The sequence below is a fragment of the Papaver somniferum genome, chromosome 3, assembly GCF_003573695.1.
Source record: "Papaver somniferum cultivar HN1 chromosome 3, ASM357369v1, whole genome shotgun sequence".
Taxonomy (NCBI): domain Eukaryota; kingdom Viridiplantae; phylum Streptophyta; class Magnoliopsida; order Ranunculales; family Papaveraceae; genus Papaver; species Papaver somniferum.
This window is the reverse complement of record NC_039360.1, coordinates 76735406-76807494: the sequence shown is the minus strand read 5'-3', so window position 1 is coordinate 76807494 and position 72089 is coordinate 76735406. Positions and strand designations below refer to the sequence as shown.

The window sequence follows — 72089 nt, the reverse complement described above, 5'->3', positions numbered from 1 at the left end:
CAGCATGCTTAGCCCTAGGTTTGTTAGAAGATGACGGGGAATGGGACCATGCTATAAAGGAAGCAACAACGATATATATTAATGGAAAAAGATTGCGAGAACTTTTCGTTACACTTTTGTTGAATTGCAAAGTCATTGAACCTAAAAAACTATGGAGTGAAAACTGGAAACTTTTGGCAGATGGCATTGAACACGAACACCAAAAACTTTATGGGAATGAGAATTTAACTTACGATGATGATGATTTGAAGAACTATGCTCTTCAAGAAATCGAGTTAATAATGTGGAAACGTGGTAGGACTTTGAAAGAGGATGAATTTTCAGAGATTCCGTACCCAGACATGTCAGGAATTGATGTTCCTAGGAACCACTTAGTTGCAGAAGAAACAAGCTATGACAGGATTAGTCTACTTGCCGAGGCAGAGAGTTTAAAAAAAGAGTTAAACATAAAACAGAAAATAGTGTTTGACAGTGTCATAGATTCAGTTGAGAAGAAAGATGGTGGTCTTCTTTTTTTGTGTATGGAAGTGGTGGAACAGGTAAGACATATCTCTGGAGAACCATTATTTCTTATTTACGAGCGCAGGGTAAAATTGTTTTGGCGGTTGCTTCTTCGGGTATAGCGTCCTTACTATTACCAGGGGGCCGTACAACTCATTCTAGATTCAAAATCCCATTGAGTCTTAATGAACAATCATGCTGCAATATTTTTAAGAAAACAAATGAAGCCGATTTATTATGCAGGGCCGACTTAATTATCTGGGACGAAGCACCAATGATGCACCGAAATGGACTTGAAGCTGTCCAGAGAACCCTAGCTGATATAATGATGGAAAAAAATGGAGGAAAGGAATTGTTTGGTAGAAAAACATTGGTTCTTGGTGGTGATTTCAGGCAAATTTTACCGGTAATTGAGAAAGGGTCGAGAGAGGAAATAGTTAATGCTTCTATAAGCAGGTCAAAACTATGGAAACATTTTAAAGTCTTTGAATTAACAGATAATGCGTCTGCTGACCGGAGATACGTCTGTTGAAAAAAGAGAAGAAGTTGAAGAATTTTCAAAATGGATTCTTGATGTGGGTAATGGTAAGTTACCAACAATCAGTTTGGATGGATCGAAAGATACAGATTGGGTGGAAATACCTTCAGATTTACTAATACGGTGTCAAGAAAATCACCTTGACACAATAGTACGAACAATGTATCCCGACTTGCTAATACACATGCGTGATAAGAATTATCTTGCTGGTCGGAGTATATTAGCGCCAACAAATGAATGTGTGCACAACATAAATTCACACATCTTAGCATGTATACCAGGTGAAGAACATACATATTTGAGTGCTGATTACATTGGACCATAATCGACGGAATATCATTCGAGCGTTATTTTCTACGACAAAGAGTTTCTTAACAAGCATGAATGTTCTGGAATGTCTAGCCACAAGCTAACCTTGAAAGTTGGAGTGCCAATCATGCTACTCCGAAGTATAAGCCAACCAGATGGACTATGCAATGGTACTAGATTGATTGTCAAATAATTGGGGAAAAAAGTAATTGAATTGGAGATACTCACAGGTCCAGGTGTTGGAAATATTGTTTTTATTCCGCGAATAGTAATGACTACACCCGAAACAAGTCCCCCATTTATCCTGCATCGAAGACAATTCCCAGTAAGAGTATGCTATGCCATGACGATAAATAAAAGTCAAGGACAAAGCCTTCCAAATGTTGGTGTCTACCTAGACAAGCCTGTATTCACTCATGGTCAGTTGTATGTAGCTGTTTCAAGGACAACTTCGAGAAAAGGATTAAAAATATTAATCAAAAAGAACGACAATGAGCCTGAAGGATATACACAAAATGTTGTGTATGAGGAGATATTTGATAATTATTAGACATTTATGTGCTTTCAAATTCATTCAATGTAAAAATTTCCATAAAAAATCTTTGCATCCATGTTTTTAGAACTAAAGATGATTTTTATTGTTAAGCATTTTTACAAACAAGTGATGCACATTAACATAATATTTGAGTACAACAGTTATGAATGTAAGCAACTCATTATCAAAATATAAAATCAGGTAAGCCTGCCTTAAGCAATACATGATGACATTGATATACATTCTTTCAACATTTGTATAGTATGCAACATACCTTTTTAGAAATAAAATTTGAATTCTTCTCATCCAAATCAAATAAAAATGATGGCCGTGTTGGAATTTGGTTGTTAAGAGTAAAAGAAAAGGGTGGTTGTTATCGTGGTACTTATAGTGGGGACGTCCCATTATTCAAGAGTTTTTGATACCTGGGGAGGCCCAATGTCTTACTAAGTTTACTGCCTAATTTCTTCAACAAAAAAAAAAATACTTATGCACTTAAAAAAAACGTTCGGATAATCATACCAAACTTAGGTTGATAGGCGCAGCAATATTATTTTTTTTTCTCAATGGAATTCATTTTGCTGTACAAATGTATGGAATCCTCCCTACTTGACCGTTAAAAGAATAATTTTTACGAGCATGTAACGAGACACAACAAGGGATTCACCAGGCATCTCACCATCAGTTGAAATTTTGGACTACTCATTTGTTTAGCTCCTAAGTAAATTTGGATAAAAATCTATAATTTAGTTGTAAAATTAAATCAGCGAGAAATTGACACTCCGGTCGACAGCCAGGAAGAAAATATTGTGGCCTTAAGGAAGCATCACCCTTTGATGCTCAGAACCAGCTTATCGGTCCAAGACAATGTCTACATAGTAGTATTTACACTCTTCTAGGGGTACATTTTCTGGCCATCTCATTGAAGTTTGACATGAGCGACATTGTGTAACACTGGGCGCCTTGGAAGGATTTCTTTGTTTTATTGTATTCAAATTTTCGCAAATTTATCATAGAAATTTTCAGAAGGAATCACCGATTTAAGATTACTAAGTTAACTGTTAAAGAATCCATTAACACTTGAATAGTTGGAAATCTGTACCATATGTATACAAGTGTTTATGAATGGTTCTCTCACTACCACTAATTAATTTGCACCGCAAAAACAAAAAAAATAAATTAGCTAGCTAGCTAGCTAAAAATTTCGCTATGAAACTAAGCTAAGTAACAAGTTGTTGCTCTTACCCCAAATAGATGATGCACACTATAGTTTACTGAGTCTCTCTAATTTCTGCAACAATAATAGCTGAAAGCCACTTTCGAGTAACCAGAACGCAACCTCCTAGCAAACTATCTCCTGCTTCCGTCCCCTGCAACTTTAGAACCACAATAGAAGGCATAAACAATCAAGAAGACATAACAAAACCAGGTAACCATTCATAACATTACATTCTTACTGAACACCAGCAAAATGTAAAGCATGGTCAACTAAAACTTATGGGTTCTTTGTTACCTTTGGATGGTCAGCCACCTGCCTTTCTCCAGCTGTATGTCTACGATACTGAGAACGAAGTACAAAATAGGAAGAATGCTATTTCCAAAAGAAAAGAAGATAAGGATAAAAAAGATACCGAAGGCAATCCTGAAATGGAAAAAGTAGACGACTACGAGGTAGAAACCACAAACTCATTGGACGACTCTATTATAAAAGGATTGATAAAAATGTTAGACAACAACAACAGTCTTTGCAAAACATTCAGAATATGGAGAGACAGGTATAAAGAAGACCAACCAAGTAAGGTGGAGCTGCGTCTTATTAGCATTGGTAAAAGGAATGCACAACAATACAATTTGCCAACTACTTCTGAAATCGCTGGGCTTATCGTTGATAACCCCGAGGGTGATGGAACTAGAGATATAATTGTAGATGAGAAGAAAAGTGGCTTGAAAAATATATCTGAGTTGCACCCCAGTTACATGGCTTTACAATATCCACTTTTGTTTCCTTATGGTGAGGATAGTTTTCATACTGATATTCCATATGACAAAGACAATACCAGTGTAAGAGACGATGAATTGGGTTTTGAGAAAAAAATAAAAATATAACTATGAGAGAGTACTATGCCTTTAGACTGCAACAACGATCAAATGAAGGGCAGACCCTTATTCGAGGAGGACGACTATTCCAGCAGTTTGTAGTTGATGCATATGCTACTATTGAACAATGTAGATTGAAGTGGGTTAGAGGCCATCAAGAAGAAATACGCGCTGACGTATTTCAAGGTATAAAAGAAGCAGTTGCAGCAGGAGACACTGAACCAGGTACTGCAGGTAGAATAATTTTACCATCTACCTTTACTGGTGGACCGAGGTATATGATTCAACATTACCAAGATGCCATTTCTATATGCAGACAATTAGGACCACCAGACTTATTTATTACATTCACATGTAATCCAAAATGGTTTGAAATCACAGAAGCTCTAAAGAAAATTCCTGGACAACAACCAATTGATAGACCAGATATAATTAGTCGCGTATTTCATATAAAACTGAAAGCACTAATGTCTGACCTTGAAGGAAGCAGACACTTTGGAGAAGTACAAGGAGGTATGTATTTTTAACTATTTCATTACAATTTACTCCATCCTTACTCCACTATTCAATATGCATATTTGGTTCCTAATTTTTCAACTCAAATATTCATCCTAACCCCTGAATTTTAATTGCAACAATATACACTGTCGAATTTCAAAAAAGAGGATTGCCGCATGCACATATATTATCGTGGCTTAAACCCGAAGACAAGCCAAAGACTGCAGCACATGTTGATTCAATAATTCAAGCTGAATTCCCAGACCCAGAGAAAGATAGAGTTGGATATGATGCAGTCTGTCAATATATGTTACATGGTCCATGTGGGGCTGTCAAACCTAATAGACTTGCATGCATCACAAAAAAATGTCCAAAGAAATATCCTAAAAAGTTCTGCGACAAGACAAGTGTTGATGAAAAGGGGTCTCCAGTATATAGGCGTCAACAAATGAATTGTGGAGTTGAAAAGGAAGGTATCAAGTTAGATAATAGATGGGTTGTACCACACAACCTAGACTTATTGGTCAGATATGATGCACATATTAATGTAGAAGTTTGCAATTGCAGAGGTGTGTCAATAAATTACCTTTTCAAGTATTTACACAAAGGAAGTGACCGAGTAACCGCCATTCTGGAAACACCTGCAACAAAGAAACAGACTTCAAACGATAGTGATATCAGTGATCCAAAAGAAAGTACATCAAACGTCAGTGATACTGTTGCACCAAATAATAAGCCCAAACCGAAATTTGATGAGATTAAGAAATATCTTGACTGTCGTTATCTATCTGCCTCAGAAGCGTTCTGGAGAACATTGAACTTTGAAATTCATTATCGTCGTCCAAGCGTAGAAAGATTACCATTTCATCTCGAAGGAGAGCAGTTGATTTATCATAAAGATACTGAAGACTTGAGAGATGTTTTGGAAAGAACCGATCCAGATGCAACAAAATTCCTTCGCTTGATGAAAGCTAATAGAGAACACGTAAAAGCAAGGAACCTAACGTATGCAGACTTTCCTTCGGAATGGACATGGTATACAGAGTCTAAAGAATGGAAACCAAGAAAGAGGGGCTTCAACAAAATAGGACGCATCTACTATGTCCACCCCACTGCAGGAGAGAAATATTATTTGCGTATTTTATTGAATGTGCAAAGAGGTTGTCAGAGCTACGACGATATTAAAACAATAGACTGTGTAACTCATCTGACATTCAAAGCAGCATGCTTAGCCCTAGGTTTGTTAGAAGATGACGGGGAATGGGACCATGCTATAAAGGAAGCAGCAACGGTATATATTAATGGAAAAAGATTGCGAGAACTTTTTGTTACACTTTTGTTGAATTGCAAAGTCATTGAACCTAAAAAACTATGGAGTGAAAACTGGAAACTTTTGGCAGATGGCATTGAACACGAACACCAAAAACTTTATGGGAATGAGAATTTAACTTACGATGATGATGATTTGAAGAACTATTGTTTTCAAGAAATCGAGTTGATAATGTGGAAACGTGGTAGGACTTTGAAAGAGGATGAATTTTCAGAGATTCCGTACCCAGACATGTCAGGAATTGATGTTCCTAGGAACCACTTAGTTGCAGAAGAAACAAGCTATGACAGGATTAGTCTACTTGCAGAGGCAGAGATTTTAAAAAAAGAGTTAAACATAAAACAGAAAATAGTGTTTGACAGTGTCATAGATTCAGTTGAGAAGAAAGATGGTGGTCTTTTTTTTGTGTATGGAAGTGGTGGAACAGGTAAGACATATCTCTGGAGAACCATTATTTCTTATTTACGAGCGCAGGGTAAAATTGTTTTGGCGGTTGCTTCTTCGGGTATAGCGTCCTTACTATTACCAGGCGGCTGTACAACTCATTCGAGATTCAAAATCCCATTGAGGCTTAATTAACAATCATGCTGCAATATTTTTAAGAAAACAAATGAAGCCGATTTATTATGCAGGGCCGACTTAATTATCTGGGACGAAGCACCAATGATGCACCGAAATGGACTTGAAGCTTTCCAGAGAACCCTAGCTGATATAATGATGGAAAAAAATGGAGGAAATGAATGGTTTGGTAGAAAAACATTGGTTCTTGGTGGTGATTTCAGGCAAATTTTACCGGTAATTGAGTAAGGGTCGAGAGAGGAAATAGTTAATCTTCTATAAGCAGGTCAAAACTATGGAAACATTTTAAAGTCTTTGAATTAACAGATAATGCGTCTGCTGACCGGAGATACGTTTGTTGAAAAAAGAGAAGAAGTTGAAGAATTTTCAAAATGGATTCTTGATGTGGGTAATGGTAAGTTACCAACAATCAGTTTGGATGGATCGAAAGATACAGATTGGGTAGAAATACCTTCAGATTTACTAATACGGTGTCAAGAAAATCACCTCGACACAATAGTACGAAAAATGTATCCCGACTTGCTAATACACATGCGTGATAAGAATTATCTTGTTGATCGGAGTATATTAGCGCCAACAAATGAATGTGTGCACAACATAAATTCACACATCTTAGCATGTATACCAGGTGAAGAACATACATATTTGAGTGCTGATTACATTGGACCAGAATCGACGGAATATCATTCGAGCGTTATTTTCTACGACAAAGAGTTTCTTAACAAGCATGAATGTTCTGGAATGGCTAGCCACAAGCTAACCTTGAAAGTTGGAGTGCCAATCATGCTACTCCGAAATATAATCCAACCAGATGGACTATGCAATGGTACTAGATTGATTGTCAAATAATTGGGGAAAAAAGTAATTGAATCGGAGATACTCACAGGTCCAGGTGTTGGAAATATTGTTTTTATCCCGCGAATAGTAATGACTACACCCGAAACAAGTCTTCCGTTTATCCTGCATCGAAGACAATTCCCAGTAAGAGTATGCTATGCCATGACGATAAATAAAAGTCAAGGACAAAGCCTTCCAAATGTTGGTGTCTACCTAGACAAGCCTGTATTCACTCATGGTCAGTTGTATGTAGCTGTTTCAAGGACAACTTCGAGAAAAGGATTAAAAATATTAATCAAAAAGAACGACAATGAGCCTGAAGGATATACACAAAATGTTGTGTATGAGGAGATATTTGATAATTATTAGACATTTATGTGCTTTCAAATTCATTCAATGTAAAAATTTCCATAAAAAATCTTTGCATCCATGTTTTTAGAACTAAAGATGATTTTTATTGTTAAGCATTTTTACAAACAAGTGATGCACATTAACATAATATTTGAGTACAACAGTTATGAATGTAAGCAACTCATTATCAAAATATAAAATCAGGTAAGCCTGCCTTAAGCAATACATGATGACATTGATATACATTCTTTCAACATTTGTATAGTATGCAACATACCTTTTTAGAAATAAAATTTGAATTCTTCTCATCCAAATCAAATAAAAATGATGGCCGTGTTGGAATTTGGTTGTTAAGAGTAAAAGAAAAGGGTGGTTGTTATCGTGGTACTTATAGTGGGGACGTCCCATTATTCAAGAGTTTTTGATACCTGGTGAGGCCTAATGTCTTACTAAGTTTACTGCCTAATTTCTTCAACAAAAAAAAAATACTTATGCACTTAAAAAAAACGTTCGGATAATCATACCAAACTTAGGTTGATAGGCGCAGCAATATTATTTTTTTTCTCAATGGAATTCATTTTGTTGTACAAATGTATGGACTCCTCCCTACTTGACCGTTAAAAGATGAATTTTTACGAGCATGTAATGAGACACAACAAGGGGTTCACCAGGCATCTCACCATCAGTTGAAATTTTGAACTACTCATTTGTTTAGCTCCTAAGTAAATTTGGATAAAAATCTATAATTTAGTTGTAAAATTAAATCAGCGAGAAATTGACACTCCGGTCGACAGCCAGGAAGAAAATATTGTGTCCTTAAGGAAGCATCACCCTTTGATGCTCATAACCAGCTTATCGGTCCAAGACAATGTCTACATAGTAGTATTTACACTCTTCTAGGGGTACATTTTCTGGCCATCTCATTGAAGTTTGACATGAGCGACATTGTGTAACACTGGGCGCCTTGGAAGGATTTCTCTGTTTTATTGTATTCAAATTTTCGCAAATTTATCATAGAAATTTTCAGAAGGAATCACCGATTTAAGATTACTAAGTTAACTGTTAAAGAATCCATTAACACTTGAATAGTTGGAAATCTGTACCATATGTATACAAGTGTTTATGAATGGTTCTCTCACTACCACTAATTAATTTGCACCGCAAAAACAAAAAAAATAAATTAGCTAGCTAGCTAAAAATTTCGCTATGAAACTAAGCTAAGTAACAAGTTGTTGCTCTTACCCCAAATAGATGATGCACCCTATAGTTTACTGAGTCTCTCTAATTTCTGCAACAATAATAGCTGAAAGCCACTTTCGAGTAACCAGAACGCAGCCTCCTAGCAAACTATCTCCTGCTTCCGTCCCCTGCAACTTTAGAACCACAATAGAAGGCATAAACAATCAAGAAGACATAACAAAACCAGGTAACCATTCATAACATTACATTCTTAATGAACACCAGCAAAATGTAAAGCATGGTCAAATAAAACTTATGGGTTCTTTGTTACCTTTGGATGGTCAGCCACCTGCCTTTCTCCAGCTGTATGTCTACGATACTGAGAACGAAGTAAAAAATAGGAAGAATGCTATTTCCAAAAGAAAAGAAGATAAGGAGAAAAAAGATACCGAAGGCGATCCTGAAATGGAAAAAGTAGACGACTACGAGGTAGAAACCACAAACTCATTGGACGACTCTATTATAAAAGGATTGATAAAAATGTTAGATAACAACAGTCTTTGCAAAACATTCAGAATATGGAGAGACAGGTATAAAGAAGACCAACCAAGTAAGGTGGAGCTGCGTCTTATTAGCATTGGTAAAAGGAATGCACAACAATACAATTTGCCAACCACTTCTGAAATCGCTGGGCTTATCGTTGATAACCCCGAGGGTGATGGAACTAGAGATATAATTGTAGATGAGAAGAAAAGTGACTTGAAAAATATATCTGAGTTGCAACCCAGTTACATGGCTTTACAATATCCACTTTTGTTTCCTTATGGTGAGGATAGTTTTCATACTGATATTCCATATGACAAAGACAATACCAGTGTAAGAGACGATGAATTGGGTTTTGAGAAAAAAAGAAAAATATAACTATGAGAGAGTACTATGCCTTTAGACTGCAACAACGATCAAATGAAGGGCAGACCCTTATTCGAGGAGGACGACTATTCCAGCAGTTTGTAGTTGATGCATATGCTACTATTGAACAATGTAGATTGAAGTGGGTTAGAGGCCATCATGAAGAAATACGCGCTGACGTATTTCAAGGTATAAAAGAAGCAGTTGCAGCAGGAGACACTGAACCAGGTACTGCAGGTAGAATAATTTTACCATCTACCTTTACTGGTGGACCGAGGTATATGATTCAACATTACCAAGATGCCATTTCTATATGCAGACAATTAGGACCACCAGACTTATTTATTACATTCACATGTAATCCAAAATGGTTTGAAATCACAGAAGCTCTAAAGAAAATTCCTGGACAACAACCAATTGATAGACCAGATATAATTAGTCGCGTATTTCATATAAAACTGAAAGCACTAATGTCTGACCTTGAAGGAAGCAGACACTTTGGAGAAGTACAAGGAGGTATGTATTTTTAACTATTTCATTACAATTTACTCCATCCTTACTCCACTATTCAATATGCATATTTGGTTCCTAATTTTTCAACTCAAATATTCATCCTAACCCCTGAATTTTAATTGCAACAATATACACTGTCGAATTTCAAAAAAGAGGATTGCCGCATGCACATATATTATCGTGGCTTAAACCCGAAGACAAGCCAAAGACTGCAGCACATGTTGATTCAATAATTCAAGCTGAATTCCCAGACCCAGAGAAAGATAGAGTTGGATATGATGCAGTCTGTCAATATATGTTACATGGTCCATGTGGGGCTGTCAAACCTAATAGACTTGCATGCATCACAAAAAAATGTCCAAAGAAATATCCTAAAAAGTTCTGCGACAAGACAAGTGTTGATGAAAAGGGGTCTCCAGTATATAGGCGTCAACAAATGAATTGTGGAGTTGAAAAGGAAGGTATCAAGTTAGATAATAGATGGGTTGTACCACACAACCTAGACTTATTGGTCAGATATGATGCACATATTAATGTAGAAGTTTGCAATTGCAGAGGTGTGTCAATAAAATACCTTTTCAAGTATTTACACGAAAGAAGTGACCGAGTAACCGCCATTCTGGAAACACCTGCAATAAAGAAAAAGACTTCAAACGATAATGATATCAGGATCCAAAAGAAAGTACATCAAACGTCAGTGATACTGTTGCACCAAATAATAAGCCCAAACCGAAATTTGATGAGATTAAGAAATATCTTGACTGTCGTTATCTATCTGCCTCAGAAGCGTTCTGGAGAACATTGAACTTTGAAATTCATTATCGTCGTCCAAGCGTAGAAAGATTACCATTTCATCTCGAAGGAGAGCAGTTGATTTATCATAAAGATACTAAAGACTTGAGAGATGTTTTGGAAAGAACCGATCCAGATGCAACAAAATTCCTTCGCTAGATGAAAGCTAATAGAGAACACGTAAAAGCAAGGAACCTAACGTATGCAGACTTTCCTTCGGAATGGACATGGGATACAGAGTCTAAATAATGGAAACCAAGAAAGAGGGGCTTCAACAAAATAGGACGCATCTGCTATGTCCACCCCACTGCAGGAGAGAAATATTATTTGCGTATTTTATTGAATGTGCAAAGAGGTTGTCAGAGTTACGACGATATTAAAACAGTAGACTGTGTAACTCATCTGACATTCAAAGCAGCATGCTTATCCCTAGGTTTGTTAGAAGGTGACGGGGAATGGGACCATGCTATAAAGGAAGCATCAACGATATATATTAATGGAAAAAGATTGCGAGAACTTTTCGTTACACTTTTGTTGAATTGCAAAGTCATTGAACCTAAAAAACTATGGAGTGAAAACTGGAAACTTTTGGCAGATGGCATTGAACACGAACACCAAAAACTTTATGGGAATGAGAATTTAACTTACGATGATGATGATTTGAAGAACTATGCTCTTCAAGAAATCGAGTTAATAATGTGGAAACGTGGTAGGACTTTGAAAGAGGATGAATTTTCAGAGATTCCGTACCCAGACATGTCAGGAATTGATGTTCCTAGGAACCACTTAGTTGCAGAAGAAACAAGCTATGACAGGATTAGTCTACTTGCCGAGGCAGAGAGTTTAAAAAAAGAGTTAAACATAAAACAGAAAATAGTGTTTGACAGTGTCATAGATTCAGTTGAGAAGAAAGATGGTGGTCTTCTTTTTTTGTGTATGGAAGTGGTGGAACAGGTAAGACATATCTCTGGAGAACCATTATTTCTTATTTACGAGCGCAGGGTAAAATTGTTTTGGCGGTTGCTTCTTCGGGTATAGCGTCCTTACTATTACCAGGCGGCTGTACAACTCATTCGAGATTCAAAATCCCATTGAGGCTTAATTAACAATCATGCTGCAATATTTTTAAGAAAACAAATGAAGCCGATTTATTATGCAGGGCCGACTTAATTATCTGGGACGAAGCACCAATGATGCACCGAAATGGACTTGAAGCTTTCCAGAGAACCCTAGCTGATATAATGATGGAAAAAAATGGAGGAAATGAATGGTTTGGTAGAAAAACATTGGTTCTTGGTGGTGATTTCAGGCAAATTTTACCGGTAATTGAGTAAGGGTCGAGAGAGGAAATAGTTAATCTTCTATAAGCAGGTCAAAACTATGGAAACATTTTAAAGTCTTTGAATTAACAGATAATGCGTCTGCTGACCGGAGATACGTTTGTTGAAAAAAGAGAAGAAGTTGAAGAATTTTCAAAATGGATTCTTGATGTGGGTAATGGTAAGTTACCAACAATCAGTTTGGATGGATCGAAAGATACAGATTGGGTAGAAATACCTTCAGATTTACTAATACGGTGTCAAGAAAATCACCTCGACACAATAGTACGAAAAATGTATCCCGACTTGCTAATACACATGCGTGATAAGAATTATCTTGTTGATCGGAGTATATTAGCGCCAACAAATGAATGTGTGCACAACATAAATTCACACATCTTAGCATGTATACCAGGTGAAGAACATACATATTTGAGTGCTGATTACATTGGACCAGAATCGACGGAATATCATTCGAGCGTTATTTTCTACGACAAAGAGTTTCTTAACAAGCATGAATGTTCTGGAATGGCTAGCCACAAGCTAACCTTGAAAGTTGGAGTGCCAATCATGCTACTCCGAAATATAATCCAACCAGATGGACTATGCAATGGTACTAGATTGATTGTCAAATAATTGGGGAAAAAAGTAATTGAATCGGAGATACTCACAGGTCCAGGTGTTGGAAATATTGTTTTTATCCCGCGAATAGTAATGACTACACCCGAAACAAGTCTTCCGTTTATCCTGCATCGAAGACAATTCCCAGTAAGAGTATGCTATGCCATGACGATAAATAAAAGTCAAGGACAAAGCCTTCCAAATGTTGGTGTCTACCTAGACAAGCCTGTATTCACTCATGGTCAGTTGTATGTAGCTGTTTCAAGGACAACTTCGAGAAAAGGATTAAAAATATTAATCAGAAAGAACGACAACGAGCCTGAAGGATATACACAAAATGTTGTGTATGAGGAGATATTTGATAATTATCAGACATTTATGTGCTTTCAAATTCATTCAATGTAAAAATTTCCATAAAAAACCTTTGCATCCATGTTTTTAGAAATAAAGATGATTTTTACTGTTAAGCATTTTTACAAACAAGTGATGCACATTAACATATTTTTTGAGTACAATAGTTATGAATGTAACTAACTCATTATCAAAATCTAAAATCAGGTAAGCCTGCCTTAAGCAATACATGATGACATTGATATACATTCTTTCAACGTTTGTATAGTATGCAACATACCTTTTTAGAAATAAAATTTGAATTCTTCTCATCCAAATCGAATAAAAATGATGGCCGTGTTGGAATTTGGTTGTTAAGAGTAAAAGAAAAGGGTGGTTGTTATCGTGGTACTTATAGTGGGGACGTCCCATTATTCAAGAGTTTTTGATACCTGGTGAGGCCCAATGTCTTACTAAGTTACTGCCTAATTTCTTCAACAAAAAAAAAATACTTATGCACTTAAAAAAAACGTTCGGATAATCATACCAAACTTAGGTTGATAGGCGCAGCAATATTATTTTTTTTCTCAATGGAATTCATTTTGTTGTACAAATGTATGGACTCCTCCCTACTTGACCGTTAAAAGATGAATTTTTACGAGCATGTAACGAGACACAACAAGGGGTTCACCAGGCATCTCACCATCAGTTGAAAATTTGGACTACTCATTTGTTTAGCTCCTAAGTAAATTTGGATAAAAATCTATAATTTAGTTGTAAAATTAAATCAGCGAGCAATTGACACTCCGGTCGACAGCCAGGAAGAAAATATTGTGGCCTTAAGGAACCAGCTTATCGGTTATCGGTCCAAGACAATGTCTACATAGTAGTATTTACACTCTTCTAGGGATACATTTTCTGGCCATCTCATTGAAGTTTGACATGAGCGACATTGTGTAACACTGGGCGCCTTGGAAGGATTTCTTTGTTTTATTGTATTCAAATTTTCGCAAATTTATCATAGAAATTTTCAGAAGGAATCACCGATTTAAGATTACTAAGTTAACTGTTAAAGAATCCATTAACACTTGAATAGTTGAAAATCTGTACCATATGTATACAAGTGTTTATGAATGGTTCTCTCACTACCACTAATTAATTTGCACCGCAAAAACAAAAAAAAATAAATTAGCTAGCTAGCTAAAAATTTCGCTATGAAACTAAGCTAAGTAACAAGTTGTTGATCTTACCCCAAATAGATGATGCACACTATAGTTTACCGAGTCTCTCTAATTTCTGCAACAATAATAGCTGAAAGCCACTTTCGAGTAACCAGAACGCAGCCTCCTAGCAAACTATCTCCTGCTTCCGTCCCCTGCAACTTTAGAACCACAATAGAAGGCATAAACAATCAAGAAGACATAACAAAACCAGGTAACCATTCATAACATTACATTCTTACTGAACACCAGCAAAATGTAAAGCATGGTCAACTAAAAAATAAAATCAGACAGTGTGAGATAGACAAAGGTAAATAATAAATCAATAACTCACTGGTGAATGGTGCTCAAGAAAGGTATTCATTATCCAATTAGAAAAACAAAACAATTGCAATGCATGTGTGTGCATATGTATCTGACATAACATTTTTGTTACTTCTGCTATATACTGCCTAGATTCACTGCATTTCTGGAGATGAATGATAAGCCTAAAGTTTACTTACATCCCACACCCCACCCAAAATCTTTGGGTGCAGTTTCAATTTTTCCCATTTACGCAAGAGAACGTAAACTTTATATACCAATATCACAAAGAACCTCTGGAAAACGGTTTCCTAATACATGGCTATTTCCTTTTGCTAGACAATATCCTCATTCACAAAGATCTCGACTTAACACATTGACATTAAGAAACCAAAACCTAATTGAAACCAATCAACTGCAATTACAGGAAAGGAAGGAAATAACAATCCTATTTAAGGAATATTACCGAACCAAGAAGATTCCTAATATTATTGGGACTCTGTTTTGGTAACATATACGGGTATAAATATAACAGTTCTATACGATAATTCACTACACAAAACTAAAGTTTGTCATTGCTCGGAGAAGATGTCAAAACTGATTAATCTACGAAAGAGGAAAACCATAAGTCATGCATATGAATGGTTGGAGAGAAAAGACTTACAGGAGAAAAAAATGGTGAGCTGATACATCACTAACAATTTTAATCGAAAGATACATAGCGTCATTTTTTTATTTTAACATATTTGTTTCTGATGTGATACAGCGATACTCATTGAGCTGCGAATCAAAAATTAAAGGCTTAAAAAATTCATCGGAATGGTACTACTCTGCTTGCCAGGAATGCAATAACAGACATGGAATAAAAAACAACGTCAACTGGTGCTACTGTTGCGACAAGCAAGTTGAGTTCACGCGAACCAGGTAAAACACACCGACTAAGATTCAGAGAAATTTATGCCGGCAACGAAATATTAAACGACTAAATTTTACAAAATTCTGAATTACAGATTGCTATTAAATCTTAGAGTAAAAGATTTCACCGGAAAAGCGATCTTCATTGTCCATGGAGAAACTGCTGAAGAGCTAATTGGAATGTCGATCAATGAGGTCAAAGAGTTCTTAGATGGAGATCAGGTTAGAACTTTGAAAAAAAAATTATTTCCTTTCAAGCTGGCAAATAACAAAAAAGAAAAAAATAATAACAACAATTTACACATGCTGCAGGAAAAAGAATTGAGAGACAGAATAGCTCGGAAAATAAAAAGACATCAATGTGTATTTCGATTAGAGATTAAAAGGCTAACATGGGGAGAAAGAAGTTTCGAGGTGCAAAAAATTATCAAAGTAGAAGCTCCAAAAGCCAATAATAATAAAAATGTACTGAATTTGATAAACTCACACACATATTCAATTATTCAAAATTATAATTCTAATCCAAACAAAATTTGATTTTTACAGGTTACAAGAAAAACAAAGGGAAAGCAATATCTATCTGAGAGTGGATCCGATGAAACTTCAAGTGACTCAAATGAAACCGAAAATAGAAGAAATTTGAATGAAAAAATATGCCAAAGGGTTATCTTGATATCCGATAGTGACTCAGAAGAATAGACTACAAAAAAATAAACGAAATTTGTTATGGAGAAGTGGTCATCAGCGACAACTTGCAATATTGAACTTAGATTTAAATTAAGATATTTTTATTTATATTTAAATTTTAAGTTGGGATTTTTAGAACTAAGATGCTTAATTTGTATTATTTTATTTTTTTTGCTTAATTTGTATTATTTTATTTTTTTGCTTCGTATTATTATGGAAACTCAAGTATATTAGATTTCATTATCTTGAGTTATCGATGTTTGGTCGTTATCACTTAAATGTTCGTTGAGTTGATACGTCAACTGATAAAAATCTAATAATTCGTAATAATCACACAATTTACTAAGATCAAAAGAAGAATTTTTACATACTGTTGTCAAAACATCATACCCATTAACGACCAAGAATATCTAGGAAAGAATTATTATTACGAATACAACATACGTATTTAAGTAAAGATTTAGATGGCAATGACAATGAAAGGTACGACAGAGAGAAGTATTATAGCCGTCAACAGATTCTAAATATCGAAATTATTCAATCCGAAGTGCTAACAGGCAAAATGGATGGAAAAGTAGTTAGCTTGATTAGGGAGAGGAATAGCAAATCAGAAGAGCAATCTCAAACAGTTTTTACAACACTACAATAATAGTTTTCATGCAATTCCTACAACCAAGAACGAAGAAGATAAATATACTAAGGTCACTTACAACCAGGAAATATTTGACAATATGCCACTCATAGACCGTGTGATTCATGATGTATTAAAGGCCAAAAACTAAAGGTGTTTAGATTGTTCCTTGATGATGATGCTTTGCTCTGTTCTAATTCGCATCCAAATTTTTTTAAAACTAATTGGTTAGAGAAATCAGGTCTGGCAACAAAATTATAGCATCCGTAGCATCCTTTGAACAGTAACTTTTGTGCATGAAGTACTTTTGTCCATATATTTTCTTAATAAGGTACAAATTATCAAAGGAATCAGACTATCAAAGGATTCAGATTAAAACTGCATATGCTGATAAATTTCGGAAGATCAATTCTCGATGGAAAGGAAATGTAAATTATTAGGAAACAAAAATTGATTGGGAAACGTATTTTGGCAGAAAACTATATAAGGAAGCCAAGAAAACTTATTAAGATTTGGAAATCGAGCAAAATTAACTAACGTATTTTGGCAGAAAACTATACAAGAAAACCAAAAAACCGCACTAAGATTTGGAAGTCGAGCAAAAAACGTGTATGGTAAGGAAAATATATTAGGAATCGAACATGATTTGGAATTTAAAAAAAAAAAAATCAAGTTAGAAAACGTACACAGATACTAACTCAAAACGGAACTTTGAAGATCTATATAAAGGCCATGATACTAGAGAATACTGCATCCCAAAGTTTAACTACAACTGCAAGGTACGATCGATTATCGTATTCAACTACTAGGTATGATTCTCTTAAATTTTGTTTAGATAATATATTCGTATTCAAATAATTTATTAAAGTATTCAAATAATTTATTTATGAGCAGGAAAAAAAATGACAAGAGGTAAAAGATTAGCTAAGAGAAAAACAGACGATGAAAAGGTCGAAGCATACAAAAAATCAATTGAATTAGATTATCAGGAAGACTTAATGGATGAGGAGCCAGTCAATCAAGGTAAGAAGTTCATGGCTTTACAAAATCTGAGATTTGCAAACACAACCATTAACGTATCCGTATTTTTTTTGGTCATCAGGTTATCAAGTTAGCGAAACAGCAAACACATGATCCGAAGAAACTGGAACATCAGGAATGAATGACACGAAAAAAAACAAAAATAGTAAGCCACAATTTTAGTGACCAGTAGTTATTAAAAAAACATTATGTTCACGTATTAATACTTTCATATTTGCAATCTCGAAGGAGTAGTGTCATATGATGAAGACGACGATGAGAACACAGGGGAACAAACATTGGAAGAGAACACAACCATAGCTGTGAAAGATCGTCGCAAAAAAAAGAAAAGTAAGTCAAATACGGAGCCACAAACAGTGCGTCAACTTCCTCTTATAAGCGACATGAACGTAGGCAAGATACAACAGTCTGGAAAGCTAAGAATAATGCGCACCTCGGAAATAAGGAATTCAGAAACAGATGAGTTCTACAGCTTCCATATGATCTTGATCGACAAATCGGTGAGTAAATACATTGTCTCTTTATAATTTGTCTTTAGAAGTTCTACCATATATAAACAAATTAAGTAGTTTATAACATACATGATCTTTATAATTTCTAAACAATTGCACAAATTGAATATCTACAGGAAGAGCAAATACATTGTGTTTTGACACCAAGTCAATTTGACATGCATAGAGAGAAGCTTAAAGAGGAGAACATAATAACAATGAAATTCTTCCATATAGATGAATTCAACGGGAAGTATAAGCCCCTACCTAGAGATCAAAGAATAACTTTCACAACTTTCAGTGGTGTTAAAGTAGAAACAGAAACCGCAGAGAACATAAATATTCCAAGATACAAATTCATACTAACAAAGCTTGAGCAACTATTCGAGAGATCTGGGGACATGACCTACTGCACAGGTAAGACATTTTTGAACGATAATGCGATGGATTCATTTGAAAAACATATTAAATTTCGAAAACAATAATATCAAATTTCGCAGACATAATGGGAAAACTCATAAGCGTAAAAACTGGATTAGTGCGCAAGAGGATGACGGACATGGACGGGATAAACAGAGATGTTATAATAGAAAACGAAAGGGGAATCCGTGTAAAAGTTACTCTATGGGGAGATCAGGCAAACCCAATCACGGATGAAAGCAAAATCAAGGAAGATCAAAACATCATACTAATAGTAGTAAGGCTAACAGTAAAAAGATTTAATGGTAAACAAGTGTTTAATGATTAATCATAGATTACTAGAGTGAGTTCTAATAAAGTTCTTATCTTCATACTAACACTCATATTGTCGACACAGGGGAATATGTATTGGCAGCATCAAAGGGAACAAAGGTATATGTGGATTTAGACATACCGGAGGTGCAAGAGATGAAGAGAAAGTAAGTATTTATATATTAAAAAAATACAATAGAAGTTATCAAAAAAATACGCAAATTAACTTTAAAAAATAAACAGGTATGCAGGTTCGACAGACTTAGCGGTCTTCGATACAGAAACAAAAAGTACCAAAAGTATGGAAGAATTGCTTTTCAGCAACAGGATAACCATAGAGGAAGGACAAAAGCTACTGTTCAATCCGGAGAATGAGGTAACATATCTAATCAAGCTATCTAAACCTATAGGTTGCAAAAGTAAATACATTAATAATAATCAAAAACATGTAATAGGGAACAACCTTCACATTCAAGGCAACGGTGATCGATATTGTAAAAGGATCTTCATGGTTTTATATGGCATGTCCAAGATGCAATAAAAGTCATGTCTGGCGTAGTGGAGAGAAATGGTGCGACAACTGCAGGAGACAAGTTAACAGAGCAGTACCAAGGTACAAGCTAGAATTGAAAGTAAAAGATGATACACAAATAGGTGTCATAATCGTACTTGGACAAACAGTTGAGCCATTCCTAAATAATGTGAGAGTATCAAAACTTATGGAAATAAGCACCATTAACATTGAGGTATGATCGTAAAACTAAAGCACTGGAACACAATATTATGATACTGAATGCGACTATCTAAAAATATAATTCGTTTGACAGGAAAATCTGGCTGAAAATGTGAGAGAAATATGAGACTCAATAGCAATGTCGTGTATCTTCGAAGTGCACCTAAATCGAAATTCTTTCAACTACACAACTTTCTCGGTGCAAAATATTTATCCCTTAGACTATGGACTGGAAGCAAAATATAGAATCAAAAAGATGGAACAGGTAATTGTAAAATTCAAAGTTTCTTTACTAACATACAAATTGTAAAGATAATATACAAATTGAAAGTAACTTATGTGTCTTTACAGGATTCAAACAACAATGATGCAAATAATGAATGCTTCAAAGAGATAACCCCTGCAGCGGAATTGGAGGGAAATAACAAACAATCGGAGGTGCATACAGAAATGCAAACATTAGCAGAGTCAGACAATGGAAAGGATGAAAACTTTGAAGACATAATCGCATTAGCAGAATTGGCTGAAAAGAAAGAATATCCCACGCAACATTAGAGTAAAACGTCAAAAAAAATTAGACATACAGTTTTGATTATTCGTATTTCTTTCAGAAAGAACCAAATAAATTTGAATAACATAAATTTAAATTAACTTATACTTTTGGTCGTTATTTATTTGAGGTTAGTATGATTATTAAAATTTCATGTATAGTTTATTTACTATTCAAATTTAACATAGATTTATTATTGAGAGTTTGAGATCAAAACAATCATAAGTTATGATAGTGATCTATATTCGTCCCGCACGGGGAGCGAAGCCTCAAACACACCAAATTAAAAGGAAAAAAATGTCCAGTGCGTAGCACGGGTATAAATCTAATTTTATTTATTTTGTAAGGAAAAAAATGAAAATTGTATTCCTTGAGTTTTCGGTAACGATATAGTGTTACTGTCATCTGCTCAATACTGCTTGCAGAAGCAAAGCAGTAGAAAGAAGAAAGGAAAATTGGAAAAAAATAAAATCGTCTGTATCATATTTTGGTGCAAAAACAGTTTAAAGCAGGAATAGATATCCACACGACGTACATTGTCCATAAAAGATGTCATTGTCTTTTTATTCTTCCTTTTATTCTAACCAAAAATCATCACCGACCTTATTTACCATAATTTGACATTATCCCTGATCAAACTACTAATAGTCTCAGTTTACCCGAAATAAGACATTAACAAGTAATCTCTTTACAATTGTTTAGTCATCATTAGTACAAGTAAAACAAAAATAAAAAAAAGAGGAAACTTTGTAAGGGGCGAGGACTTAATACACGATACAAAGATATTTCATGCTTGATGAGGAAGATTGAAATCATTAATGAAAATGTGAGATCATACAAGACCCTACAAAAATGGTGGAAACCAGGGATGAACCCAACATTTTTCTTTGGATGGAGCTAATTTACCAATATCACCGAAGCGGAGATCGCGACAAAGTTTTGAATTGAGCCACTTATTTAATGTTCAAACGTAATTTCTATTTAGAGTACTGAACACAAGGTATAACACTTAAGGTTGAAACATAAAGTATGAAACAAAAAAAAAAAGTGATTAGTTACCATGAATACTCCCATAATTCTTACAACATTACCATGAATCAACTAAACCCCTAAAAACTAAAATTTATTATCTCATTAATCAACTAAGCCCCCAAAAATCCTAAACTTTTATCAAGATTCAAGACCTCCACCATAGTCGGATAGTTCTTGACGACCATTTCATATGCCCTAGATCATAAATACCAGCAGAGTTGTTTTCTATCGTCTATACGTATGTTTAAGTAACGGAAAAAAGAATTGGATGATGGACTTGGCAGTGAGTTACACTTCTAATTATTACGTACACTTACTAAAAAAACCTATGAGGGGACGGACTAAAGCCCAATTTAGCCCCCTCATAGGCCCATCAGTAATGGAAACTAGGCTAAAAACAATATAATGCTTCAACCTAGTGCTACAGGTGTTGCTTGCTTAATCGGAAACACAACTAGTTAGAAGGTAAGCATTGAAAACTATGTAATACCCTATTTACTAGGGGTGAACAATTGACCCGTAATCCGCGGATTTAACCGGGACCAACCGTATTTTTGTGGATGGATGTTCGAACCGTTTGCTAATGGGTTGGATGCGGATGGAATTTTTGGAATCCAATGGATTCCGGACTGGACCTGGATGCAACCTTGAAAATCCGTTGGACATCCATACCCGTTAGATTAAAGGCATTTATATAGTTTCTAGAAAATATATAGATAATTTTGGAATTTTTAAGGTGTTTACTTGGGGTGTTGTCCATGACACTTCTATATTTATATACATATATACAATTTCTAGGTTCTATAAGAAGTCATCTATATTGGCTTTATTTTTCATTATGAATTTTAACTAACACAAATCCATTGGATTACCCGCACCCAATCCATTCATCCTTGCATCCATTGGATACAAATCCGTTAGATGTTGGATTGGATGCGGATGCCAAATTTGAAATTCATAGCGAATTGGATTGGATGCGGATGAAGTGAAAATCGGTCCATACCGGCCCATGCTCACACCTACTATTTACCTTTAAATTTGCGAGTATCCAATATACACGCAACCCATTATTTTAGAACCGTTTTTTGGGCACCACTCTTTCTTTGTAGGGGACCATCATATTCTTTTGTGCAAGTTATTTGAAGTAGTATGAGGACACCCCTTATCCATATATTTATTTTAATACCAAAACTACCCTCTTGATTATTTTTGTGTAATGATTAGTATAATTAACCATTGATCAAGGTTAAATTAATAGATGATTTTTTTTAAAAAGAAGTAGAATTATTGAGTGATTAAAGTAGTAGAAGAAGAAGAAGATGGAGATTTTTTTTTTTTTGAGATCGGTGAATATGGAGAAAAAACATCCTTTTGGTATTGAGGTATGCTTTTAACTTAGTTAATGTTGCTATAAATGGCCTAAAATATATTCAAAATGAAAATCGTAAGAAAAAATTTCAACTAGGTCAACATAGTTCGGTTATATTATATGAAGAACATGTAGCCACTTTCTGCAAATGTAGTTCGGTTAGTAAATACAAAATACACAGGTAGCCGAACTCGCTTTTAATAGAGGTTTTGATGAGTTCGGTTAACAGGTTTTGGGACAGGTAACCGAACTTTTATTCTAGAGTATACAGAGTAATGTTCGGTTTCCAACATTAATTTTCGACTGAACCGAACTCAATATTATAGTGAAGTTCGGTTATAATTTTTTTTTTTTGCGAACTAACCGAACTCAACATATTGATTTTCAGAGAAGGGTTCGGTTAGCAATTTATTTATTTTTGCGAACCAGCCGAACTCAACATTTGTTGTTCGAATACAAATGTTCGGTTAAAGGAAAAAAATTTCCAATTAACCTAACCATCCGAACACAATATATTAGTTTTCAATGAGGAGTTCGGTTAAAACTATTTTTTGCGAGTTCGGTTACGAAAAATTAAATTCGTGATAACCGAAGTGTTCTTCGTGTTCTTGGTTTCAGAATGTTCGGTTACAAAAGTTTGATGATTGTTAACCGAAGTGTTCTTCGATTTTCCCATTTAAACCATATTTTGATGATTTCTACGCAATTTTCCCAATCAAAAAACGAATTAAAAAGATTGATGGGTTTTTCAATCGAACGAGGAACGTCAAGGAAAGAGAGTAGAAGAAGAGAATAGTTTTTTTTTTTTCAAAACTAAAAGATTACGATTCCCCTCTTGTTTTTGTCTTTGATTTTGATTTTTGTTAATAGATTCATTTAGATTAGATGTATACGATTAGATTTATATAGTTATTGGGTTAGTTTTAATTTAAATTAAAGTAAAGAGTAACTGTGTATTTACCTAACTTTAGGACACCCCATATAAATATAGGGAGATTGGACTAATAAGACCATGGTCCCAAAAAAACCATGGTCCCTAAAGAATGGTTATTATTTTGGTGGATTTTACAAATGCAACCATGTCCAACTCACCCATGAACCCAAGCCCGGAGATTATAGAATTTTGGCATGTGCCCTAAAGTTTCCTGGCCGTCACTAAAGGATTGGGTAACGAAAAAGAAGACGAAACTCAAGGAGCCGATTCACAATATGACCAAAAGCACCGAATCTATGACCAAATGTCTAAAGTACCCTCAATTTATTTAGATGATTCTTTTTGAATCCACGTAATTTTACCGCCTTAAGAACCATTATTTCGCACGATTCGAGGCAACCATATTTAATCAATAGAATTTAAGATCTTTAATCCGACGGTCCAGTAAAATGTTGAAATCATTCACAACCATTGGATCTATTTAAGGGTTTAAGTGTTTCCTCTCTTGAAACCCTCAGTAGCAGTCTCTAGGCTTCTTTTTCTTTTTCTTTCCTCTTCTTCTCTCTTCCTTTCATTTCTCTCCTGCTAGGTTTTCTCCTTGAAAAGCTGCTGAAATTTTGCTTGATATTTGGTCGTTTTTGATCCAGATCTATAGCAGTTTTTAGGGTTTTAGGGTGGGTTCTCTCTCTTTCTACTATTTTTTTCTTTTTGAGCTGAGTTTCATGGAGGAAGTAGTTAGAGATCTTGATTTGTTTTTCTTTACGAACTCAGGAAAACAATATATGGGTTGTTTGTGTGGATATCTGATGATTGATGGGTTCTTTTAGCTGGTTCTTGTGTTGTAACTTGTAATAATTTATTAGCTTTTCTTAAGAATATGTATGTTATGATTTCTTTAGATTCTTTGGTTAAGAGTGAATTGTTTGGAGAATAAAAGAAAGAAAAAGTAGTGATTTGTTCGGAAAAAGTTTACTTTTTTTTTAGGGGAAATTAGGGTTTATGGTTGCTTTTTTTGTGTATTACTTTTAAGTGATTCGAAATTTCGTCTTTGAAAGAATCTCGTCCTGTTTCACTATCATCTGAAGGGAAGAATCTTGTTTGTAGTTGAGTTATGCTTTTAAAAAGCTAATTACGTGTAGCGTTCAAGAGTTGAGTATCTTAGTGTTTTGTTATTGTTGGTCTAACATACTATTGTTTTTTTGAGGAAAAACGCTGTTGGATTTTGAAATTAGGTAGCTACAGTTATTCCGCACTTGATTTTATTGTTACATGTCCTCACTTTCTTAAGTCTGATTTGTCGTTGGAGTTGGGGTTTTAGTAAACAGCAGCTACTTGTTGATGGAGGAAAAAAGCTAGGGAATTTATAATTGTTGGTTGTTTGTTACTTTGTTATCATATCTATATATGTCATATATGCGCAGCTCTGATACAAAGTGTATATTTGGAAATCTGATACAAAGTGTATATTTGGAAATCTGTATGTTGGATTTGGGAGTGGAATTGCATCACTTGCTGTTTGGCGTAGTTTCTGGACATCTTTGTGAAGTCATAACTGAAACCTTATCTATGAACAACCCTATGTATTTTACTGTAGCTTAATCTGTTTTGAAGGTTGGATGAACACACGTGTTCATTTGTTTGTGGGTCATAGGAAGCTGAAGCTTGATTTTTTGCTGTGCTTTTTTGTTTAGGTGTGATTGTGATTCTTTTTTTATTTGAAGTGAAGCTCATCTGTGTTTCTTGTTTTTGATGAGTTAAAACTGAAAAGGATATGGTGGGATTGGAAGTAGATTTTCCTTTTTGACCAATAAGCGTGTAATATAACAGTCCGTTTATCTGCTGTGTATTTGGTATCTGATTTCGGACAATGGTGAATTCTTTAATTGAAATGAAAATTAGTTTGATCTTGAAGCATGAAATTTGGGTTATGTTGTCAGTACTAGTTTAGGTGTTAACAGTCTATGTTGGAATTAGAGGACACCTGCAAAACTTGACTCCGTTGATTCTATTTTTGGTACTTTGGTGTTCTCCTTTAAGTTTTATGGAATGATTACTAATTGTGGGCTTAAAATGTTTATTCAGTGAAGGAGGAGATGGATACAGGATTGAAATCAACTACGGTTGCTAGTTTGTCTAAACAAAATGTGGTATGTGCCTGGTCATCCCTTAAGAATTGTTATATGTCTATTTGATACCTAGAAAGGATTGACTGAAATTTGGAACTCTTAAACCTCTGAGGAATAGGGAATGATATTCTTATCATTCATGCCGAAACTGCACTTAATTCTACACATAACACTCAAAGCGAAAAACAAGGCAAATTATATGGTACTGTTGTAAAGTGGAAATGACCATCTTAATTACCTTTTTACCTTTAGTAACGCTGGGGGAAATTCATTCTAGTTATCAACCCTAATTTTCTAATAATACCCAAGATCATTTGGGCATGCCACCTTATACATATAAGGTACACTGCTTCCCCGTAAGATTCAAGAAGTAGATCATTCCTTCAGTGGATGTGACAAGCTCTTTGAATAAAGTTTGTGTTATTAATATCTGACGCCTTTGGTGTGCCTAATGCTTACAAAACTTTTGGCATTACCTTATTGCTAATGCATGCCTGGTATTCTGATACCCATTTGTTTTTGTCTCAGGTTTCTGGGAAAGATGGAAGCAAAAACAATTTCAGTTCTTCCATGTCCTCGTCACGTTATGGTAATTCTGACTTGAAAGGAGGGGTTAATCAAGTACCAGCTACAGAGCACAGTTTATACTATCCACCTACCAGTTGCTATGGTTACTATTATCCAGGTTAGTTTTTCAAATATTTACATCTTGTCTCGGACTCTCGGAATATGATGTTCTTTGTTTATTTATTTACATTTTGTGCAATTATCCTTGCAGGATATGATGGATCATATCCTGAATGGGATGATCGTCATTATTTTCACGCAGGTGATGGATCAGAGATGCCATACTCGGTGAGTTTATTCGTCTTGTTGACCTTTCAATTATATCTGTTTGTGTTAGGAATTATCAGTTCTGAATGCTACCCGTCAATGTCCTGCAACTCCAATTTTAGGTCAAACAGTCTAAAACTGTGTTTGCCTATCTAGATCAGCTCTCCACAATTGCTATTTTCTTGTTTATTTAGTAAAAGTTCTAATGCCTTTCTGTTTACTTGCTTTCATTTTCCCCCGGATAATAATTTTTCTCAGATTACTCCAATCTGGATGTGTTATTTCTTTTTAGGGTGGTGAGATGGTTAATTTACAGTATTAATGTAAATATGTTTGCTGTATCTTTCAGGTTCCACAGTTGCGGATTGATTATCGATCGTCTGCATTCGCGAAAGGTTGCTATCCAATGGGGAAGTATGCTGCATTCTCTAATCAGCAAGGACTATTTCCAAATAATGGTTACATGTACTACAGGCAAAATGCCAGGAACTGGGTTGGCAACGACAGATTTAGATCTAGAGAGAGGTTTAATAGGAATGGGGAGTTTGAAGCCTCTAGTGAGCTAAACCGTGGTCCTAGGGCTCGTCGAGTGATCTCATCAGCTGAGAAAGACCAGTTAACCCCTGCAGCTCACAAAGACAAATATAACCTTCCAGAGTTCCAGACAGATTACGAAAATGCGAAGTTCTTTGTAATAAAGTCCTACAGTGAAGATGATATTCACAAAAGTATCAAGTATGGTGTGTGGACTAGTACATCCAATGGCAATAGAAAGCTGGATGCGGCATTCCGAGAGGCAGAGACAAAATCTGGAGAGACGTGCAAAAGGTCTCCCATCTTTCTCTTCTTCTCAGTGAGTATAAAACTAACCTTCATACCTTACAGGAACTTTTGGTAGTGGACTCCTGCTGATTATTTTTATCATTATCAATCAGATAAGTGAGCTTTTTACTGTAATTTTAGGTAAATGGGAGCGGGCAGTTTGTTGGCCTAGCTGAGATGACTGGGCAAGTTGATTTCAAGAAGGATATGGACTTTTGGCAGCAAGACAAGTGGAATGGCGTCTTTTCAGTCCAGTGGCACATAGTTAAAGATGTTCCTAATGTCCAATTGCGACATATCATACTTGAAAACAATGACAACAAGCCTGTGACTAATAGCAGGGATACTCAGGAGGTAATTCGTAAGAATAATCTTTGTGGACTTCCTTTAGAAAGTATTTTTTATGAGTTCAGGGGAATAGAATTTGTTGCTATGGATACATTCCATTTTTTCTTTTTCCTTTTTTACTCTTTAATTAATTGATGCTTTGCATGTTAAATTTTTTATGCTAGTTGCATATGTGCCCTGCTCCTCATAGCATTTCTTTTCTCTGAGTTTCTTTGGGATAAAAGAATTACATGTATGATTATAATAGAGAAAAGCTTTTTGGTTTCAGATTGGAGTGAAGCAAGGTTCAGAAATGCTGACCATTTTCAAGAGTTTCTCTACAAAAACATGCATGCTAGATGATTTTAATTTCTACGAAGACCGGGAGAAGGCACTTCTTGCCAGGAGAACTAGTAAAGCTGCTCTTTCACAAGAGGAGATCGACAGGAAGAAAGAGTTTTCAGTAATTACCTTAATCTCATCTCAATCTATTTTTTTTCCCCTTCTGTTTATTGATTCACCTAGACAGGTTTTAGAACGGATGCCTACCATTAGAAAGTTCTCATTAAACTAAATCTAATATTTCGTGCATGTGTACCAGTAGCCAAAATATGTTCTAATTCTTGGGTTTTGAGCCTAATTGAGAGCCAGGTTAATCACTAAACAGAGAGGGAAGGGGTAGAAGTTGGTACCTATATATTGAAATGTTCTCTGAATTTAGAGTTTCTTGATGCTCACAATTTAATTGGTAAAACCAGCAGCTTCCCTCTCCAAACTTCTTTATTAGACCGGGAAAAAAAACGAGTTGATTTTAGGGAAAAGCTTCTAACATCAACCAAAGATTTCAAAAGCTTTTTTATTTTGATATTAGCTATGCTTGAAAACAAGAAATGTCCACTTTGGGATATAAAGCGTATCGAAATTTAGTTGGTCCGCTCTGTATTTTTGACTCCTGTCTACCCCACTAACTTGGCTTACCTAGTGCACAACTTTCGTTGCTGAGGGTTGGCACTGTGTCCCCTGGTACGTGCTGTTTAGATGACCTCATGATTTGTGTGATAAATTCACCACAGGAAACTCGAGATCATCTGACGGCATGCATCTGGGAGCCTTGTGCAACTCTTGCCCATCCGAGCGGTGTGTTAGCGTTCTTGTATGACCTGAGTCCAAACAAGACTAGAATGATATATTATGGTTACTATTACAGGCCTGGCACCTGGCGGCTGGCGGGCACTCATGAAAATGTTGGTTTTCCAACGAACTAATTGAAACTCTTTAAGAATAACATGCTACTCTGTAAAAGACGAGAAAATCTTGCTATTATTTAGCGCCCAGCCCCATTAAACTGTTTTGTCTGTTACGGAGTAACATATGCTAACCTGAGAGATGCTAGCTAACTCAGGTAAACTTGTCCTCGAATACCATGCTAGGTGTAAACTTGTCCTCGAATACCATGCTAGGCATACACTTGTCTTAACAGGAGTAGCTTGTAAGTGTGGGGATTCCTTTTTAACCTTTCTCTGTTGCCATAATTTTACAGTACTGATTATGTAGCTTTTGTAATTAAAGACCTGTTCTGTACATGTATACCAAAACCTGATGTGTGTATTTGCTTTTGCAGAAGCATTTGGAAGCAGGTGTAAAGAAGATTGATGAAGCATCAATCAAGGGTCAGATTGTGACTGATGCCAAGACTGCTTCACTCATTGAGCTCACCAAAAACATGTCGCTCAATCCCCTTCCGTCGAAAATAGTTCGATGAAGTGCTCTGGCCTCTATCTACAGCTTATTTTGAATTGAATACGCATACTGTTATGCTGGCTAAATTGTATCATTGCAGCTAACAAGACATTCTGCACTCACATACTCTCTAGATAGCAGATGTGGGTTTTGGTATTTCTGTTGTCTTAATTTTAGAAATTTAGGAGTGAACAACTTGCTTTTTGTTTCTTTTTCTAACAATTTGTGTCCTTGGAGTTTTAGCAGAGAGCCCTTTTGTAAGTTGATGATTTTAGTTTCAAGTTGCTGAAAGTTTTGCACAGGAGGATCTAGACTTCAATATTGTCTGAATTGCAGTGAAAAGATCCAAATCAGATTATCCTCTTGGTCTTTATGCGTGATCAAAATGAATTTCGGTCTTTCACTGTGTAGCACAATGGGACTTCTAGTGTACTTGTAAGGGAATAGTACAATCCCTTCGATACAGTCGAAGTCTTTGGTTTGCCATAGTATATCTATGGATTCATACACTACGCCTAGTGGGACACTAAAATATTAGTGTGTAGTGAGGCAAAATACCTTGAGTAGTCACGTTGGCCAGCCAGCCTTTTTCACGAGAGAAGTACCCCATCAGTGGAAGTAGTTAAAAAACCAAACTAGTTTGTTCTATGACTAGTCAAGGGCAGTTTAAGACCCACCTACACACAAATATGTATTACCAGGTGAAGATGCAGTTGGCGAACAGCGATGATTTGTCTGCAAGGTTGGGATCACAAGTTCTAGCTTGTGTTGACATTACAGACCATTGTTTTGCCAACTATTTCACCCCTTTGCTAAGACTAATATTTTGCGACTGTCTAATCTAATGTGTACTTCAAAGTTCAGTAGTAATTGAACATTCTCCAGTATCTCTCAAATATTTGGTTCAAACTTATACAGGCTAGCGTTCTTGTATCTGCTTGTATCTCTCAAATATTTGCATCTATGACAAGTGTAACCCTCTGGTGGTATCCTACGATCCAAACCTCCCATTGTTGGCCTTCCACCCATATAGCCATTGCTGAAACCTCTCTGATGTGCCAAGCTTGCTGCAGTAGTTCCATTGTTTGCATTAAAATAACTAGTTGTTTGTTGACATATCTCTTTAATTTTCTCATCCTCCTTGTCTTTCTCCTCCTGCGCTTTTGATTTGACGACTATTGATTTTCCTGGCAATCCAGGAATTCGACGAGCAATAACAGAAGTATTTCCAGGAATAAGGATTGAATCATCTATGTAGTCCTCATTGGTTGATGGGTTTGTGAGTATCAAATCAAAATCTTTTCCATGACCAAATTTTTTGGACTGAAATATTAAATCTTTAACCTCAAGAACAGACATGAAAGGGCTAAGAGCTGGGATTGAATGAAATTCTTTCCCACTCTTGAACTTGTAATAGATGGACATTGTTAGGGTTTAAAAAATTATTGAAATAAATTTTACAGAATGATGATAATATTTTTCTTCTTCCTCCTCCTCTTGAGAGCGATTTTGCTTCAACTATACCTGGTTATGTTGAGTAGTAGCTTTGTGTCGCAGCCAGAGGTATTTATAAAGCTAGTAGTTTCCTAAAACACTACCAGTAAAGCAGTTGGCCGTAGAGGCATTATTTAGAAGGTTTGCCTTGCAATAGGAAATGGCTTGGATTCAATTCGGAAACCCTGTAGATTGGCGAAACTAAAAACTCAAAGATTGCTAACAGGGGGCGTTTGTTTACAGGGGTATACCAAGTTACATATAAGACAAAATATATTGCATCTGATGTTTTCAAGAGTGTTGAATTTTTTGCTCCAACGATCGGGGAACATTCTGAGTCAACTCACTTCAAAAACAAATTCCTTCTGAATCTTCTTCTTTTCAGGATCTAATTTTCATCTCATGATTAAATCTTTATTGTAAACACTATTGTAACAATCGTCTCAATTTAATGCTGACTTTAAATTAGTTTAAACTGGTTTATATCACAATTTTGTTTTTTCTTTAATTTTTTTTTCTTTTCTAATTTTAATGGATTGCTAATCTTTATTCCTCTTCTCTATGTGTTTACAGATTGTTCCTCCCTTAATGGCGCTTGCCTTGTTAATGGTTGTAATCAACGCGTTTGCAGAGTACGATCCAAAGCTCGTTGAAGCACATATTTTTTTTTTGCTTGAAGGCCATTCCCGTTTGGAAGATTAAACAGAAATTCAGTGCTAGTACCGATCCGATCCAGAAATTCAAACCCCGTTCTTTGACTAATTTCAAATCTAGTCAAATCAATTACCTCTTCAAATTATGTTTCCTAAATTTCATCCTTGTCAAAGTTGACAACTACATCCCCTATATAGCTGTCTATCAAAATTCTCCCCCAGATTTTTCGTTTCACAAAACTTTTTCCATTACTTAGTCAATAGATATTTTAGGTAACCTTAATTTCATATATGATTCAGGAAATTGCAATTTCTTCTTTTATCAAAATCAATTCAGTTGCACCTTTGATCAGAAAATGGAGTTGGAGAAAACAAATCAGTTTCAGATTTGGTAAACAAATTCAAGAAGGCTACTATTGAACTAGGTGATACATCAGAAGTGATTATCTGCAACAGTGATAACGATAAGGATGACAATGAAGACATAGAAAGGGAGGCAAGTCTGATTGGCAAAATATTTATTGAAGGGACTATGAGTCACAAGATGGTGGAAAAATATATTCCTTTCAACTGGCCATTCATATCCTCTGAGGATCTAAAGGTTGTGGAAATTGATCCTAATGTGATGGTATCCAAATTCAGCAAAAAGGAACTTTTGAAGCTGGTATGGATTTAAGACCATGGAGTGTGAATGGTCATTTACTGGTTACGCACGATTATAATCCTGAGAGAATATACACTAAAGAAGACTGGGGTTTCCAATGTTTTTGGATTCAGTTGAAAAGATTACTTACTGAGCATATGAATCCGGAATCAGTGAAGAAGATGGGAGAACTAATGGGTGAAGTCATAGGCATAGATCCTACTGATGCTATTCCAAACGCTGGTGATCCATCTAAAGTATGTGTGCAAATTGATCTCATTGATCCACTGAGAAGAGGAGTTAAAACTTTAACCAATGCTGTTGTAATGAGAAGGATTAAATTTTTCTATGAGAAGCAACCAAACAAAATCTGTCCAGAATGCTACATTGTTAATCACTCTACGTATGTTTGCAAAGATGTCGCTGATTTCCTTGCTAAGGCTCATGAAAAATCATATTTTTTGGGGAAAAATAAATTGAATAGAGGATCCCATAGCAAGAAGATCACAACTACTATATCGGTTTCTAAGAAAAATTCCAGGAAAGTAGAGAAAATTCCAAGTTTTGTTCCACCAAAGGATGAAGCAGTTATTAAGTTATTAATATAGAAGTTGTGTTCGGAAAATTTTCTGCTAATAGAGATTCCGCCACTAGAGTTGGTAAGAGAATTCTTATTTATGAAGAAGCATCTGACAATCAACATGAATATGTTTTTGACATGAATGGCCTTCCTGCATCAAATAAAACTACTCACATGATCATGGCTGGGGGGAACCAATCCAAAAACACAGAAGGGAGAATGAGGTAATCTTATCACAACCTTTTAAACTTTTTACAATCTTTGTTTTTATTTTATTTCTTTTTTTCACAAAATTAGTTTTCACTTTAGTTCCATTAAAGTTCTTGCTCTTCTCAGGATCTTTGCCTATACTCGGTTTGCCTTTTGTTTTTTTATTATTTTAATCAAAAATTACAACATGAAATTCTTATCTTGGAATTTTCAAGGCATTGCCAATAATTTTACGAAAGATCAATTGCATAATCTAGTGAAAAATCATATTCCTGAATTCATTTTCCTCTGTGAAACTAAAATTGATACTCAAAGAATGATATCCATAGCCCAGTCTTCACTATCACAACTATACTTGTATTGATAAAATAGGTTATGCTGGAGTCCTTATACTTATGTGGAAAGATGGTATATCTTGTGATATAGCCAGTGCTGCTCACAATATCATACATGCCCTCATCAAAATTGATCATAGTCAACCTGAAACTCTTGTTTCTTTTATGTATGAATCTACATATAATGATCCTAAAAAGAAATAATGGAACTTTATACACGAGCTTAGTGAAGTTGTCTAGCTACCAACCTTGGATATAGTTATAAGAGACTTGAACTCCACTTAGCTAGAAATAGTAATAGTTCTGATACTTGGCTTCAGGAGAAAGTAAGAGATTCTGGAATTATTGACATTGATTATGAAGGTAAGGATTACACTTGGACTAGTAACAGTTATGGGACTGGAACTAGGAAAGCTAGACTAGATATGACCCTAGGAAATAATGATTGGTCTCTTCACTTTCCACATGCTAAAGTTTTTCACCTGAACCATGCAGCCTCAGACCATTGTCCCATTATGCTTATCATTGATCCTCTACCTAGGAGACTAACCATGTGAGTGCTAAAGGATGCATGTCCTTGTTAAATTGCCTGACAGCTTTAGACCAATGCAAATTGGTGGAATAATAAACCGCAAGCTCAATTTTCGATCGAGCTTTCCCCAGATTTCTCATCTCAAATTTGGATTTAGAGTAGCTTGTAGGATATATTATTACATCAAGAGCACCCATCATGTATGTACCATCAACATAGATAGCTACAATTCCAAATCAGGAACTTGCTTGTGAATACGCAAGGAAAAATACCTTACTTGTCTATCCCCTCCAGATCAAATAGCCACTTAGACGGTTATACCACATTCATATAATTGTTTCATTCCGTAAGTGAACGTCCAGTCTAATTGTAAACGCACTTTGTAGTCTAAAGTCACTTGATTTGGCTAACAAAAGGCTATCAGGCCCTTTTGTAAATATCTTCTATATCTCTATTCTTTCGGAGATACGTAATAACCACATACATATGCTGCATTTCAAGTCCTTTTGAAATTACCAAACGTGTGAGCTGCACAAGGGGGCTTAGAAAGTGAGACGTGTCCCATTTTTCCACCTCTTCGGTCTTATCAAAACAAGAAAAAGAAATGTTAATTTTTCTTTCTCATTTCAAGCTGGTTACAACAGAGAAAGGAAATTTGAGATCGAGCTTCATACTTGAATGGAATTCGTCATCATCCAAACAGCTACAGCCAAACCAAGGTGGTATCTTCTCCGTTACCTCTCGTTAGATGGAGTTCAAGCTCTTCTCTCCAATTCATGAGCACCAGATCTTGAGGCAACATTAATGGATCTGTGTGAGACTGTTGTAGTGTTGGAATTACTTCTTTCATTGAGGAAGTAGTGTAGGCAACATTATGGCCCTTTTTTGGGAATTTCTACAGTATGGGCTTTGTGAGAAACCTCTTGCCACAAGGTTAGTCTTGATACTTTGAGACTTCATTCTTCCCGCTGTGCTTTATGACAAATAATCATGTATGTCCCATAGGCTTAACACTTGCTTGGTTAGCACTACCACACCAAATACTTGTATATTTGTCAAAGAACCAAGTTCTACCTGGATTGTGTAGGCCAAATATTTTTTTTTTTTTTTTGACATTAAACAATAAGAAGCATGGTTAAATCTCATCGTGCTCTATTTCCTTGAGCAAATATATACAAAAATAATATATGCTTGTACGATCTTTCCATTGACTCGTGTGTGTTCTGATAATACTTTAGGATTTCATTGTTCTCCGGAATCATTAAACTTTAGGAGTCCTCCAGTATTGATTCACGGACATAGTCAGACACAATCAAATGAGATGATTTCATTAATGATACAAATTAGGTTGTTCCTTACTGATCTACTTCCTTTCTAGGTGAGTATTAATCGAACCTGGTGGTCTCTCCATCTTCTATGGTGTACCGCATACTGAGGATTTATAACCTTGCAGGAATATTTGCAGCTGGTAAGTGTGATCTTGTCACGTTGTCGATATCAGTGCACTTTCTGAAATCGATTATTCTTTGTCACTTCACATTTACATTTGTGGAGTACAAAAATCAATATGAGACACATAGGGAACACACCACGACAATTCCTGTCGTTCAAGGTATTGAAATTGTGAAGCGGAGTGTGACTCTTTATCTATTGAAGCGTGAAGCGGCGCTTCATGGTTGGCGGTGAATCATAAAATATAAAATTTCATATATTATAAATAAGTATGAAAATATTTATAAGTATAAAATGTAGCCAAATATTATTCTACATAACCATGTAGAATAGTGGTTGAGCATTCACATACGACACATGAGGTGTTAGGTTTGAATTCCACCATTCTTTTTTAATTTTTAGAACATTATTTCTTGAAGTTTGACCATTTTGCGCTTCTGACTTTGGTCAAAATCATTGACTACACGCTTCACAGTTAGAACGCTTCATAAGTACGCTTCAGAGCGTTTCTGAAAATAAATTGAAGCGAAGCATACGCTTTTAAAAACCATGCTGTCGTTCCCTTCGAAAATATTTTTTCTTATCTCCCCCTAACGATGGGAAGACTATCTCATTAAAATGACAACCCGCAAATCTAGTAAGAGATCTCCTACCAAAGATTTTAAAACGCGGATAATTGTTCGGAGTAAATATCCAACATAACTACTTAATCGATTTCGTGATCCACCATAGTACGATGTAGACTCGTAATGGTACATGTATAGTGCAACCAAAAATGCGTAAGGACACGAATGTCAGGCTTATATCCAGTTACCAACTGGTACACAGAAAAGGTTGACTAATATTGGGTTCTAAAATTAATATAGTAAAGATGCGTTAATATTGCATATCTCCAAAGCAATAAAAGGTAGGTTGGTACCGCTAACCTATGCCTTAGACATCATCTGTAACCTTTGATGATATCCTTTGCGATACCATGAGGTATAGGATGCTCTGCATTTATCCTATTAAACATGCAATAATCATCAAGTCCTTTTGATGTACACTCGCTAGTATTTACAAGGGTGGTGAGCCCTTGCATGTAAAATATGTGCTAGTAGTTTTCCAACGCAAATTTCTTGGGAACTATAACTAGTCCAAAATGTCAAAACATTCACCAGAGCCATAAGTCACTTTAATGGTTCGCATTCTGCATGAATATTTTTCTAAATTTCACCTTGTTTTCTTTGTAATATGGATTTTTATCATTTGTATCTTAGGATGGTCGCAATCCTGTTTTACAGAAGACTTTGTGAAATGAGTGATATGCTTTCTTACTTAAAAGCAATAGGGGGGTGTGCATCTAGTACTTTAGAAAACACTTATTGATAGATATGCCATCATTTTCGCATTCTGTCAATCTTTGTCTCGTTTTTGTTCACTCATCTAAAATGATGTTCGTATGAGTCCTTTCAAAACGATCATCGTGTCACAACCAAAGTGGCTTTACGGTTATGCCGAAAGCCTGTATGTTCCCAACATTTCATCGTCGAAGTCAATATGGATTCAATAATCCAAATACTATAGTGATTTATATTTCACTAGATTGACTCATTAGTTTCTCTAAAATATGTTTCCTTCCAAATACATTAGGGACTATAAAAGATGCAGTCAATTACATTATCATCACTGTGAGTTTCCACATGATATCCACTTGCATGGGTTTCTGTGGAATCTTGAAAACAAATTTTGAGTTGTGCTTCGCTCGATGATCCAATCCTCGTAGTCACATTATAAGGAAATACTTCAAACACTAGTTTATATTCCTTAAGCTGGTGGGAGGGAAACCACTATCTGTTATACATAGAGTCTTGAGATATTAAATAAGTGGTGTGGCCTTATTGGTAACAAAAGTGAGATTTAACTCAAGTATTTTATAATGAATATATGTTACATTTCAGGGGGGGGGGGGTGTCATAAATTTTCCATCCAGATATATATCAAGTGATGTACTTAATTTATGTCTCGTGGGAATGATGTACTTTCCATTCCATAAGCGCAGACATTAGATTTAGTTCAAATAAATAGTCAACTAGCCAGGCAAAGTTCTTCTCGTCATTACAGTTGATGTCTAAAATATGACCTTCTCATGGAAATAGGTTGCTACTATGATACCCACATTACATTGCTTGTACAAATACCAGTAAGCAGATCAATTCCAAACTCTTTGGTATAAGCTAGAATTACATCTTAGCTTCATCTCATGTTCAGTAGATACCTGTACTTTGGTGTCATTACTACCGGGAAAAAAGTACATCTTTCTCTCGTGATATGTATGTTGTTAGAGCATTGCTCGATTGAACCCACTAAGCGTTGGTATGTCAAGTTTGGTTGTCATATTTTAGTGAATCAAAACTCATTTAAAGAGTCGCTTGATTATATACTAGAGTCAACTTCGTATAGGTTAGCTTTAAAGTGTTAGGATATGAGACTTACAAGTATTACATGAAGACTTGAAGAATGTGAAGAAGTATGGAGCTACAACGATAAAATCATCCTTCCTCTCGAGGTTAGTAATATTTGACATGAACTGTTTCATTCCCTAAAGTATCTTTCAAGTCGTGCATATTGAAAACATAACTGCGAAGTTGTGTATGAAACTCTAGTTAGACATAGTTGTTTGTACCCTATTAAAATAGTGTACTTGCGTACCGCACAAGCTATTTGATATCGGTAAAATACGGTTTATTATGGAAACCGGTGGGTTTATTGAGGAAACCCACATGACTTATTATGGAAGCCCAATACGGTTTATTGTGGAGACCGGTGGGTTTATTGAGGAAACCCACATGGCTTATTATGGAAGCCCCGTCTAGCTTATTATAGAAGCCCAAATGACTTATTGTAGAAGTCATTTTGAGATAGACACAAATCTTGGAAGATGACAAGGATCTTCCAAGATAGATACAAATCTTAAAGAGATATACATGGATCTTTCAAGATAAATACAAATGTTGTGGGGATATACACAAATCTTGTGAAGATAATAAGGATCTTCCAAGATAAACTCAAATCTTGACAAGATATATAAGGATCTTTCAAGATAGATAAGAATCTTAAAGGATAAGTACAAATCTTGGTAGTTATTCTGGATAACTAAAAATCTAGGGTTATTATGGAACCAAATTAGGGTTTTAGGCCTATAAATAGAGGCTAAAATCCAACTCAAAGGTACACAATTTCTATTCTTTTTCTCCACAACTCACCTGCTTGAGAACTCCCTCTGACTTTAGCATTTTCATCAACAATTTTTGGAAGAAGTTGATCTACGAAGGAGATTCAATCCATCTACACACATGTCGAAGAGTGTTGGGGTAAATATTTTTGTACCAACAATAGTATTAAGGAATACAATACGAGGTTTATTGCTTAACCATTAAACTTTGTATATAAGACATCGACATGATCATATGAACGCTATTGTGATTATGTATGGGTATGAGTGAAGATTTCATCCTAGGAAACAATGTTTTACATTCGTTTAAAGGAAGTAAGTTCATAAACTTGTTTTGTGAATCTAAAGGGAAATCGTTAGGCTTATTGGTATTGTTATTCATTGCAACTCTATTTTGAATTACCAATATGTGTGTTTAGTATAATCGCTCATAAACTTGTTTATGTATCCTGGTAAAATTATTCACATGGCCTGACTTATGTATTGGTATGACTTTTATTAGTGAAACTGATATTAAGTAATCACTCAAGATGGTATGATCGATGCCTTGTAAATAGCAACTTTTATCTAGTCATTGGGGAACCGATCCTAGTAAGAGGTGCAACAAATTTACAAGAGGGAATCGATCCTTGTAAGGGGTGCAACAAGTTTTTAGTTTTGGGGGAAGCGATCCTATGGACATGAGCAACCGAATACAAGTAGTTACCATAAGTTGTGGGGAACCGATCCTAATACCTAATCAACCGAATTTTGGTAACTAGCGTGACTATGCACAGTACTCACACGGAGTTAGAACCGAACTTGTTTTGGTAGAACCGTGAAACCCATAATTGGTGATTTGATAGGATAATCAATCACATAGTTTTTGGAATTCAGACAAACCAATTCTAAACTTGTTTGGAAGTGTGGCAAATCGTTTCCAAGATTTGTAAGTATGAAAAAGGACTTGCAAAGTAAAGATGTCGACATACTTTGAACATGTGCAGTAACTCTTATCATTAATTGTTCAAAGATATTCCTTAATAGCTAAAGGAGAATCCCAGGATCGAAATAAATTGAGAATATTTTAATTAAGGTTTCTTAGTTTTTATATGCCTAGCATTTTTAGGGGCCACTCAAAAGGAATTAGGGGCCACTTTTGTTATTCCCATCTACTGAAGAGTGTTAAGGGGTGTCTTGAAAATAGAAATTGTCTATGTTGTCCTTCACCTTTATACTAAATCTAAACCTATATCCTTTAATTTCATATCCTCCTCCTCTTCTTTTTTCTACTCATCAAACTTTTTTTCATGGTTTTAATTTTGATTGAAACCAAAGACGTCGATCAAACCAATTTTATGATTGATTGTTTAAAATTAAAACTCAAAATTCATTAACCTTAAAGTTGAAACTTAGAACATCAAAAAAGAAAATTCGAGCTAAATAAACAAAACGAATATATGATAGTAGTTGTGATCCAAAATTAGGATTTGATTGCTTGAAATCAAAAATTTGATCGGAAAATTTTCTAAGATTTGCATTAGCAGGAACATAATCGGTAGATAACAATCAATTTATCTACTGATTATGGTTTATGTTCTTGTATTTACAGTAGCAGAAACATAATCGGTAGATAATAATCTATTTTACCTACCGATTATGGTTGATGTTCTTCATTTCTAAAGAACAACAACCATAATCGGTAGGTAAATTAATTGTTATCTACTGATTGTGTTTCTGCTACTGCTTCAATTTTTCTGTACTAAAATTAAACACAATCGGTAGATAATGAACATAATTGACTACCGATTATGGCAGTACCAAAATTCAAAAACTGAAGGATTTTGGCAAAATCTCATTTCGGGGACAATACACATTCGGATGTTAAATTAACACAATTAACTACCAATTATGGTTGTACTAAAATTCTAAAACTGAATATATTTGGAGGTTAAAGTAACACCATTTACTACCGATTATGGTAATACCAAAGTTCGAAAATTCTAGGATTTTGGCTAAATCTCATTTTGGGGCCAATATACATTCGGAAGTTAAATTAACTACCGATTATGGAAATACTAAAATTCGAAAACTGAATATATTCAGAGGTTAAAGTAACACCATTTACTACCGATTATGGTAGTACCAAAGTTCAAAAAATTTAGGATTTTGGCAAAATATCATTTTGGGGCCGATACACATTCGGAAGTTAAATTAACACAATTAACTATCGATTATGGTAGTACTAAAATTCAAAAACTGAATATGTTCAGAGGTTAAGATAACACCATTTTCTACCGATTATGGTAGTACCAAAGTTCGAAAATTTTAGGATTTTGGCAAAATCTCATTTTGGGGCCAATATACATTCGGAAGTTAAATTAACTACCGATTATGGTAGTACTAAAATTCGAAAACTGAATATATTCAGAGGTTAAAGTAACACCATTTACTACCGATTATGGTAGTACCAAAGTTCGAAATTATAGGATTTTGGAAAAATCTCATTTTGGGGCCGATATACATTCAGAAGTTAAATTAACACAATTTACTACCGATTATGTTAGCACCAAAATTCGTAAATGTAAGGAAAAAAAAACTCAAATAATTCTCGTAACACTAACTACTGAATTCTTATTTAACCTCCGATTATTGAAGGGCAATTTTGCCATTACGAAAAAAAAGATAAGGGGTGAACTCAACTTAGGTTTGGGTGACCTTTTTTGTTTTTATTGTTGGCCCCTAATTCCTTTTGAGTTTCCCCTAAAAATGCTAGGTTTATATGCTATTTAATCTCCAACAATTAAATGCATATCTTTAGAAAATAATAATTAGTAATGTGCATTTACTGATTATAGATTTTTCTATGGGATTTCGGTCAATATTTGAACAATGCATTTCCAGGAATTATGAAAACCGATTTTGTGTTTATTGCATATCTTTGAGAATATTCGGTTTTGGAAATTCCTTGGTGTCCAAACTTCCTTGTCTATAAATATTGAAGTTTGCATTTCTAACAAACTAATCCTCAGAGCCAGCAAAACTACCTAGTTGTCTTGTTACTGGTGGAGTCACCTATTAGGAGAGGAAAGTAACCTAATTAGGCGAAATCTCTTACGGACGCTCAGTTTAAAGACTTCTTTAGGATTGAGAAGCTCTATTAGTGACGTTGCTGGGAAACTAGATAATTGCGGTTTATTATTAGTTTTCGATTGATTTGATTGACTAACGGTTGTTGAACTTTTATTGCACCTAGTTTGTTTATGTTTGAAAATATTCTCTTCTGATATAAGATTCAATCAAACTAGATCGAAGTTTCGACGGAGATCTTTAGACTGTTTGTAGATCTAAAGACGTCTTGTAATAATCCAACGTTAACAAACTCTGTTCTGTGTGTGATTGATCACAAGAGATTCAAGTTGATTGTGTGCAAGTGCTGATTGAAGATTAAATAAGATTTGAAGACAAGAAGACTTTTTGGGTTCATAATCTTTGGTGTGCACAATACTTGTTTCGGCTGGAAAGGGATCCAACTATAATCGGTTTATCTTTGTGATAGATTGGATTGATTATTTGAGTAGATCGGCATCAATACACTTCTTTGTGATTAATAGTATTGATTGCATAGTCTAACAATTACTTCGGTGATTGTTGAGAGATTGATCTAAGGACCCGACAAAGGAGTTTATCGATTAAACGGAAGAGCCTTTGTCAGAGTCATATCACGTTGTTTGAAAAGAGTTGTTACCGAACAGATTTGTTGTTCCTTTACTGTTTGGAATACGAACCAAAGGAATTTTTCCAAGTGCGTGACTTATTAACAAGTTGGAGGCGCAGGGATATTGAGGAAACTAGTTGCACTATAGGTTTAGTTGGTTGATCTCAACTATACGAAGTTGGTTTAATTTTGTATAGCGGCTTAATTCTGAGAGTATTTCAATTCTGGACTAGGTCCCGGGGTTTTTCTGCATTTGCGGTTTCCTCGTTAACAAAATCTTGTTGTGTCATTTACTTTTATATTCCGCAACTCTAATTGTGTTTATTATAATTTAAAGTAAATCGCACAAACGTTAATTCCTATTTTACTTGATAGATTTGGTTAAGTCCGAACCTATTATCAAGTAAACATAATTTGTTGTTGTATTGTCTCGATCTTGTATCCATAGTCAATCACACAAGTTATCTTGTTTTCGTATTGTCTCGATCTCGTATCCGTAGACGATCACACGAAGTGTGAACTGATTAGTTGTATTGTCTCGACTCAGTCTATAGACAATCACTTTCGGAGTAAGGACTTATAGGTGGAAAAGTTTAGATTGAGGTATATTTGGGTACCCTCGTGTTTTCATATGTCCCTTTTCACATGCTTTATATGAGTCGGTACGTTTAACCCTCATTACTTCGTAGTTCTTTCCATTTTCAATTTTTGCTGCATTTAGCTTAATCTGAAAAATTTCTTTATCTCAACAGGCCAAGAGAATCTCATTACACATGTCAACCACTTACTTTAGGTTGATATATTACTAAAGATAATTCTCTTGTTGTCATACTTCAACATATACTGGTTCGTTAGTATCATGGATGAAGTAGAGAAATGGAAATTTTCTGACTCATACTATCTTTTGTGAGTTCTTCCACAAAAATTGGAATGCATGTGTTTTTATTTGAATGTATGTTTTGAAACTACTGACAGATTAGTAGTTGAGCAAGTGGATTACATTCCACGAACATTCAAATTTTGGGAAGAAAATATCAAGTACGCAGTAATGGTGTTCAAGTACTTCTAAACCCCAAGTAAATATATTTGAATCGAGTTGGTACAACCAATTGAATAAAAGACACCATTCAACTATAACTGATATCATGTTCAAGAGAACAAAATAACATTAAGACCAAAATTCTTAATGATCGAGATCAACACGCATAATTTAAATTTACCGTTTATGGACTTATCTTAAGAAAAAAAACTCAGAACTAAGCATGTTCTAAAAAATAAATAAATAAGTCCAGCAGGTATTCAATGTAAAAACTCACATTACATTAGTTACATACCTCTTATATTAGTTCCCGATGTATATATACAGAACTGTAACAGCCTTGGTCGCGCACAACTCAAAAACAGAACATGCCACGGCTGGAACGGGGTCAGAACATGACATATCGGGATGGAATGGACCGGACCGAGTTGGGTGGATTGCACCGGTTGGATCAAACCGTTGGATTGGACCGGGTTGGTTGAACTGGATCCGGTCGCGTTGGATTGAACCGGAGATTTTTCTTCCACAACTTTGCTTTCCCCTCGGAACAGAAGCAATCTTCTCCCACGGCAGAGAAGGATTCTCCTCGGAACATAATGATTATTATTATTATTATTATTATTTTCTTCCTCCTCTTTTCAGAGGATTACAACCAACGAATTTCACACAATCATTCACAACACAAACAAACACAAAAATATATTACAAAATGTAATCACTCGGTTGATTAATGGATTTGCCAAAATCAAAAACAAAAATAAATTGGAGAAAATAGATCCAACTTAGCTGATTTAATTTCAGCAATTTCGACATTAGATTGACGACATGCGTTGATGTAAATCATCCATGTAGAAAAGAAAAAAAAATAATCGATCCAATATAGCTCTGCGGTATAGCTTCGTGCATGATAACGTTTTGAAGTAACAAAACCTAGATACGGGGAAATAGAGAAAATTCTTATTGATAAAAGAGGCATTAGATATTACATAGGTATAATGTTCTTTATATACAGATAAAGGTAAATCCTAGGTATCTAGTTGGGTCGCACATCTATGAGTCGTAGGCCCTACAACAGTTAGTAAATTATCCCTTAATCAAATAAAGTTCAATATTTAGTCAATCACATTCATTGGGTTTAGTCCGCCAAGTCCAAGTAATTTAGTCCGCCACCTAAGTCCAAATATGTACATTTGGTTTTTCCCAACACAATCCAATTAGTGGTTTTATTTACAGTAAGAATATAGAGAAATGGAGAAGCCGAGAGGAAACGTTTAATGGAGTGATGAATGCACGTATTAATCTCCAGTTTTTTTAGGTAAGGAAATTTTCATTTATACTATTTGTTATTGACATTCGCAAGTACCTAAACACCTCATTTGTTCCCCTAACCCTGTTATTAAAAAAGTTTGAAAAAATCGGTTGGTGTTTAGTCTTTTTTTAGTTTTTAGGGTTTGCTATATTATTGGGTTTGATTTCGATCAGGAAGAGAGTTATTGCTTTCCTAATATTGATACAACGATATTCAATCATAGATTATTAAACTTGTCGAAAATACATATGTTACTTCATTAGAGCGGGACTCTGGATTACGTTTTGTAGTAATGCAGCATTCGATTGCTGCTTAATATACTAGTCACTAACGATTTCAACCTAGCTGACTATGGGTGTATAGGTACAATAACTCTTATGTTCAGAAAGTTATCATTCTTTAATCTCTTTCGATTTATTACTATATTTTTATATGCTTTTCATCGATTCGCATGGCTAGAGGTGATTCTGGTTAATTTTACAACCTCGATTTATTACTATCTTTTTATATGCTTTTCATCGATTCGCATGGCTAGAGGTGATTCTAGTTAATTTTACAACCAACAACCGAAGTAACGATAGTTTGGTCAGGCATCGACGAAAAATGGACCGCATATGGTAGCGAGCACAGGTGCGAATATCAGGTTATGTGGTTTGTTTTTTGTTTATTGAATTATTATTTTTTACCCCTCCCCCCCATTCAGAAATCCTCCAGTGAAGAATTTGAAAACTACGGTAATTGTTTTATATCAATAAAAACGATAGAATTATATATATATATATATATATATATATATATAAATGAATCAAGTATCACAAGTTATACATAATCTTAGAACCATAATGGCCTAAGGGCGCAAAATTAAAGCAACATGCGATTATTTCTAGACTACATTTTCCCATTTGAAAACTAACATTTCAAATCTGGTATTGCTAAGAGCCTTGGAGGGTCAATGTCTAGTATGATCTTCTGGGCGTCTTTCTCCTTTGCCTATACAATAAACATTCGAAGATTGCGCTCTTTCCAGATATTCCAACAAATGGCATAAAATAGGATATTCTAGATGAAATTTTCACCCCTTGAGAAGTCTATTTTATCTCCATCTTTGAAAGCATCCTATATATATGTCATCTCCCGGAGGTCTTGCACATAAAAACCATTCTTAAAGACGTCCCATATAGAGTGTGCTACTTTACAATGTAAGAACAAGTGCTTGACGATATTTAATTCTTGCTTGCACATGCAACATCTGTTTACAAACGTTCTCTCACGCTTTACTAAGTTATCTCGGGTTATTATGGAATTACTTATCTAGCAATCCAAAAAAAATAAACCGTGATTCAAAATATTTAACCTATAAAGTATATCATATGATCCAAAATTTACTATAGACCGTAAGTATACCATAATAATCTTTATATGGTAAACAATTCAAATTCACTTACAAACCCGATTTTATTTTATTTTTCACCAGAGAAATAGTACGTGAACCCAAAAATTAGAATGCGTGCCATTATTATAGTCATAAATCAAAATCTCTATATTGACAAGAATGTGCTATTGTAATTTTTGACCGTAAATTATTCCGTGGCTCGAAGTTAATCCAAACTGTGCCTGGTGACCAAAACTTCTTATGTCAAAATTTTCTCATGAGCTTGCTGAATGAACTTGTTCACATATCAATGTACGAGTTTAGAGTGTCCCATACTAAAACTTATACTATATATTTAACATTTACATACTAATATAACTCAAGATATGCCTAGTGAGCAGTGTCCAAAACCAATATTGTTAGATAACAAATATTTTCATTGTGATCGAATTTTTATGTGACCAACAATTTACATCCTACTGAAACTTTTGATTGCTGATCATTTAAACGCTATCTCATTATCATATCAAACCAAATTTCGGGAACCGCACATCTTGGAGATATGTTTCACTCCACGTATACTTAGATAAAAAGAGCCATCCCAAACAACAAGCGTTTGTAGTCCAACGGTTAGGATAATTGCCTTCCAAGCAATAGACCCGGGTTCGACTCCCGGCAGACGCACTGACTTTTTTTTTTACCGTTTTCGAGAGAGTTCACATCTCCTCAAGGAAGTGTAAAGGTAATTTTCTTTGCCCCAACATGCATTCTTTGATGAAAATGAAACACACTCGGTCACCTTGATGTGCAGTTTCACCTTTTGGTCAAATTATAGGACCAACGACATTATTACAAATTCTACCTATGTATGGAATGGAGTTGTTAATGCTTGGTTGGAAAGGATTCCTACCTAAAACGAAAATGAATTCCATTTGGCCAACACTCTGAATTTCAAACACCTTGACTTTAAAAAAATAAGTGAGCACCATCATCGTCATATTAATCCGTTTTTTTGTTGAAAGCTATACTCCACTATAGAAAGACTAAACAAGCTTAAAAATACAGACAGACTTCTACTTAGGTTTCTTTTAGTTAGGTACATGATGAAACACCTTTCGGCTTACCCTACAGTCAATTAGAACGATTTTTTGGGACCATGGTTTTTTTGGGATCATGATTTTATTTTGGGTAAAGACATTAGAAGTAAATCTAGGTCACCCGTTATCTAGATATTTATATTAATACCTAAATTACACTCCTGATTAATTTTGGGTGATGATTAATTAGTGTTAATAATAGTTAGTGTAATGATTAGTGAGATGATTAAGTTAAAGATAATTAGTGAGATTAAAATATCAGATGGTTTCTTTTTTTTAAAGAAGTAGAATTATTGAGAGAGTAAAGTTAGAGAAGACGAAGAAGGAAAACATGAAAAACGATGGATTTTACCAACCACAACCGGAGGAAGGGTATTTGGGTACCCAGGTATGCTTCAAACTTAGATAATGTTGGTTGAATTGCTCCAAACTTTCAAAAAAATGAATTTTTTATGTAGATTTGGGCCAGTTCGATTACCATATGTCAAGAACATATAACCGAACACACCTGAAAGTGTAGTTCGGTTACGTTTTCCAAACATGCAGGTTACCGAACTCGCTCGTTAATGGAGGTTTTGGTCGTACAGTGTAATGTTCGGTTACCTAGGATAAAATGCTAGGTAACCGAACTTTGAACTTAACAATTTATTTGGGTACATCTTGTGTGTTCGGTTAGTTCGCAAACTTCAGCGCAACCAAGTTTCCAACAGAACTGCAGGTTAAAAGTAACCTAGTGTTAGAAGTTCGGTTGGTTCGCAAACTTCAACATATTTTGCGAATCAACAGAACTGGGCTTATATATGCATATATGCAATTAGACAAACGTTCGGTTACTACGAAATTTATTTCTTGGCGAATTAGGTAGAGTTCGGTTACGAAGTTTCAAAGGTAGAGTTCGGTTACAAAGAAAACTTAATATTTTTGCGAAAGAACCGAACTTGTGGACTTCTCATTATTTTCGTAAACTAAAGTTCGGTGATATCCTTATTTTGCGAAGGAACCGAACTTATGGACTTGTGTTGTTCTAATACAAGGAGTTCAGTTAAACGTATTTTTTTGCGAATCAACCGAACTCTGAGTTCGGTTAAGAAAAAATTAATTCGTGATAACCGAACTTTTCTCTGAAAAAAAACCCTCCATTAAATCTCTCTGCAACTTCCATTTTCAACTCATTTTAATGATTACTTCTCATTTATTCAACCAAAAACGAATGACAAGTAATGGGTTTGTGAGAATATCTTTGTTAATGTTTTAAATTAAGCTATATATATAGTGGTGGTGGTGGTTGGTGGTGGTGGTAATCGGAGGTGGTGGTGGTAATCGGTGGTTGGTGGTGGTGATAATCGGAGTTGGTGGTGGTGGTAATCAGCGGTGGTGGTGGTGGTGATAATCGGAGGTGGTGGTGGTGGTTATATATATACAGGTGGTTATTGGGTTGGTTTTAAATTAAATTAGGTTAAGAATAGGTTAGTCATTTCAACGCTTTAGGACACCCCTTATAATTATAAGAAAGGTGGCCTAATAAAATCATGGTCCCTAAAAATTCGTTCATCAATTATTGACTCACTGAGGTCATTTGGGGATAATAAACCCAGGCCCAGTTAGCTAAGCATCAACATCAGTTATTCTAAAGTTTAAGTTTCTAGAAAAGAATCTGAAGAAAAAGTACACTTCCCACATTTTGAACTTTTGCATAAGATCCACCTTCTAGTAGTATGGTGGATACCTTGTCACTTTAGAAAAAAGTTTGGAGCTCAGGTCATTGGTGACGTCACTTAATTCTTTTACCACTCTACTCCAGTGACACCTTCTTTCATAGTAGATCGTAAAAGCAAAAAAGAGAAAGAAAAAAGTATGAACACGTTTAAGAATTCAATTTTCTGGGGTTAAGAAATGTCAAAGTAACCTCTTATTAATAATCTAAACTATAGTCATAATGTGAGTCCAAGAATTCTTTACATTACATTATTCATGACTAAAAGAATGAAACCTGATCTTTTTGTCACGGATGGGTCGCTAGACTTGCATGAAAGGATGGAAGTCTCAAGCATTACAGTACCATCATTCACCTACTTGTTGATCTAATGCTTGATGGAGACTGTAGTACTTGTTGTGGCACCTCACAATCAGCCAATGCATCTTCCAAACAGCTTACAACTTCATTCATGGATGGCCGATTTCGTCCCTCTAGATTCACGCAATCAGCTGCTAAGTACCCCAACTGGGTAACAGCTTCGATTTCATACGGTGTCGGAGCTGATAATTTTGGGTCTAACACACAATGCATTCTGTCTTCTAGGATATACGGCACAATATAATCGACAATGTTTCTTGGTGCACCGGCTTCGTTTAGGTGTATTGCCTTGAACCCGGTTAGTAATTCTAGTAATACCACCCCGAAACTGTAAACGTCGCTTTTGGTTGTTAACTGTTGTAATCTGAAGTACTCAGGATCCATATAACCAACAGTCCCAGCTGCCCGTAACGACAAATACGGCTCGTGAACTTTAGGACCTATCAACGATAACCCGAAATCTGCAACTTTAGCTGTCCAAGACGCATCTAGCAAAATGTTGGAGGATTTGATGTCGCGGTGAATGATTGACGGAACAGCATATGAATGAAGATATTCAATCCCTCGAGCTGCGTCTAGCGTAACTTTTAATCTAGCCATCCATGAACTGAGCGGCGGGGCTGGCTCGGGTTTGTGTAACTGATCATGGAGTGTGCCATTAGCAATGTACTCGTACACTAATGCGCATTCATTTTGTTCCTCGCAATAGCCCAAGAGTCTGACCAGGTTTTTATGGTTGAGCCGGGAGAGGTAAGCGAGTTCTGCTATGAATGCATTCTCCTTGTCATTTTGGCGTTTCGTCGCAGCTGTTGTTGCTGCAGCTGAAGCATGACATGACCTTGAGATCGATACAGCTCGCTTAATTGCAACTTCTCGTCCGTCGTCTAGGATTGCCCGGTAAACCAGACCAAAACTTCCGTGCCCGATTTTGTTCCCTGTTGAGAAATTTTTGGTGACTCTGAGTAGTGTTTCCAGACCGAATTCTTCCAAATAATTCATACTATACAGTTTGCCAAGTCTCCTTTCTTGAGAAGCCTGTGCACGGATTTGAGATCCACTGCGCCGGATAGACCGGAGTGGAGATGGCTGCTCAGTAACTTGATCCAACCGACCTGAATCATGAATTCGGCAAACTCTATTCTTACAAAATTTGAATAGAAAGAAACCACAAACAAGTATCAATGACAATGTTCCCACAGAACCCACCACTAGAAATGCCACTCTTCTCTTGTCATTTCCGCAGCTTCCGGGTTGTGCAGACTCTGGCGGCCGCGGCGGAGATAGTTGCAATGCCGGTGATTTTGGACTACTACAAGGAAGACAAATACTGCCTTTGCTGCAAAATCTTTCAGAATCCGCAACAATTTTGCAGGGACAGGTTATGGAACAAGGTCCAGGTTGCACATATCTAAAAACCATTGAATAATTACTAAAATACTCATTGTTACCCCAACAAATAACTGATAAATTCTTTGTAACAACTCCACAGAAAACACTGTTTTTCGCTTCAATCCGAATAAACTCCGTATCTCGTAATTCCTCCGGTAACATGAAATTGCCATCCCCTCCCCAACAAGCCATTGTCCCGTTAACGCGAAGAGCACAAGTTCGATAATTTCCCGATGCTAGATCTACGAAGTCCCCTGGTGGAACTTCTCCAACCATTTCTCCCCAACATTTTAGACTTCCATCAGTTGAAACAGCACAGGCGTGGCGATTTCCGGCCTTCACAAGATTAAAAGTCCCGTTCGGCGGAGCACCAACAACATCTCCATAATTTCCTAAGCATTTGATTGTTTTGGATTCTGTCAACCCGCATAAAAATTCTCCTCCTACGGATATCCCAGTTAAGTTATAACTACCTGCAGAATCAAATTCTTGCCATTGCCAACATTCTACACGATTAGTACTAGTAACTCTAGCGCAAATGTGCGAATTCCCGGACACAAGCTCCCCGAGCATTGGACCTCTATAAATCCTCTTGAACCGAATATCCGTACCATCCCCGGAGAATCTCCAGCAATGAAGAACACAGGTTTCTGATGATGTTGGACTTAAAATACATTGGAACCCATCGCCCCCAGTGATCGCTGATATTGACACATTTGGTGAAATGACAGGAATTTGATTAGTTTTTGGAAAATTAGTGCAATTTAGGAATGATTTTTGATGGGATCCTGAACCTAGTGATGATGATGGTATTAATGAACAAATTAGAACTTGGTTTGAAGTTTCAGATATTGATAAAGAAGAAGAAGAAGCTAGTGAAGATTGAAACATGAACTGAAAATGTAAGAAAAGAATTGTTAACATAACAAAGAGCTGAGAGTACTCTTTGGAATCCATATGTAAATGAAGAATTTCATAGTTTTAGAACCTCTAAGAAAAATAAAAAATAGTATGAGAGAATTTGAGATTTGAAAAAGAATTCCAAGTGATTTTTAAGTTAGCTTAGAATTACGCGGTTTTGTTGAAGTCAGGGAGTATGGACCAAAGACTTGTTATTTAGTAGCATTTGATTTGATGTTGCACCTTAGTGGGAAAACGCCATACATACGTTACGTATTTTTGCACAAGAGGAGACCGTATCAAATCATTTATTTTCATGGAAAAAAAGATTTAGACAAAGTCTTATAGATGAACATTATGGTCGAACTTATTTAGAAACTAAAATTTTCCAAATAAAGGAGATTCTTCTGCAAGTGGCTGTTGCATTGGTCAAGCATTTACCTCTTAGTAGTACACCTAAAATTCGTAAGGGAATATTATTTGTTTTTTCCTCGTGGAAGGGCATATATTCCTGTTGGTATGCATAAGATGTTATGCAGTCAATATTGGATCTGCATAAGATGTTATGCAGTTAACTAAAACATATTAAAGAAGAAACACAGTTTAACGTGGTTCGGCTATAGCCTACGTCCACGGGAGAAGAATGATTAGGATTTCTTATTATCAATGGAGGTTTTACAAGAAGTGTATATATATATTCTATACATGCCACATATTCGTATAGATAGCAACATATCTAGAGAATATTTTCTTGCAGTGTAAGCCAATCATAAATAGAGAAACCAAATATTCTCCTTTGTTCCAACACTCCCCCTCAAGTTGGTGCGAAGATATCAATGGAGCCCAACTTGGATAGAATTCCATTGAATTGCTTGACAGGTAAACCCTTAGTAAAAACATCTGCCAGTTGTTGATGACTACGAACGAAGGGAGTGCATATTACTTTGGCCAATACCTTCTCTCTAACAAAATGACAATCCACTTCTATATGCTTTGTACGCTCATGAAAGGTGGGATTTGATGCGATTTGTATCGCTGCTTGATTGTCACAAAACATCTTAGCTGGCTGAGGTGACAGAAAACCCAAATCTTTAAGTAATGCTCGCAGCCAAACAATCTCACAAGTTGTTGAAGCCATGGATCTGTATTCTGCTTCAGCACTTGATCGAGAAACAATTTCTTGCTTCTCCATGTAACCAGATTACCACCAAAGAATATGCAGTACCCTGTTGTTGATTTACGATCAACTGGACATCCAGCATAATCAGCATCTGAATATGCTGTTATACAGTAGCTAGAAATTGAATAGGCTTCATTCTTTGTCATCAAAACTCCTCTTCCTGGTGATCCTTTTAAATACTGTAGAATCATAGTTACTGCATTTAGATGTTTAACACGAGGTGTATGCATATAACGACTGACTAAGCTTACTGCATGTGCTATGTCAGGTCTGGTAACAGTGAGATAAATTAACTTGCCTACTAACCTTTGATATGACCCAGTATCACTTAACACATCACCATCATTATCAAGTTTGTTGCCAATTTCTGTAGGAGTATCACAAGGCTTTACTCCCATTTTTCCTGTAGCCTTCAGCAGGTCCAACACATATTTCTTTGATTCAGAAAAATACCCTTCTTTGAGTAAGCAACTTTTAATCCCAGGAAATACTTCAGTATTCCTAAATCCTTGATGTAAAATCTGGAATGAAGCATTGCTTTAAGATTTCTAATTTCTTGTTGATTGTCTCCTGTAATCACAAGGTCATCAACATACACTAGAACTATAGTTGTACCAAGATTACTTCTTTTAATAAACAAGGAAGAATCGGCAGAGCTCCTTTTGAACTTATTCTGGATGAGTACTGAACTTAGCTTTGCATACCATGCACGTGGTGATTGCTTTAAACCATATATTGCCTTCTTAAGCTTGCAAACCATATTGCTCTCTCCTTCTCGAGGGTGTCCAGGTGGTATACTCATATACACCTCTTCTTCTAGATCACCTTGTAAGAATGCATTTTTCACATCCATTTGAAACAATTTCCAATCTTTATTAACTGCAAGAGACATAAGAACACGAAAAGTATTCATCTTTGCAACTGGTTCAAAAGTTTCTGTGTAGTCTTCTCCATATCTCTGAGTAAAACCTCTTGCCACTAATCTTGCCTTATAACGCTCAACAGTTCCATCACTTCTGTATTTAATTTTGTACACCCATCTACATCCAACAGTCTTCTTCCCGGGAGGCAACTTGACAATACTGTATGTATTATTTACATCTAAGGCACTAACTCATTCTCCATTGGTGCCCTCCATTTTGGATTAGACTTTGCTTCATTATAGTTTTTAGGTTCTTGATGACTGGATATAGCACTTAGAAAGGAAGAGTGTGAAGAACCTACATGATCATAAGTTAAATGTGCTTGTATAGGATACGCAGCGGAATGATATGTAAAGAAATATTTGTATTTCTCTGGAGCCTTCTTCTCACGACTTGAGGTTCTGACAATTGGTACCACTGGTTGTGGAACCATAACCTCAGTTTCTGGAACTTGATGCGGCACATCTTGTAGTCCTGTATTATCATCAGTAACATTAACATTATTGTCTGAAGCTTCTTCATGAACTGCTTCATTATGCACATCCAACACTGCAGTAGGTAAGTCCACCAACTCTACCCCATCACCATTATCTCTGTGGGAATCTGTTGCAGTAGGTATCTCATTGATAACTGGAAGTGGGGCCAAATCTGTATAACACTCCCCCTGAGACCGACTGCCAGAATCACACTGAAAATAAGCCAATGTTTCATCAAACACAACATCACGAGAAATCTGTAGCTTTCTAGTGGGTGGATGATAACAAATATATCCTTTCTTTGTAGAAGAGTAACCAAAGAACACACACTTAGTTGCCCGTGAATCCAGTTTATCACGATGCTTTGCCTGTAAATGTACATAACACACACAACCGAAAACTCTAAGATGAGAAATGTCAGGCTGATGATGTTTTAAAACCTCTAATGGATATTTGAACTCAAGCACACGACTAGGCAGACGATTGATCAAGTAAGTGGCCGTCAGAGAACCATGAGACCAGAATTTCTTTGGAACATGCATCTGAATCATAAGAGCACGGGTTGTTTCCAGAATATGACGGAGTTTCCTTTCAGCAATACCATTTTGCTGTGAAGTACCAACACAGCCAGTTTGATGGATAATACCATGACTACGCAAATAACCTGGAAGAGGGCCTTTGACAAACTCAGTGTCATTATCGGATCTAAAAATTTTAACCTGTGCATCAAATTGGTTGCGGATCATACAATGAAAATCCACAAATACAGATGAAACTTCAGTTTTGGATTTGAGTAAATAAATCCATGTAGCACGTGACCAATCATCTATAAAGATAACGAAATATTTATACCCATCATAAGCATCAATTGGAGCAGGACCCCATAAATCAGAATGAATTAATTCAAAAGGCATTGTAGCTCGAGTCACAGAGTTAGGAAATGGAAAACGAGATTGTTTAGAAAACTGGCAAACATCACAGACTTGAGACTGAACAGAAAAAGTGGGAAAAATCCTAGACAAAACACGACTGGAAGGATGTCAAAGTCGTTGATGATAAAGAAACTGCGGAGTTGATCTGTGAGTGAGACATGCCATGTCACTAGAGCGTAACAGGTACAATCCATGAGAAAAGATGCCTCTACCAATCGTCTTCTTCGTCTTTCGATCCTGAAAGATGACCGAGGTAGGGGTAAATGTAACATCACAATTCAGAGAATTAGTGATTTGACCAACAGATAGCAATTGAGTAGGAAACGAGGGAACAACAAGTGCATTAAATGACGGACAATCTGGAAAAAAATGCACTTTCCCACTGCCCAGCACAGGAGCAGTAGAGCCATTAGCAACAGACACATTTTTATGAGAGCTGCGAATAAATGCATGAACTGACGAAGGATCATTTGCCATATGATCTGTAGCTCCTGAATCAATAATCCAAATGTGACGGTTGGAAACAGGCGTAGTAAGAAAGGCTAGCAGGTTACCTGAAGTATGGTTGGCCTTGCGCTCATTCTTATTACTCAACTGGTGAAAGAAATCCTTCAACTGGTCTATGGTAAAGGAATTGTCAGCTACAGCAGCTCGAGCAAGCTTATTTTTGTCAAAATTAGCTTTAAGATGAGGATAAATATCCCAACAACGATCCTTGGTGTGACCAGTTTTATTACAATGATCACAATGAAAAACTTCTCTCTTACCCTTAGCACGAGAAGTCTTGTCCTTATCAAATGGCATGGATCTTCGTTTATCATCTCTGGAGCTCAGAAGAGCACTGGATTCAGCAGCATCCAGGTCTACAATTCTTTTAGAAACATGATTCATAACTTTCTTGCGTGTCTCTTCACGTTGCACAGTCGCACAGACACTAGACAAACTTGGCAATTCAGCACTCATGAGAATAGTGTGCTTCTAAGAGATTCATACTCTGATGTGAGACTACTGAGCACATCAAAAATTTTATCCTCCTCAACCCTCTTTAAGAGAATTTTGGCATCAGTTGTATGAGGACGATATGTATCCAGTTCATCCCACTTCCTTTTTAAATAACCAAAATGCTCAGTAAAACTTTTCGTACCTTGTGCAGCCTCAGCAATCTCACGCTTCAGCTCAAACACCCGAGCAACATTATTCCGTAAGCCATACAGACTAGCAACAGACTTCCACAAATCCTTTGCAGATTCTGAAAACGAGAAAATTTTCGAAATATGTGGTTCCATCGACTGGAGAAGCCACGTGCGAACCAGTTGATCATCAGCAATCCAATCTTCATACTTTGGATCTTTAGCATCTGGACAAGTACTATTCTCACCAGTATACCCAGACTTTCTTTTACCCCCAAGAGCAAGAGCAGCAGCCCTAGACCAGCTGACATAATTGACATCATTCAGCAAGACAGAGGTTAAACGCAAACTAGTATTATGATCTGATTGTGCCATAGTAAACACACAGAAACGAAACTTGATTACAGAGAAACGGCCAGGATCGTTAACGATCCCCTGATACCATGTTGGTATGCATAAGATGTTATGCAGTATGCATAATATGTTATGCAGTCAATATTGGATCTGCATAAGATGTTATGCAGTTAACTAAAACAGATTAAAGAAGAAACACAGTTTAACGTGGTTCGGCTATAGCCTACGTCCACGGGAGAAGAATGATTAGGGTTTCTTATTATCAATGGAGGTTTTACAAGAAGTATATATATATATCCTATACATGCCACATATTCGTATAGATAGCAACATATCTAGAGAATATTTTCTTGCAGTGTAAGCCAATCATAAATAGAGAAACCAAATATTCTCCTTTGTTCCAACAATTCCCTACACTATTGTTATTGCGGTTGGATTTATGATAGAAATGCATATAAATAGATATAAAATCTGACAGCTTAGCAAGTGCATGTTCATTGCGTGTGATATTAGAAATGACTATTCTCTTATTTTTCATTACCTTTTTCCCCTTTATTTTTACTTTTTTCCAGCTAGAACAAGTATCTGACTTGGCAACTAAAATACTATAGATGAAATAAATACGAGTATTATTTTTGGTTTTGGTAGTAAGTTGTTGAAAAAGTTTGAAACCGAGGATCATCAGATTCAACAAACACCACAAACAAGCGTTGAACTAATTATTTCATGTTATAATAAAGTTCTTGCGGAAAAGGTCTAGAAACGATAAAAGTTTCTCACATCATGCTCATTTTCAGGTTTTTAAGATAGTTTGCGCTGTATTACTACTGTACAATGACCCCCCTTGAGTTCATAATGCTCCTTTGTCATTGTCTAACACTATAAAACAACTAAAATAAGGATACTTTACTAGGTTACTTACACCTCGTGTTTCGTCTTTTTAGCATTATATATGAACAACTTTGTTACAGTGACTATGATGAGTTCATTGGAAATCGAAGTAGCTGTAGCAGTGAAAACCCAAATTTGGAGAAACTCCACTAATCAGTGAAACGTCTCCATAAGAAGTGACCGACACCTTATTTTGGATATCCTACACACCCTGGATATAACTATGCATGTAAACTCAGCAAAGGAATCAAGGATATCCTGTGAGTGACTGCCACAAACTGAATGCCCTAAAGCTGCCTAATGTAGTGCGTAGATGCCCAGATTAAGATTGGCACTAGCCTTTTACATGCAGTTACAGGCTGGATAACATCGTCTACGCGCCTCAGCCGTGCAGATCAGGATTGACCACGCCACTGAAAATAAAGTAGGTTACTAGGTTTTCCATAAATCGATTACGCAAACAACCAGTCCGTACGGTCATTATTGTTCTAAGATAGTGGATCTACACCCACCCCAACTAAGTAACCAGGATTAGAGCACCTTATTATGATGTTCAGATCTGTTGCCCTGCAAAAATGCTTACTCTTACGTGTTTTGCATCTTTTGTAGCACACCTCTATTTATGTATTGAAATATTCTGCAGTGGTAACACAAAAATGCCTGCATTCGTAACACCAAAAATATAATAACAATTGTCTATCACAAAGTACACAGGTAAGAATTCTGATTATCCTAGCTATCGTTGGACAGTTTTCAAACAATACAGACTCCTACATTTTGAACCAGTAAGCTTAATCTAAATCGTCTAAAAAATAAAACAAAACTTGGTATTTAGATCCGAACATAGGTCCTCCTGTACAATCAATGTAGATTTCAAGCTACACTGATCCTAGCAAGTTGAAGCTTTAGGTGAATGAAGGAAATCAAGGTGAACCAACCCCAGGGAAGAGTTCCGAGATTTTGTTGAACACATCCATCACCTGAAAGATGAAAGCAAATAAGTTACACCTCAACCTGTCAACAGGGAGTAAGGAGCTTAATAAAAAAGAGCACACAAGAAAAAGGGACGATGTCAGATGCAATTTTCCTCTTGAAGTCAGCATCCCAAGGGGATTCTTGATTCATACTCCTAGCCAATCCCAGTATGACAAAAAGGAAATACTACCATGGTTTCTGATTATGCTCAACGAAAGTTTAGCAGAAGGCGCCTGCCAACTTCACTGATGCTTCTTAAGAAGCATCATTGACATTAACTAGACCAATATTTCTAATTGAATAGATAGGTATTAAAAAATACATAATGATCAATAGCACGGCTGTTCCAGAAAAGTTTGGGAAGAAACACTCAGCTCTTAACTTAATCTTCAAATCAAGATATTATAAATAATGTTTTCTACTGCAGGCACCAAATATGCACCACATGCTGCTGGACAAATTTGTACCTTCCACTATTTTATTTTTATTTTAAGAAAATAAGTAAGCCGTTCATTATAGTCGAGTTCCCATTCAGGATTAAGAAAAGAAAATCATTTATTTACCAACACATCGACATAATTACTAATGATGGGAAAGAAAAACTAGGTTCTTAATAGATATTCGCCAAAAATAGTTGCACAAGACAACACTAGCAAATGTACAAACAGCAAGACAAGCAGACCCTCACCTCTTTGTCATTTTGGTACTTAGCAATGCTGAGAGGGTTCTGTGAGCACTGCAAAAAGCAATAAAATGTCAAAGACTTGCAACAATATCACACAACGCAAATACTTAGAAGTAGAGGCCTTACATCCATGATAGCCTGTTGAACTCTCGGATTCTGAAATGCCATAGCAACGTCTGGATTAGCCATAATTTTTGCAATAACATCTTCTGGTGTAAGCCCGATTTGGTCTATGATGAAAAGAATCAAACAAACAAAAAAATTAAAAACAATGTTACGTGACTCGCGAAAAAGACCCACATCCAATGTACAGGTACGTTAATTCTGGCATGCTGCGTTACAATCACATCCAACTAACTTCAGTTAGTCAAATTAAAAGATGACTGAGATCAAGTATGATGAAACCAGATACGTCCAAAATGATTACATGCTAAAAAAAAGATCATGCTGCGAGCATACATACATACAACAAACTCTACATAAATATGTCAACACATAGTGTTTAGTATTGAGCTCACCAAACTGCTCTTTGACTTCCGGACTGCTAAGATCAAAATTTTTCAAGGAATCCATCATTCTGTTGTCCCATTCAGTGCCTCCACCCATATTGTTTCTAGAATCCAGCAAAAACAGAGATACTGGGTTACTAACTAAATCAGTGTTCATCCAACTGCTATAGATAGCTCACCAGATTAACATCAGTAAAACACAACATAACTGCGTCCAAACAAAAATACAAAAAGGGGAATATGCCATCGTACACAGAATGGTATTAGTTAGTTTTATAACCATGTCTGCTCACATAAGGGAACGGTCAACCTCTCAAATTGGTAAACAGTAGGATCTAGATTACAAGAGTGCTAAAACTGAACAGCACTGACTGTCCAAGTGGAAGTACAAATATGGGAATATGACATGGCACCAAGGTTTTTACTTTAAGATTAGTATAAGCGGTGTTGACTTCTTATGGTTTACACAACAAATAAAGTTTAGTTTGAGCTAATCCTTGATTAGCTTAACTAGAGCCAGATTAAGGTGTTTTCATACTATATAAGCTGTCTTATATAAGCTGTCTTAGAGTTAACATGTGGCAAGTATGACAAGGACTCTTTTCTCAGCCACTTGCATAAAAGCAGAAATCTGATTGTCTCATTTAAGCACGAGGAAAAAAGTTGAAGTCCAAGACAAAACCTATATTTCTTCTTTATGGCAATGTCCATGCTGTTGTGTAGTTCGGTTATACTAAGAACTGATTACAGGGTGTTGTCAAGCTGTGGAACATGGTGAAATAACTGTGTATGGTGCTGTCGAACTCTAGAATATGTTATAATTAGGGTTATTTCTAATTCAGCATGAGTATGGTTTATTATTATTATCTTCAAGTAATGATGACTGAAGAGCTGAAATTCTAACAACAAGATCTAATTCAAATAGAGTAAACAAACCAATACGAAGCTCTAGATTACCAGATTATGAAAACTAAGACCCACCAGCTTGCACTATTCTGGAATGTAGATTGTAGCTACTCCACACAATCTTTGCATAAAATTAAGAACCATCCCATTACTATGATAAGCAGACTTAAAATAAAAACTAAAGCACTTACAGCATATCTCCCAGCTGTTGGCGATACTCTGGATTCTGAAGCATCCCTGTAAAAATATCCAATCAGTTACGGAAAACCATAATACCTTGACATCACAATGATCCTTTAATCCCCATGTGCTTAGCGAATAATGAGGATACAGTTGAAAGAGTGCTTTAAGAGTTGTACTTAGATGGCGAATTTGTAATAAATGATGTAGAATTTTTAAGTGAACTTTTTAGCATTGCAGCTTGTCTAACAATAATTAGTTTAAAGTGAAAACCAGCCAGCCTTTAGGCCCTCACTGTGTTAGTCCGATAGTACAGTAATCTGACAAGATTAACTAACTAGTAATCCCATGACTTTGAAAAATTAACTGGTGGTTGAGACTATTTCAATCGGTATCTTATGTATGTGCTTTCACAGTTACTGACTTCTCTATTTAACCAAATCAAAGCTTGCTAATGATGAAAGAGAAACTGGAGTAGGCAATACTAAATACTTACACTTGAAGGTCTCAGGATTCCTCATTTGCTCAGGTAAATAGCTGCAAAACACAGAGATTTGGCACCTCTTTATCATCATGAAACAACCAAAAATAACGCAGTTGATAAATACTGCAAATCCTTGGATGAAGTGAAGAGTAAAATGGGTCATGAATAACGATGCAAGATAATAACAAAAACTCAGAGAGTAATAAGCACAATCAACTTACGGATAAACCATTTTCTGTACTGTTGGATCCTCCATCATTTTCTCCAATGCCTCTACTGACATGGGAGATTTTCCTGTTCATAGATTAATTATTAGCCAAGGGAGACAAATTAAGTGAAATATTGTCTTTGTTTTCTCTAAGGCGGTTTTCTTGTTCATGGACAAAACAATGGTCCAGAACAATATAACCAAAATAATTCCTGACATCACTTCCCCTGAGTAAGGAAGACTAGAATTTCATTAGCTTACAACTTCAAGGGAAGTTTTCTTCAGATGACTATCACGAGTAATTTCAAAGGTGATGAACTCATATTTTTATATATCGCACAGAATGAACTTGCCAACTCAATTAGGTTCAACTCATAGCTAAAAGGTATCATCTGAAAATTAAAAGGATCCTAACAACTAAGTGATGGCCCCACCCAATCGTTTGAGATAGAAATTAATAGAGTATAGCTCAGACGTCTATGTTGGACAAAAGAAGTGCTAAAGTGGTATATGCGTACCAGAAGATTGTGGTGCCTCTTTATAGTAACTTTCATCCTGCTTCGGAGCAGCTCCGTTTGGAGAAACCTACGGTTCAATAAAAATGTATATAAATAAGTGATTGTAAACCATCAATTCATCCGTACAAAAAAATTCATCAACGGGCTCACTTCTTCTGAAAATTGAGCACTCTTGGTGGGAGTTTGCTCCGATGACTCTTTAGAATTAGTAAAAAGATCCTCTTGCAACACTTCTTGGGGAGACACGTCTTCAAAAGCTGCACAAAAAATACTACCCGATCATTTTCACAACAGGAGGAAACTTCAAACAAGAATACAACAATTAACATCCGAGATTATATGTAGGTTCCAAGAAAAATTGTTTTTACCGTGAGTTCAGTTACACTAAGATCAGTAACAAGCTCATAGTGACCAGTTCTACTCACAGGAACCAGCATGTAAACTTTACAACATCCAACAGAAAAAGATGCCGAACTTTATCTTGTTGAAGTTGCAAAGTGATCTAAAGGGATCACCAACGAAAATAAAGATATACAACCTTGCTTGCTAGGTTTAAGAAGAGGAAAAAAAAAAGTGGAGAAGTTATCTACATCACGTGCAAAGGAAGCTAACTTACTTAACAATAGACCATGTTTTAGAAATGTGTTAGGGACTATAGCGGTATAGCCTGAGACTTGCATCATATGCTTTCTCAATTAAAAACCTATTCGGTTATTTTATTTATACTTGACCTATAGAATGTCCAGTTTCGCCTAGAATCAGTACATGATGCTCACCACAAAGTTCAAACTAAAAGGAAAGTCAAACCATCAAGGAGATCTACAATACATCCGGCTTTAAACATATTGTAGCAGCTCACAAATTTTGATATATATCAACCACTTGTCATTCAACAGATAGGGTTAACCATCTACCAACTTCCTACCTAAGGAAGGTTTCTAGGACGTCGATATGCTCTGTCGATTTCATCTAAGAATAATTCAGTGTTCCGACTCTGTAAGGCAGGCCTATAGATTAACAGAATAGAAACGCCTTGTGATCCTCCCACATGTTATCTTGAGAATGCAATTCTACATTCCAAACAGAAACATACCATCAGATGAGATAACCAACTACATTATCAGTCACTACCACTTAAATGTAAGTTGAGACTAACGAAATATCAATCAGCATAATTTGTATAGCTAATGTGATAAGTAACATAATTTCCGTTTGCTGCTCCACTTTCCATCTCCAGTAATGCAATTAGTTGAGGCACACATCTAGATCTAACTTAAGTGCCTAACTAAGCGTCAGGATTCGAAGTGAAGGTATTTTATCATACAGAGAAGAACTGGAGCAAAATACAAACAGGGTGATTTGTATATGAAAACAATGTACACCGCAAGACTAAATGAAAACAAACAAATATATAACGATTAATATGATTGGACAGGCTTGCATAGAGGCCCAGGCATATTACACCAAATGGCCTTGTAAACGAGTCCTGAAGTCATCCATTAGTCTTACTGATCAAATAGATATATTAAGGGCTAAAATACCGTATTTCTGTTGTTCCTTCTTGATCTCTGTTTCCTGTTTAACTTCAGCAGGTGAGGAGTGTGGGGCTGCCTCTACATCTGTTGCCGAGACATCTACTGTGACGCGAGGGCGGCTGGGTGGTGAGGCAACAGGAGTAGTTGAGGTACCTGATGTAGGTGGTGGGGGCATAGAAAATTGAAATGGAAACTGTGATCCTTGAGAGAAGGTAGAATTATTAAATGGGCTACTTCTAGTTCCACTGGACATCTGTCCCGTCAAAGTTTTCATTGCTTGCTGCATAGCATATTTCTGAAAGAAGATTTCAGTTATAAACTCGCGTGCCATATTTCTATCTGGAATAACATTGCTTTACTTTAAAATGTTAGTTTGTAAAAGAAAATAAGTTATAAAGATATATTAAGTGCATAGAATGACAATGGTGCAAATTGGAATAACTGACTACATACTAATATACTACACGTGTGGCACATTATCAAAATAAAACTAGGTTATGTTAAGCAGAATGCCAACTTTAATATTGACCATAGAAAGAAAAAAAAATCCAAAGCTACAGTCTTCTGTTTGCATCTTTTCTTCAACTCTTCTATATTGAATCTACCATTTCTAAGACTGGAAACACTTTTTTATGCTTATCAGATATCATCAGGAAAGAACTTCAGATAATTGTACTGTGAGCACTTAACCCGTCGAAACTAGCCATTGATATTTTTTTAATCCTACTAGTTCATTCTCAAGTTGTGCATTTTTAGGTTCACCAAGCATGTTTCTCTCCTTTTCGAAATTCCAAGGTTTCAAACCAAATGTTTCTCTTCCTAGGTTGGCGATGTATAGTTACATCCAAACCTATGAAAGACAGTCGACAAGGTCTTAGTTCAAACAGGATGTACATGGCAGTCGGCAACAAAGACAGAACCAACCATACTTCTCCAAAGAAGTGGAGTGATTTGGGAGGAGATATCAAAAGCCTAGCCATCAAAATAGGCATCTCCGGTGAGCTTCATTTTTCTCATCTTAGTGGCAAGACAAACATAATGGGTTAATTTTCATTAACTCGCAGATTTAAGGTTCTATCGAGAATGACATGCTTGGTGCAGGTGCGTCTAAGTATCTATTATTCAGAGAAAACCTAAGTATAAAGTTTGACACTGTGCACATAAACCCGTAACATAACGGGTACTCACACAGTGACATCCTGAATGTACCGCATTAAGGAAAACACTAGTTGGTACAGTTTTTCTTATGTTGGAAGATATATCTTATGAATTACAACTGCCATAAGTAACTAATCATAAGAAAACTAGCATAAAAACTATTAGAAATAAAAACTCTCAAAAAGAAATCATGTTTAATCATTGAAATTATTAGCATGACATGCAATATTGTTTAAGATTTATTGAAACAGGAGTCCTGGCATCTATCCAGCATATTGGATGGAAACATGTCAGCCTCTCAATTCACATAATGATAGGTAAAGTACGAATTGAAGCTTGCATATCAATAACCTATCAAATAGGAACTACATGATTCGGCCATCCTTAACTCTTAACGTATGACAAAGATCTTCGTATACCATAAACGAAGGAGAAAAGGAAAGAAATGCAAATGTGTACCTCGTCAAATGTCAACCGGATTGAAATAACTCACCTTCAAGTTTGAAGAAGCCTGGAAAATGTGATTAAAGACTATCAGAAATGAATGTTCAATAGTACAAGGTAAAAAGCAATTCAAGTAAATGTAGCTACATGTGACTAATATAATGACAAGAGACAGTGTAATGTTCCTTGAGCTTACCCATGAAAATAGTGCAGAGAACCCAACTCCAACTCCAATCCAAAATAATGGTGATCCTCTACAAACAAAATACATGATAATAAGGTTAAACCAAACACTGAAATACATGCCAAGCATGAAACTAGCTGGCACGAGTCCAAAATTGTACTCATACAGATGCACAGGTATGTAGAGTGGAAGCAAAAAAGAAAACAGAAAACATAATACTAGCAATCATGGAGGAACATTTACATCTGAGATGATGGAGGTGGTGGTACGAGCTGAGGGGTGACTCCAACAGAAGAAGAAGTTTCTTTGCTAGTTGAAGAAGAAATGCTTGCAAAAACCTCCGTTCCTAATGTCAACACAAATTATTAGGAAGAATCAGAAACCAAGAACAAAACTAGACCAAAATAAAGTGAAAAACATGATCAAGATAGAGAGTAAGTACCGTTTTCGGATTTTTCTGATTTTGTTATCGGGAGACGAATTTTATCACTAAATCGGTGGTGAGCTCGAGCTGTAATTTTACATCTGGTTTGACAAGAACCATTTCGTCTGTTGTGAAATAGGGAAAAAGAAGAATGTTTGAGTGAAATCGGACAGCCGAGATTTGGTGAAGAAGAAGAACCTAGTAGAATTTTAGGGGAAGAAACTAGGGCAAGGTTTTCCATTGAGATGGTAAACCCTTAGGGTTTAAGATTTTTTAGGGTTTAAGAAGCAGAGATGATTCAGAGAACTAGTGCTCTCTGCAATAGTAGGTGTTTACGGAGAAGTAGAGAAAAGCGATTTTCAGAACAAAAAAATCTAGATAATAAAATTGGGGTTTATCGTCAACCCCCTGGAACACTTTAGCAAGAGACGATAATGTTTTTTCTGTTCACTTTTAGATTTACAGCGAGTATTTGTGCGGTGAAATCCAGCGGTAAATATGTTTCCATAAAGTGCCCGAGAATCCAACTCTTTGTGTTGAGGTCCTTAATCCGCCGATTTATCCGGGACAACGCGTATTTTTGTTGATGGATGTCCGGACCGTTCGCTAATGGATTGGATGTTGATAGAATTTTTGAAATCCAACGGATTACGGATTGGGTCCGGATGCAATCTTGAAAATTCGTTGGACATCCATACCCGTTAGATTAAATGCATTTACATAGTTTTTAGAAACTATATAGATAGTTGAGGAATTCTTAAGGTGTTTGCTTGGAGTGTTGTCCATGACACTTCTATATTTATATTAGGTATCACGGCCGGGGCTCAACCTTTTTTCGATTTTTTGTTGTTGTTTGGGGCTTGCGACCTTAGTGTTTTCTGATCGTGTCAAATTAGCTGGGGCTTACAGCCCCGACCATGGTCCCCTATGCAAATTCCAGTATTTTGTTGGTCGGGTCAAATTAGTCGGGGCCTACAGCCCCGGCCGTGGTCCCCTACGCAAATTCCAATATTTTATTGGTCGTGTCAAATTAGCCGGGGTTGATGGCCCTGGCCGTAGTCCCCTACGCAAATTCTTGTATTTTGTTGGTCTGGACAAATTAGTTGGGGCCTGCAGCCCCAGCCGTAATCCCCTACGCAAATTCCGGTATTTTGTTGGTCGGGCCAAATTAGCCGGGACTTGCATCCCCTGTCGTAGTCCCTTACGCAAATTCCGGCCTACGGCCGGGGCTCAACCATTTTTGATTTCTTTTCTTTTTGTTGTTTGGTCCCTTACGCAAATTACAGTATTCTGTTTTTCGTGTCAAATTAGTCGGGGTTGTAGCGCAAATTCCGGTATTTTGTTGATGAGGTCAAATTAGTCGGGGCTTACAGCCCCGGCCGTGGTCCCCTACACAAATTCCAGTATTTTGTTTGTCGGGTCAAATTAGTTGTAGTCCCCTACGCAAATTCTGGTATTTTGTTAATGGGATCAAATTAGTCGGGGCCTACAACCCCGGACGTAGTCCTTTACGCGAATTTCAGTATTTTGTTGGTCGGTCTAATTAGCCAGGACCCACAACCCTGTCGTAGTCTCGCAAATATCTGACGTTGCCGTATGACCCGTATCTGATCGACTATATATCCCAAATATTGATGTTCAATATCAATAGGATGCTTCAAAAAAAAAAGAAAAATGATAAAAAAAAAACTATCAATCCCGAAAAGAAAAGTCTAAGTCCAAATCTTAACCACGTTGCAAAAGGAAATTAATTTTTTCTTCCTGTTTGTACACTGCTCACAAAAAAGAAAAACCAAACGAGTCCCACTCGTTTTTGTTTTGCTGCTTTCACGCTTTACTTTTTTTTTTGGTAGCTTAGGCGTGTTAGGTCAGGTTAACTTATAAGGGCTCGTTACCTTGGTGGTCGGGCAGAGCTTATTTCAGAACCATGTCTAGCTTGAAATTAGTTTTGGTACGGGCCACGAAATAATCTATGTCGTCCAAAATAATTAAATCTCCCCTTCTTGAAAGAAAACAAGAAGGGGACAATCCATACTTATATAACTTATTGGTATTATGATAATATGATAAAATATTATAAAAAATATTATTTAAATAATTTTTAATAAAATTATATTAAGGTGATCAAACAACGATTTAGTCCATATTTATGAACTAAATCTTAATCCTTTGATATATGCCTACGGCCGGGGCTCAACCTTTTTCGTTTTCGTTTTGTTGTTTGATCGGCTGGTCTGTATTCTACCAAAATCTTTTATAGTCATTCGCAAAACTAATTAGATTATAACGGTCAAACATCGAGCTTATAAGTTAGTTCGGACTTGCGTCCCTAGTATTTGTGGTTGTGTCAAATTAGCCGGGGCTTACAGCCACGGCCGTGGTCCCTTGAGGATACCATAGTATTTTGTTGATCGGGTCAAATTAGCCAGGACCGTGGTCCCTTGAGAATACTATAGTATTTTGTCGGTCAGGTCAAATTAACCGGGGCTTACAGCCCCGACCGTGACCCTTAAATATTCCTTAATGTTTTGTTGGTCGGGGTTGTGACACTTAAATCTCGCACATAAATCTTTACCATGTTTTTTATTTTATTTGTTTTTTAAAAATAGCTTTTAGATTAGTTGAGGCTAACTTAAATTTTCTCGAGAATGTTATGGTACAAATCATTATGCTTATTGGATGATTGAACGTTCGATGGACTAGAGTATATCTGGTGTATACAAATAATCTTCATAGAGGGTCATCCACCAAACATAAGCCAAACAGACCCTTAGCCATATGTTTTCCATGAAGATGTATTAGTAAGGAGATATTTGGTTGCATTAAACATAAAACCTCTTACCCAATTCACTCATCTTCCTCTATTAGGTTTTCTTTCTTCTCCTTTCCTCTTTAGACCAATTTTCTTTTTTAAATCATCAACTCTGTTTTCTTTTATTTCACCGTATTCATCCTTTAAATCATCCATAATAATAACTTAGTATTAATAACTCAGTATTATTATGATATAGAGAGACGAAGTTAAGAATTAGAAGTCGTTAATGGAGGGGAAGAACTATAGATAGGATACCATCTGTTGGTGAAACCGTTAAATAATGACGCTCTTCTGTTCTATAAATACATCTACTTAGTGTTAGCCTATATTAAGGGAAACTTAGTCAAATTAGGAAATCCGACGTTGCAATCAAATTAAGAAATCCAAGGATCCGACGCCGTTAAATAATCTTTAGAATCATATTTTTATTAGGAAGCCAAGGGATCGGACGGACGTCTATATAGGACATATAACCGATCAATCTCCATCGTGGGATGACGAAATCGACGGTCGGATTTGTAAGGATACACACACACCACTTCTTTTTATAATATAGATACATACATAAAAAGGTTCTATAAAAAACAATCTATGTTGGCTTTATTTCTTAGTTATAAATTTTAGCTAAAACAAATCCATTGGATTATCCGTACCCAATCCGTTCATTCGTGCATCCATTGGATGTTGGATTGGATGCGGATGCCAAGTTTAAAATCCGTAGTGAATTGGATTGGATGTGGATGAGTTAAAAACCGGCACATACCGGCACATGCTCACCCCTAGCAACAACGTAAGTAAGCTAATGGTCCTGGTTTCGAACCTTTGCAATAGTGTATTTCGTCTCTTCCCATCAGGTATGGAGGTTTGGGTGTTTACACAATGACAAATACAATGTATTTTGGCTACTTGTCTTCGTATCTACATCCCAAGTCGCTACAAGCAACTATCTTACGCAGTTTAGGTATTTCCTCTGATAGCCAGAGTTTACAACAGGCTTTAGACTGTTACAATCGTGTATCTAGCCTTGATTCTTCATAACTTCTTGTAAGTTTGCCTTCTGCATTTTGTTCTTTATTTTTTGTTATTATTATTAGTTAATGATTTATAATATCTTGAATCATCCTTAGATAGATATCCTTACATGTTTGACTAGACTCCCTCTGCGATCTACTGACATCATGTAAAACTAAAATTTTCATAGGTAAAGAATACGAAGTAGATATACTACTAAGTATAAATTACTAAATTTTACCTTCATACTTTACATAATACTAAAAATACACTTAACCTAGTGGGTATTTAATGGATTTCTAGATATGCACGCAGCACCCGATCTATTATCGAATGGATTTTCAAGAATAGATCCATGTCCAATCCACCCATGAGCAGGATGGGTGTCCACTCGCCAAATTGCGGGTGGATTGGGTCGGATTGGCGGGTAGGAATACCCATGATCACCCCTAAGAGAAAAGCTCATAAATATTACCTACTCGTTTAAAACTATCAACAATATGTTTACTCACACTTTAAAAATTATCAAACTGTGTGAGTTGGAAATCCAGTTGAACTTGTTGTGTAAATTGAGTAAGTTTGACCAAGTTAATTACTCTGGTAAAGTTAATAAAAACGCGGGGGTACCAAAATGCACCACCAACTTTTTCTTAGGCAACCTATATGGACAAAACCTAAATACAATCCTGAGAGTTCAATTTAATGAATCTCGATCAGGGAATAATATTCAGAGTTATATCTCTTTCTCTCACAATCAGAAAGTTTACGGAACTGAATCCGTGAACCTGATTATTTGCAAGAGTACTTGGACGATCTCAAAAATCAATATCCAAGAACCAACCAAGTCAAATCCAACAAACAAGGATGGATAAAACAACTTTGATTGATTTACTACAACCTGTGATATTTCAATTATAAAGATAAATAATATAATGCAGAAAAATAAATAACACAGACACCAGAAATTTTGTTAACGAGGAAACCGCAAGTGCATAAAAATCCCGGGACCTTGTCCAGTTTTGAACACCAAATCGTATTAAACCGCTACAAACACTATCCTACTACGAATAACTTCGTACTGGAATGTAGTTGAGACCGAATTAAACCTCACAGCAATTCAGTTACGTTCGTGCTCCTTACGCCTCTAAATCCCAGCAGGACTCTGCGCAAATGATTCCTTAGTTGACGTCCTTTACAACCTAAGAATTGGTTTTACTCAATTGAAAACTTTAAACCAATTTGCCTCCCACAGATAAGCCTATATCTGTGATTTCCTTTTTGATCGTAGATCAAGGTGAGTTTGGATATCGATAGCAATAGAAAAAGTCTAGCTAACCTCAAAATCCAGACTTATGCGTCCCGAAGAGCAGCCTATATTATTATTCACCTCACAAGTATTAAACATGTGGAATCACAAAGTCTGAGACGAAGAGAACTTTGCGATTTCTATATATCTTGTTTGAGTGAGCAGCTCAACAATAAAAAAAAGATCAAGATACACGAACTATCAAGATAAAGATAGTTGGATCTGGCTTCACGAATCCCTAAGTGAAGTCTTTTTTAGTCGCTAAACCCTAGAAGGGTTTTAGGGAGAGGACGACTCTAATTTGCAACTAGGACACACAAAGAATAGTGTCTAGGGATTCAAAAATCTCAGTTGCTTGAGGTTCTCCCTTATATAGACTTTCAAAGTACATGTTGCTTTAGATTTAAGATAAGATAACTTTGGAACCAAGCAAACAACATGCATCGTCAGATGAATCTTTGAAATGAGATTAACATATCAAGATATACACTCTGGTTAGGATGAACCGTAACAAAACCATGTATAAAGACATTATTCATGGACGATTAGCCAAGACTAGCCGATTGAACCATAAGTTTAATCATTTTCATATAACACTTAAGACTTTATTATTGAATCACAACCATAGATTATAATGTGATAAATCATGTCTATATAATTTTTTTATAGATTTATTCAAATGCTAGTTATCTCACAGAAATAATTTTTGTGCATCTGAAAATATTCGACAGGGCAAGTACGTGTACCAGGTACATGTACTCTACCTTGTTCGTGACTATTTTTTTTGTCATGGTACATGTACCGGGTATGTGTACCCTTAAGATAAAAAAAGGATTCAAGAACTTACAAAACTTTTATGTTTTGCGTATCGGGTATGGATACCACACTGGTTTCATAACCAACAGTTCCTTTACGGTTTGCATACTAGGCGTGCATACCATTCCTGGTTCACGAGTAACCGAATTTTTACGGTATGGATACCGGGTGTGCGTACCAAAAAGTTAATGTCGACTATATCTACATCGGTACGTGTACTGGTTACATGTACTGCGGCTCTGGAACTATGACAGTTTCCCCAATATGTGAAACCGGTATGCATACTGTCATGTATCAAGATTTTCAATAGTTATATATTTCTCTTTAAAT

At 36.0% G+C, this 72089-nt stretch overlaps 4 protein-coding genes, 1 non-coding gene and 1 pseudogene across 5 annotated transcripts; 4 read left to right on the top strand and 2 right to left on the bottom strand.

Annotated features, from left to right (window-relative positions):
- The window catches only part of LOC113359643, a 3722-nt pseudogene extending 2358 nt beyond the window's left edge, over positions 1-1364 (top strand).
- A 2627-nt stretch (positions 1365-3991) lies between these two features.
- On the top strand, positions 3992-7236 carry LOC113359642. Its single transcript, XM_026603236.1, has 4 exons — positions 3992-4493; positions 4646-6235; positions 6425-6603; positions 6694-7236. The coding sequence occupies exons 1-4, from the start codon at positions 3992-3994 to the stop codon at positions 7234-7236; spliced, it is 2814 nt and encodes a 937-aa protein (XP_026459021.1).
- A 17853-nt stretch (positions 7237-25089) lies between these two features.
- On the top strand, positions 25090-30041 carry LOC113356555. Its single transcript, XM_026599718.1, has 8 exons — positions 25090-25108; positions 25959-26023; positions 26531-26687; positions 26781-26857; positions 27186-27689; positions 27800-28012; positions 28275-28448; positions 29607-30041. Exons 2-8 carry the CDS (start codon positions 25970-25972, stop codon positions 29745-29747), a joined length of 1320 nt encoding a protein of 439 aa, XP_026455503.1. The 5' UTR covers positions 25090-25108; positions 25959-25969; the 3' UTR covers positions 29748-30041.
- A 16826-nt stretch (positions 30042-46867) lies between these two features.
- TRNAG-UCC lies at positions 46868-46939 on the top strand. The gene has a single exon. It is a non-coding gene; the product is annotated as a tRNA-Gly (tRNA).
- Positions 46940-49234: 2295 nt separating this feature from the next.
- On the bottom strand, positions 49235-51792 carry LOC113356554 (serine/threonine-protein kinase-like protein CCR4). The gene has a single exon (XM_026599717.1). It carries the CDS (start codon positions 51770-51772, stop codon positions 49418-49420), a length of 2355 nt encoding a protein of 784 aa, XP_026455502.1. The 5' UTR covers positions 51773-51792; the 3' UTR covers positions 49235-49417.
- A 6455-nt stretch (positions 51793-58247) lies between these two features.
- Positions 58248-66202, bottom strand: LOC113356553 (protein TIC 40, chloroplastic-like). Its single transcript, XM_026599716.1, has 14 exons — positions 65830-66202; positions 65631-65733; positions 65400-65457; positions 65253-65270; positions 63608-63896; positions 62217-62323; positions 62067-62133; positions 61562-61634; positions 61353-61393; positions 60868-60913; positions 59780-59874; positions 59388-59491; positions 59265-59312; positions 58248-58581 (listed from the first exon to the last, which is right to left on the bottom strand). Exons 1-14 carry the CDS (start codon positions 66050-66052, stop codon positions 58525-58527), a joined length of 1329 nt encoding a protein of 442 aa, XP_026455501.1. The 5' UTR covers positions 66053-66202; the 3' UTR covers positions 58248-58524.
- Between the last annotated feature and the right edge of the window lie 5887 nt (positions 66203-72089).

Bases quoted from the DNA above. Each gene is read 5' to 3' on its own strand.
- LOC113359642 (XM_026603236.1), top strand. From the start codon at position 3,992: ATGAGAGAGTACTATGCCTTTAGACTGCAACAACGATCAAATGAAGGG. The intron at 6,236-6,424 runs GTAAGACATATC...AAACAAATGAAG, and splicing joins GTATGGAAGTGGTGGAACAG to CCGATTTATTATGCAGGGCC. The intron at 6,604-6,693 runs GTAATTGAGTAA...TTGAATTAACAG, and splicing joins ATTTCAGGCAAATTTTACCG to ATAATGCGTCTGCTGACCGG.
- LOC113356554 (XM_026599717.1), bottom strand. From the start codon at position 51,772: ATGGATTCCAAAGAGTACTCTCAGCTCTTTGTTATGTTAACAATTCTT.
- LOC113356553 (XM_026599716.1), bottom strand. From the start codon at position 66,052: ATGGAAAACCTTGCCCTAGTTTCTTCCCCTAAAATTCTACTAGGTTCT. The intron at 65,734-65,829 runs GTACTTACTCTC...TGTTGACATTAG, and splicing joins ATCAGAAAAATCCGAAAACG to GAACGGAGGTTTTTGCAAGC. The intron at 59,313-59,387 runs GTAAGGCCTCTA...TGCTTTTTGCAG, and splicing joins TTCAACAGGCTATCATGGAT to TGCTCACAGAACCCTCTCAG.
- LOC113356555 (XM_026599718.1), top strand. From the start codon at position 25,970: ATGGATACAGGATTGAAATCAACTACGGTTGCTAGTTTGTCTAAACAA. The intron at 26,024-26,530 runs GTATGTGCCTGG...TTTTTGTCTCAG, and splicing joins GTTTGTCTAAACAAAATGTG to GTTTCTGGGAAAGATGGAAG. The intron at 28,449-29,606 runs GTAATTACCTTA...TTGCTTTTGCAG, and splicing joins ACAGGAAGAAAGAGTTTTCA to AAGCATTTGGAAGCAGGTGT.